At 46.4% G+C, this 57,124-nt stretch overlaps 2 protein-coding genes across 2 annotated transcripts; both read right to left on the minus strand.

The window, feature by feature from the left end:
• Positions 1-11,431: 11,431 nt before the first annotated feature.
• On the minus strand, positions 11,432-23,491 carry LOC130492474 (E3 ubiquitin-protein ligase TRIM7-like). Its single transcript, XM_056866227.1, has 9 exons — positions 23,066-23,491; positions 21,176-21,340; positions 20,611-20,706; positions 19,859-20,089; positions 18,309-18,331; positions 15,731-15,849; positions 14,307-14,339; positions 12,103-12,105; positions 11,432-11,970 (listed from the first exon to the last, which is right to left on the minus strand). The coding sequence occupies exons 1-9, from the start codon at positions 23,489-23,491 to the stop codon at positions 11,453-11,455; spliced, it is 1,614 nt and encodes a 537-aa protein (XP_056722205.1). The 3' UTR covers positions 11,432-11,452.
• An 11,237-nt stretch (positions 23,492-34,728) lies between these two features.
• On the minus strand, positions 34,729-53,609 carry LOC130493928 (uncharacterized). The gene is made up of 12 exons (XM_056867559.1): positions 53,354-53,609; positions 52,550-52,563; positions 51,589-51,732; positions 49,879-49,974; positions 48,541-48,771; positions 47,116-47,138; positions 45,711-45,825; positions 44,908-45,563; positions 44,426-44,875; positions 43,745-43,863; positions 42,346-42,378; positions 34,729-35,246 (listed from the first exon to the last, which is right to left on the minus strand). Exons 1-12 carry the CDS (start codon positions 53,607-53,609, stop codon positions 34,729-34,731), a joined length of 2,655 nt encoding a protein of 884 aa, XP_056723537.1.
• Positions 53,610-57,124: the final 3,515 nt, after the last annotated feature.

A 57,124-nucleotide genomic window follows, 5' to 3' on the forward strand; every position in this document is an offset into this window, starting at 1 on the left:
CGACACAGACGTTCACCTGCACAGGGCTCATCCCGGAGCAGAGCGCGCCTTGGAAAGTCATTCTGCCCCAAACAAGAACAGTCAAGAATTTTTTAAAAAAGGTTCTAGATCTGGATGCACAACCAGGGGCAGCCCACCCACGGGGCAGCCCTAGGTGACTGATTGCCTCGGGTGCCACAGGGCAGGGAGAGCCAGAGGCAGCGTGCCCAGCTCCACTGCTTAGAACTGCAAAGTTAAGTCTACCTTTCGGGGCTCCTGGTCTGCTTGAATACTGACAGTCTGTGCCCAGAGCTTCCAAATTGGAGCGGGGGGGGGGGGGCTGCCTCATGGGTTGACTTTTTTGCTTTGTACTCCACCCCCCCCCCCAATACTAATTCTAGCCATAGTGACACAAGCAGGTTTTGGCTTTCCTTCAGCATCTCCAGACGGTTGCAGAACTGATCCTGGGGGAGGAGAGACACAAAACTGAGATTGGTTCCTTTTGTAGAAGTTTATTATAAAACATATGAGAAGAAAACTATCATCAAAGGACAAACGAGATACAACTGCCCTACGTCCGTAACGGGATCTTCAAGGACCCCCCCCCTTGGGCAGTGAATCCTCTTGGGCTGGCCACGCAGCTCCATCTCAGTAATGGGAGGGCCAAGGAGGTGGCCACTGTCCATAAAGGATAGGCCACTGCTTAAGGGGAAGGAAATGGGATTGTCCTGCCCATGTTCCTCAGCAAGGGTGGCCTGCAAGTGAAAGCCTGGAACGCCAATACTGAGAGGGCAAAGGGTGGGACAGGATAAAAGCTGGAACTGCCCGGAACGGGCATTAAACAAAGAATACCATAGCAAAAAACAGTGGCATGCCTTGCAGGGGCTCCAGAACAATATTTTAGAGATGAAAATGTGGAAAGAGCATGCATTTATTAACCCTTTCTGAGCCAAAATGCCTCTGGAACACCACAGAACGGCCCGGAATGGGCATTTAATAAATACAGGTTGAGTATCCCTTATGCGGACATCCTATATCCAGACTGATCCAAAAACTGGACCTACTGAGCCAGCATGCAGGCATTACTCACAGGCCCTCAGCAGTGCCACTGATGGTTAAATGTACACAATATTATTTAAAATATTGTTTAAAATTACATTCAGGCTATGTGTATAAAGTATGTAGAAAACATAAATGAATTCCGTGTTTAGACTTGGGTCCCATCACCAAGTTATCTCAGTACGTATTTGCAAAAATTCAAAAATATTCCCAAGTCCGGAAAGATCCACAATACGGGCCCCTTCTGGTCCCAAGCAGTCCAAATAAGGGATACTTGACCAGTAATAGTACCGCAAAAAAACAAACAAAAAACCCCCAGTGAATGATGTGGGCAGGTGGAGTTTTCAGGTGTGCACCATCCTCTATATGACAGCCCTTCAACCATCTTCAAGTACTTCAACGGGTGTCGTAGAGAGGATGGTGCCGAGTTGTTTTCTGTTGCCCCAGAAGGTCAGGCCAGGACCAACGGGTTGAAATTAAATCAAAAGGATTTCTATCTAGACATTAGGAAGAAATTTCTAACAGTTACAGTGGTTCCACAGCGGAACAGGCTTCCTCGGGAGGTGGTAAGCGCTCCTTCCCTGGAGGTTTTTTAAGCAGAGACTAGATGGCCATCTGTCAGCAATGCTGATTCTGTGACCTTAGGCAGATGATGAGAGGGAGGGCATCTTGGTCATCTTCTGGGCATGGAGTAGGGGTCAGTGGGGGTGTGTGGTGGAGGTCGTTGTGAAATTCCTGCACTGTGCAGGGGGTTGGACTAGATGACCTTGGTGGTTCCTTCCAACTCTATGATTCTATTATATGATTCTATTTTGCATGATGAGTTCAACCACTTCTGTGATGCAGGAGGTCATGAACCTGAGAACACATTCCTGGAAGAAAGCCCCACTGCATAAAATGGGACTTCTGAGTAGATCTGCTTAGCATTTCTCCCAGAGATGTCCGCACACAGTAATCGGCCCTCACTTGGTGCTGTTGGGAAGTGTTTTTATTTCCTGCTTCCCCACTGCATTATGGTGCATTTGGGCACCTCCTGGGGTTCCCCCTGCTTTTCTCTAATTTTCCCCAAACCTGCTTTGCTGGAAATTTGTGGAAAAGATCTTAGCAAACCCTGGAGGGCTGTCGTGTGAGTAGGAAAGCTTGGATTTTGCCAGCTCCAGCCCACACAACAGCCATCTTGCCTTCCCCTGTCCCCGGCAGCAGTAGTTCCCTCCCTCTGGCACCACGGGTTTATCAGCCAATGAACATCATTATATCACTTTTATGTTTTTACACTGTGTCTTGCAGGTTCTCTGAATTTCCAGCTTTCATCTCTAGTCCTTTTCATTGCAGATATAAGGGGAAACATATTAGCCACAAAGGTAGCTAGACACGGGTTGAAAAAAAAATAACGCTGGGAATTTGCAGAACCAGAAGGACACACTGTTATGTTATAATCATACAGTCAACCTTTTTGAAATAAGGAAAGATGCATGTTCTGGGGGCATTTTGGCCCGGAAAGGGTTAGTAAATGTGCGCTCTTTCTGAGTTTTGATCTCTAAAATATTGTTCTGGAGCGTCTTGAAGGCACGCCACTGTTTTTTTGTGGTACTATTATTTGTTTAATGCTCGTTCGCGCTGGCCTGGCTTTTACCCTGTCCGGCAAAGGAAGGTCTCCCGGTGGGGTGGGGTGAGGAAGAGGAGGCAGCCAGGCCCGCCCCTCCGCCACGAAGAAAATCCTCTCCTCAAGCCCCTTTTTTTCGTCCGTTTATTACTAGCCGCTGCTCTGCAAGCCAACTTGTGTGTGTGTGTGTGTGTGTGGGGGGGAAATAATATTATATGGTATATTTATATTTGATATCAACAGTAACAAGCCAGCAGGCGGCAACGACCACAAGCTTGACAGAGCTTTGGGCCAAAGGGAAATCTTGAGCCACGCAGAAGGATGCTAGGAGGTCTCCTCCCACCCATTTCTCACTTACCCTCTTTTCCTGGAAAGCCTCCTCCAGAGGGATCACCTGGTGATCTCGGTGCTCCTCGGATGTGCTGCAGACCCCGCAGAGGGGGGCGACGTCCTCCTTGCAGAAAAACCTCAGGGGCTCCTGGGGCTCCTCGCAGACCCCCGACCTTCGCTTCTGCCCCCTTCGCTTCTCCTCGCAGAGCTCCTGGACGGGACCCCCGGCCGCCATGGCTGCCTGGAGGAAGGGAAGGGAGAGCCGGAGAGAGTCGGTTTCGTTTTCACGCTGTCCAAAGCAGCGACAGGGTGTTCCCCTTCCTGGAAATGACTCTCAAAAATGGAGCTATGCCGAGTTGCAAAACAAAAAAAACACACACACACACAGAAACAGGAAAAAAGAAAAGACAAGACCGAAAAGAAAAGACACCCCTGGAGAAAGGGGCCTGGGACGGAAGGCAAAGTTTGGGCTGGACGTGTCTCCTTTGGCCTCATATTTGCAAGCGCCCAGTGGAAGGGAGACCCTTCCCCTGTGCATCCCAGGGGTTTTCAGATGGGATGTTCCCGGCACCGGAGCGAGATGTTCTGGTCAATCCCCCTGAAGGTCACATTCCCCAAGCCTCTCTCTCTCTCTCTCTCTTGGCATCAGCTTCTCCAGGCAGGCAAACCCTAGCCTTAAGCCATGAACCTGCCCCCTGAGAGCTGTGACAGCAAGGTAGACTTCCCCTGACTATGGAAGATCCACTGATTTAGCAATTGGTAATAATCTCTTTTCCTTTCTGTAAAATGTATTAGGGCAACCAGGGAATAGCTTGTTGCTGGGCAGAATCTCCCTGTGTGTCTGTGAGCTAGTAACTGGGGCAAGAGTCATGGAGGGTTACAGTAAACCATAACAAGAACTGGGTGAAACTATTACTCCACTGCCGCCTCGATGTCTGGAGTGTTATCAGCCTACCCTGAATGTTGATGGGTTGTCATATCTTGAATTTGGATAAATATCCCTTCCTCAGTATGATCGGGGCTCAGAGATTTTTACTCGGTAGAGTGCTCTGGGTCGCAGCTGCCAGAATAAACTGTTTTCTTGAATGACGATCTGCAGGTCTCTCTCTCCCCCCACGAACCCCCGTTTTGCCGTATCAGAGCCAAGAGCTTCGTGCACTGAGCTCACACCCATCACTTCTGCCCAGCGGGTAGATGATCCTACACGTGGCACGCCCAGCAAAAACCTGGATAGCTGAGGCTCCATCCCCAGGGGTCAGACAATAACAGACAGCTGACTCACCCCACTCAAGCAGAACCACGTGCTTCTAATACACTCCCCAAAAGCGAGGTAGCAGCCTCTCCCAATGTCTCCCACCGCAGAAACTTGGTGCGGGAACGGCTGCAAGAGCGCGGCTTGGCCCCGAGCGACACAGTCTTGTCCTACCTTCCTGTTGTATCATATTTAGAATTTTTTGAAAAAAGACCTTTGACAAAGTCTACTAAGCAAAGACTGCTAAGCAAACTTCATAGTCATGGGATAAGAGGACAAGTCCTCTTATAGATTGAGAGCTGGCTGAAAAATAGGAAGCAGCGAGTAGGAATGAATGGTCAGTTCTCCCAAAGGAGGGATGTGAGCAGTGGGGTGCCTCAGGGGTCTGTGTTGGGACTGGTGCTTTTCAACCTGTTCATCCGTGACCTGGAGTTGGGGGTGAACAGCGAGGTGGCCGAATCTGCAGATGACACTAAATTGTTTCGGGTGCTTAAAATCAGACTGCGAAGAGCTCAAAAAGGATCTGTACAAACTGGAAAAATGGGCATTAAAATGGCAAATAACATTCAATGTGAGCAAGTGTAAAGTGATGCATATTGCGGCAAAAAATCCCAACTTCACATATGCACTGATGGGATCTGAGCTGGCAGCAGGAGACCTAGAAAGGGATCTTGGGGTTGTAAGGGTTCGCACAATGATGATGTCAACCCAGTGTGCAGCTGCTGTGAAAAAGGCAAATTCCATGCTGGCCATAATTAGACAAGGAATAGAGAATAAAACTGCTGATATCATATTGCCCTTGTACAAATCTATAGTGAGACCACACTTGGAATACAGTACAGCTCTGGTCACACCTAAAAACGGATATTGCAGAGCTTGAGAAGATGTAGCAAAGAGCAACCAAAATGATCAGGAAATTAGAGCAACTGCCCTATGAGGAGCAGTTGAAACGCTTAGGGCTGTTTAGCTTGGAAAGAAGGTGGTTAAGGGGAGACATGATAGAGGCCTATAAAGTATGCATGGTATGGAGAGGTGGACAGGGAGAAGCTTTTCTCCCTCTCTCATAATACTAGAAGGCGGGGTCATCTGCTGAAGCTGGTGAGGGAGAGATTCAAAACAGATAAAAGGAAGTATTTTTTCACACAACACATAGTTAAACTGTGGAACTCCCTGCCCCAGGATGTGGTGATGGCTGCCAACTTGGAATGATTTCAGAGGGGAGTGGACATGTTCATAGAGGAGAGGGGTATTCATGGCTACTAGTCAAAATGGATACTAGTCATGATACATAGCTATTTTCGCCAGGATGAGAGGAGCATGCTTATTATGTTAGGTGCTTTGGAACACAGGCAGGATAATGCTACTGCAGTTGTATTGTTTGTGGGCTTCCTAGAGGCCCCTGGTTGGCCACCGTGTGAACAGACTGCTGGACTTGATGGACCTCTGTCTGATCCAGCATGGCCATTCTTGTGTTCTTATGTGTCATTTAAGTGCAGAGTATTTTGAATTGCTACATCTTAATGAGTGGGTTGTACCTAGATGATGCAATCTGTATAGGTTTACCACTAATTATTAGGGTTGCCAACTGTCAGGTAGTAGCAGGAGATCTCCTGCTAATTCAACTGATCTCCAGCCGACAGAGATCAGATCACCTGGAGAAAAATGGCCGCTTTGGCAATTGGACTCTATGGCATTGAAGTCCCTCCCCAAACCCCGCCCTCCTCAGGCTCCGCCCCCAAAATCTCCCGCTGGTGGCGAAGAGGGACCTGGCAACCCTACTAATTATACCAACACATGCCTAGTATTGGGGTGGGGAGGTGAAGGGAAGTTGGGAAGGAGAGGTGGAATATGGCAGGAGAGGATGCTTGTGGGAGCAGCAGAAGGCATAATAGGGGATTAGGAGAACACTTGATTGTACTGTAATTTTGAAAATATAAATTAAGAAGGAGTTTGCATTGTTAATTAAAAGTTAGTTGTATTTCAGCTGTCTGAAGATCATTTGTTGAAACCTCCCTAAATTTCTGGGGAGCCCCTCCCTAAATCCCCGTGGTCCTGCCTCCATAGATAGTGGGAAAGGAAGCCTCTCCCTGTGATGTCACTGGCCCCTCCCTATGATGTCATAGCAATGTTTTTGGCCAAGCCCCTGGTCACCGGATCCCTGAAATAGTCCAGGCAGACGGAGCAAGAGGCTTCCTCGCAGAGCTCTTTCATAGGGCCCTCTGCCGCCATGGCTGTCTAGAGGAAGCAGGGAGAGGGCAGAACAAAGTTAGGCCTTTGAGGCATGGCTCTTTCCCTCGCGGTCACCCCCAGGGCTGCTTCAGGGCTTGGTTTTGGTGAGGTATGCATTTTTTGACCGTCAGAGGTTGGCCTCGCTCTCCCCCTGCGCTTTCTGGATGGATGCCGGCTAAACAGCATGCAGAAAATGCGGGCAAAATGCGCGGGGGGAGCGAGGTGTTCTCCGACGATCGAAAAATGGATACATTTATGCCCGGGAGGTTTTGCCTTGGATTTGCCGCTCACTCGATGCACATTCTTTCCCATCCAAATTCTCAAAACTCAGCATGGGGGCTTACTTTTGAGTTTTGAGAATTCAGATGGGGAAAATGTGCATCAACAGAGCGCCAAATCCAAGGCAAAACATCCCGTACATAAATCAAAACCAAGCCCCGAAGCAATCAGGGTTTCCGCAAGGGAAAAACCCTGCATAATAAGACCCTAGTATCGTTTTCCCGCTTTTCAAAAGCAGCGACGGGGCGTTTCCTTCTTGCAAAGGACTCATTGCTGCTTTGCAACGGCCTGGTGATAGACAGCTGCCAAAAAATAGTCACTAGGGAAAAGGCTGATAATGATAGGACATTTTGGAGGGCATTCGTTCCTGTGTGTGTGTAAAGTGCTGTCAAGTTGCAGCCGACTTACGGTGACCCCTTTTTGGGGGGGTTTCGTGGCAAGAGACTAACGGCGGTGGTTTGCCAGTGCCTTCGTTCCTAGGGTCGCCATAGTTCAGAAGCCACTGGACGGCGCTTAACACACACGAGAGAGAGAGAGAAAAGGGCCAGCATGGAAAGGCAGAACTTGGGCTGGAAACGGCTCCTTTGCACTCCTTTGGTTGGCATTGGCAAGTGCCTCGGAGGGAAGAGAGACGTTTCCCTTTGCACCCTAAAGGGGTGACTGACTCCACACACACACACCAAAGGATGGCCCGACCATTTGGATGCGATTTCACCGCCTTGGCCCTTGCCTTGCCCCCTGAGCCCTTCCCACGACAGCAACACATGCGTGTTCCCTGCAAAGCCAGATCTGGATGCAGATTCCAGATCCGCAAGAGAGCGCAGAATGGACTGCACCACTCCAGGCAGTAAGGGGGGGGGTCACATTTCCTGAAGCTCCCATGTGTAAAGGAAAAGTCCACGCAGACAGAAAAGCAGCACAGCAAAGAAAGAGCAGAGGAAGATCACCTTTCTCCCTGAAGTGCTAGTTTTCTACTGGGAGAGAGAGTGTGTGTATGCATGTGATACAGCCGCAGTGTTTTCAGTTGTATGTACACAATCTAAGGATTTAACCAGGCAGGTATCAAAGCTTGTGACCTTGGAGGAAGAGGAGCCATGCAAAGCATATTGAACTTGGAGGGGGTCAGTAGATGTGGACGTTGTCAGTGAACGTAAATGATGGGGGGATTTTGTGCTGGCATTAATATGGTCATTACTTTTCACTATTCTGGCTTATTTTTTCTTAATTTACATCAAGTTGCAGCCAACTTATGGCAACCCTTGGGGTCTTCAAGGCAAGAGACAAACAGGGGATTTACCATCACCTACCTCTGCATAGCAACTCTGACCTTCCTTGGAGGTCTCCCATCTAACTGCAAACTGGGGCCAATCCTGTTTATTTTCCAGGATCTGGCCAGATTGGGCTAGCCTGGGCCATCCATCAGCGGGCTTTTAAAAAAGGTCAGCAACAACTAGATAAAAATAGTTTCATTAAAATATGTATACCCCCTAGTTCCCAGATTTCATTTTTAAACAGTTTCCCTTATAACTCCACAATGAAAAGCTCTAGAGAGTTAGTTTTTAAAAATCTGTGAACTAATCATTGCCATAATGTGTGTGTATGTAAAGTGCCGTCAAGTCGCAGCTGACTTATGGCAACCCAGTAGGGTTTTCAAGGCAACAGACTACCAGAGGTGGTTTGCCATTGCCTTCCTCTGCATAGCGACCCTGGTATTCCTTGGTGGTCTCCCATTGAAGCCAGGGTCAACCCTGCCTAACCTCTGAGATCTGACAAGATTGGGCTAGCCTGGGGCATCTAGGTCAGGGCCATTGCAATAATGTGCGGGTGTGTAAAGTGCCGTCAAGTCGCAGCCGACTTACGGCGACCCCTTTTTGGGGTTTTCATGGCAAGAGACTAACAGAGGTGGTTTGCCAGTGCCTTCCTCTGCATAGCAACCCTGGTCTTTCTTGGTGGTCTCCCATCCAAATACTAACCAGGGCCGACCCTGCTTAGCTTCTGAGGTCTGACGAGTTCAGGCTAGCCTGGGCCATCCAGGTCAGGGCATTGCCATAATAGAGCATTGTAATGGTGTGTCACCATTTTTTTAATTATTATTATGGCTGGACTCATCAAAAGCTGGAAATGGCCTGTTCTTCTCTGGACCTTTGAGGCGGCCTCTAACTCCATGTTGAGAAACCAACCAAACAAACCCACAGAACCAAATTTTGCCTGCTGGAATGGAAAAGTATTTGTTATATGATTTCGGCTACAGTTCACAAAAAGGATGATTGCACTTTCTCTTGCTACATCAAATATTGCTGTAAGTCTTTTGACAGGAGGCGGAACTGCTCCTTCGCTGTTCAAAATGCCATAAATATCATAAGTGCGACAGACCTCTAGTCAACAGTAAAAGTGATGGTGCCTTTGTGGGCATTTCCAGCTCCTGTCCCTTCCCTGAAGCTGTTGGGAACAGGTGGGACCCACCATTTCCCCCCTCACCACTGTGTGAATCAGGCAGAAGAGATGGCGACACACTAGATTAGACTGACAGGTGGCTGTCCAGTGACCAGCAAGTCAGGGGAGGGGGGGATGATGGGATCCCCCTGGCAAGTCTCATGGCTCCCATTTATCAACAGATTTTCCTGAAGTGCAGATAACACATTAGTATGATTATAAAAAACAGAGAGCCAGTGTGGTGAGAAAAGTTTTGTATTGAACATTAATCTATATTGAATATATTAGTCTATAGACAATATTGATTTGGGTTAAGAAAAACCAATTTTATTAATATGTAGCTTATTAACCTATAACTTAGAAGCAATATGAAGACCTGACTTTTAGCTGACATCAGCTCTAATTAGGCTCTTGACCCTAAAGGACACAGGAGCTAGTCACCCAAAGCACATTACATGCTCCAAGTCAAGGCCGTTCAAGCAGGCGGCAAATTGTCTGCTCACGTAGGGGGAGATTGTTTTGGTACATTGACGGATGGACAGGACAATCAGATATCAGGCCCGACACTGAAAGAATTATTATGGAACAAGATATTTCTAAACAATTTTAGTCATGATTTGTGGAAACTCATTTCCTAAAGAATGTGACAGGGAGGGGTCATTTGAGACCCTCTCCTCACGGTCCAGCCCATAAAAGGCTGACCCAAAAGCCCAGTTCCTTGTCCTTCCACGGCGAGATCACAGACCCATTGAATGGTTGCCATCTCTGTCTCTCTCTCTGGAAGTGACCCAGGGGCCTCTGTAACTGTTGGTCTGTCAGTATGTGTACGTTTGTTAAGTAATATTCAGTTAAATATTGCTTTCTCCTTTGCTTCATATTCTTTTTGTAAGTTCAATAAAACTGTTTGGTTTACTGTTCATATGGTTTGAATGCTGTTTAAGAGTGACTGTGTAAGAATGCTTCTCTGTATGCAAGTTCTTTTCTATCCAGATCTCTCTGGGTTGCTTTTTGGTAAGTGAAGCGGACAGAGAAAAACCATGCACAACGAACTACAAGGGGGGGACAAAAGAAATTCTCCCAACACCAGTGCATTGCAGTGCAGTGTGATAGACTCAAATTGATGAAGCCTGGGTTCAAATTCCTACCCAGCTATACACTGGATTGCCAGTGTCCAGGTGGAGCCCAGAGATCTCCCAGAATTATCTCCAGATGACAGAAATCAGCTCCCCTGGAGAGAACTGTGTACAGTGATATTTCCAGAGCCTGTGTGCTGATTGGTTTGCTAGCACAGCTTGTTTCAGCATAGGGTTATTTATTGTTTCTCCCTGGAGAGACTGGCTGCTTCAAAGCATGGACTCTATGGCATTATGCTCCCCTCAGGTTCCTCCCTTCTCCAGCTCTGCACCCAAAATCTCCAGGATTTTCCCAAGCCACAGGATTTCCCAAGCCACAGCTGGCAACTCTAGAAATGAAGTTCAGAAGCTCTTGGCCTAACTTCCCTTGCAGGGTTGTGGTGAGGACAAAATAAGAGCACCCAGTTTGTTGAAAACACAATTAAAGGAGAAATGGCTGTGTGGATGAAAAGGGCTTATAATGAGAGAGACAGGAAGAGAAACCTTTAATGCAAGCGTAACCCAGCAGGACCCTGGCTACACAAATCCCCCTCCTGATTTTTATTTTCAACTGGAGAGTTGTGGATGGTTCAAGTCAATAATGACAACACCCTTCTGCTTGTTTGGCAGTTACAATATAACCCTCCCACACCCAAATTAAAGGCAGCACAGTTTTCAAGGTAACATAACTATCATAAGCATCTTTTCAACCACTGGTATCAACTGTGATGAATGTAGCAACCTTGATAGGGACAGGATCTTCAGTGCTCTTCAGAAAGCATGATGAACAGGTGCAGATCCTAACAGGTAGTGCAAATAAAAGAGAAAGTCCAGAGTATTAACTTCAACTTGCAGGGCCTCTTCCTCCTCTGCAGGATCTTCGGTTGTTCCTCTTGTGCTTGAGATGGAGGATGGAGGAGGCTGTGGGGGTCTAATCACAGTTCTCCTTGACAACAAGCCTGTTATTCTTTATAAAGTGAAATGTGTTACTGTTGCTTTCAGAAATCAGATACAAAGGAAAAAAGGTAATCTTGGGAAATGGAGGGGAAATGTCTCCATATTAATCCAGTCAGTTTTGGTGGTTCAGAGCCTGGAGAGGCCTTTACAGGACTAAAACAATGGGGCTCTTGAGAAACAATATTTTCTCATTGATGCTCCTGGTGTGAAGAGATGGTCTTATGAAGACAGTTTGAGGTGGCCTTTTTTAGACACCCGAAAGAAGGGCAGGAGGGTCTCTCCACGGAAGGAGGCTCCAGAGAACTCGTGGATCAGGGATCCTCGGTCAGCGTCGAAAAAGGCCACTCGGCCCCCAGCGTAGTTCAGGCAGACTCGGATCCTCTTGAGGTGCCCACTCAGGGACAGGGGAGGGTATTCATCTTTCATGGCAGCCTTGTAGTGGCCCCCCCACTTCCCCACAGCCCAGATTCCTTCTTCAGGACTGGAGGTGAAGTTTCCCTTCCTCCTCACAGACTTTCTGGCCACCCCCACAGTCCAGCCATCCTCACTTCCCATAAGGACTTCCCAAAAATTGCGGCCTGCTGTGAATCCCTCATGGGCCAGCACAGCACCATAGTTGTCAAATCTCTCAGGATCGCTGGGTAGAGCTTGAGCTTTTTCTCCTAGCCTCATGCTTTTCTGATCTTCAGACAGGACGAGTTTGGGATGGGCTGTGTGTGGATCCAGAGTTACATTTGCTGTTGGGGGAAATGAGGAGACAAGAAGAGAAGCATTTTCAGTTGGGAGATTTCTCCCTCTTGCCCTTCTCCTGCTCCCACCTCTTCATAACCCTCTCCTGGATTTCACAGACTTTTCTGCCTTCTCCTGACCTGCTAAAAGGCAGACCAGTCTTCCTCTGAGCTTCAAGAGAAGGCAGATAAAATGCACAATAAAAACCCACAGGAAAACAACCCATTTCCTACCATATCCTAGCCCAAGTGGGGAACCTTGAGGGAGATCCATGGACCCTTCACTCACAGGATTTCCCCCACTAAGAAATTACACATGAGAGAGCATTTACAGAAATACCCAAATCACATGAAAAGGAGCAGAGGCACAGAATGTTACTCATGTAGGTACTGATCAAGCGCAGCAACAAGAATGGGGCTTCTGCGTGACAGGTTTCCCGCCTCCCCAGGTTTCCTTCTCCAGCCCCCCCCAGCAGCACCCACCCCCTTACACTGGGCCACCGGGGCTTTGTGATGAAAACAAATATCAGTAGTGGCACATCATTTTATTGATGCCTTTCCCTGTATATTGTCACAATAAAAAGGTCTAGAGACTTACGTTTTCATGAAGGCTAGGAATTCAGAGAACCAGGTACACATATTGGTAAAACATTATATCTATATAATGATAATACAGTATTGCCTTAAAAAAAAAATCCCCCCAGAGGTGGGTGAAGGAAATAGTGACCACAAGGACAGGGTCAGGGAAATGGCTGCCACATACATGGGAAAATCTGAATTTTCCCTCCCATGTAGCAGCCATCCAGGCTTTACTGCAAACCAGGTTCAAGAAAGATCGGCGAAAACCTGGGAAACCCCAGCAGGTGCACAAATGTGGTGAGGAAGCCGGGGGTGGGTGGGCGGAAATCACTTCCCACAATGGTTGAACCCAGGGCTAATAACCTGTGAGAAGATGGCGAGGATCAAGCTAGAAATTACACAAATATCCTAAGTATTGAATTCATGTCCTCTCCCTGTGGAAGCAACTTATTTATTTATTTATTTATTATTTCCATTTGTTACCCTGCTCTTCCCAGCCAAAGCCAGGCTCAGAGCAGCTTATTGACAGCTCTGCAAAAACTAAGCCCTCTTGTGGTGTCCTCGGTAGAAGTTTCAAAAGAGCTGCAATATTACCAATGGGAAGCCCTTCTGCACTAGAGTTACCGTCACAGAGCTATCAAACTTCAAGCATCACCTACCCTGGGCTAGAAAAACAGATGCCTCAATAGCCACCTTTGGCGGAAGAATACAAAGACTTTTGTTAAGGAACTCAACTAAGCAATAAACGGGGTTAGGCATCAAGAATGGCTTTCCTTTCCTCACATACATTTTGCAGAGCCTTGAAAACTCTATTCTGATGCTTGCAAAATTGGCAGTACCAAAGGGTAAAAACTTTTTAAAGCAAACTGGTTTGAAAGAAACTTTGCTGCCCTGAACACACACATACATCTAATATCCAGGAGATACCTCTCCAAAAATCAATTCTGCAACTTTATTGAAAGCTTTGGTAAAGGACTGATATGTTGCGATATACAATAAATACTGGTTGAAAACATATTCATTTAAAACAGCCAACAACTGACCCTACACAGAAGGGAGCAAAACAGAGCTAAGCCAGCATCCGACCTTCAAACATTTGCCTTCCTTCAGTCTGAAATTACTCTAAAATATACTCAGGACAGGAGACAGCCTCCTCCTGGCTAGACGTGTGCATCTGAGTGACAGCTGGGGAGGTAGAAGCCCAAGCTGAAGACGAGGCTTGTGAGTGATGGTATGTAGTTCCAGTTCTTTTCCCAAACATTAAAGACAAATTATGTATGAACAACTGGAAAACAGCACCAGGGCAGGCTGGACTTTTGCCTTTATATACTGCTATTCCACAAAACCCGTAGATCCAATACACAATTTGCAGCACTTTGAAACTGAGGGAAACCTGGAAAGCAGGTAGGGAAATCCACGTAGAGAAAGGGGTTTCCCAACCTGGTCTGCGCCTCTCGTGGGGAGGATTCTGAAGGGCCATCAAGGGCTGATGCCCAGCAACCTTTCTCCCATCATTTCAATATGGCGGCAGGTAGGCAAAAGGAGGCAGTTCATCCCCTCAGAGTCCACCTTCTCTTTCACCCTGACAGGCCTTCTCCTCAGAACAAGAAGGAACTGGCTGAGGCAGGGAGGGAGAGAGGTTGAGGAACAAAACAAGAGTATCCAGTGATGTTATCTCTGGAAAAACCCTAAGCAGAAGAACACAACTTGTAAGGTGAAGCTTTTTAGTTAAGAAATAATTGATAAGTGATTGAAGAAAAAATTACCTTTCTGCAGGTGAAGTCCAGAATTCAGAGTGCCTGAGGAAGCAAAAGAAACGAATGTGAGCAGTAGACCCATGTGCCTAACACTAATCTTGTGACAAAAACATCAGTTAATAATATGGTCTCTTTTTCTCTTGGGGAGGGAAGGTGTCATGGTATAGCCCCACCTCATCAGCTCTCAAAAGTTAAGCAGGGTTGGTACTTGGATGGGAGATCAAAGAAGATTCTGCGGACTAAGGCAATGGCAAAGAAATCTCTGCTTCTCACTTGCCTTGAAAACCCCTTTCTGGGGTCGCCATAAATTGGTTGTGACTTGATGGCACATGCGTACATATTTCTTCCGAGTTTAGGCTGAAAGGTTCAGTAGAACCTACTTCTGGGGGGGGGGGGCGGTATTCCAAATTTTACTTATGGGGAAATATTCACATTTCTTTTCACTAGTGACTTTTAGTGACTGGAGATTCACTTCATAGAAAGTATGCTAAGGACTGCGGCCCAAGGATCCACTCCAGCTAGACTTAGGATCCTTCCAAAAAAGAGGTTCCACAGTGCCATCCTAACCAATCTTACCTCCTTCAAACTCTGCTGATTTCAGTGGCCTTAGGTGTAAATCTACTTAAGACCCCACCCTCAGTCCCCCTTGAGACCACACTGTGGGCTCAGCTATAACACACTCAAGCAAACACACACAGTCAGTCAAAGAGGGCTGTTTTGATAGGTCCAATTTGGTCAAAAACTCACTGAAATGGAAATGGAGGCAGGGGTTCCTGAAAAGGATTGTGTGGGTATCTACATTAAATGAGGATGCCCTGAAGACATCCTACATTACCACCCTACCTCCCACTTTGACACCACTACCTCCCAGTTTGCCAGTGAACCAACACAAATGACTAGAGATCAGCCACACAGAATAATTTTGCGGAAATCCACACAATGTCATTTTGAACTAGTCGCAGGAGAAATCTGATCAGAAAACCTTCCATGGTGAACTATCTAACTGGTACACACACTTCTCATATTCCTTGTCTTCTAATGATACACACCAGGGGTCCCCAGCATGGCACCCACCAATCCCTTTATTGGAGTCCATCAAGTATTTATTGAAGAGGCCAAGGCAAGGTGGAACTTTTGCCAAGCAAGGCTTCTGATTGGCTTTACAGCTTTTTTTAACATGTTGCATTCACAGCTTCTGCCACCAAAAGTAGAAGGATCTTCCCTGTGTGACTGAAGGGAAGCTGCAGCAGCCATTTTGTGGCTGGCTCCACTTCCAGTGGAAGTTAATTTGTGGCTGCGTGCACCATGCTGTGTCTAAATTCCAAAGGTGGCCGCGGGCTCAAAAAGGTTGGGGACCCCAAAATAAGCAGCCTAAAACACATCTGGCACAATCATATGTCCAGTCTGAAATCCCTGTAGCATTTCTTCATTACCTTTGAATTGCTTCTTGATGCCCTCCAAAAAGAAATTTAGATCAGAGAAGTCCAAGATGCGCCACTTCTGTGCAAGAGAAAAAGCCACTCGATCCTCAAACACCTCTTTTTCTTCATACCTTGAGAAAAATCAGGTAAAAATACTATACATTCAATTCAGTATCCCCCTCCCCCCTGTAGATCAGAGAAACTGAGGAAGGAGTCGGCAGAAAGCCGAGAGACCCAGGCTGAGGCTGAAAGCAGAGCAAGATGGGGGGCTCTTCAGAGAGCAACATCCACCTCACTGTAGCTCCTGAGACCCCAAAGCCACACAACAGCTGTGGAGAATGGTTATTAAAAAATAAAACAGCCCGTTTGGGCTCAGAACACCACCACAGGGGGAGGATGGGCTCCTGTCAGCACCCCAGCCATTTTCCCTGTGCTGAAGCTGTGCTGGGGAGAAAGTAACTCCCCTCCCCAGGGATGTCTGGCCATGAAAAATGGCTGCCCCCCCCCAGAGGCATTTCAAGGCCCTACTTTATTCCCTAAGGTTGATGTGTGACTGAGGGCAACCCAGACCCTATTCTGAGAAAGGAAACACCAAGTTGGGCCTAAATACAGCAATCCCACATCCACTGCCTATATCTGCCCTGCAACTGTCTAGCAAAAGAAAAAGAAAGCTGGCATGGTTAGAGTTCTGAATTTAGTGTTAGAATTAAGGGATGGTCTGTGGCTCAGTGATAGAGCATCAGTTTAACATGCAGATGGTCCTGGGTTCAATCCCCGGCATTTCCATGTAAAGGGATCAGGTACTAGATTGGGTAAAAGACCTCTACCAGAGACCCTGGAGAGCCACTGCAGCTATGTAGACGATACTAACTTTGATGGACCAATGGTCTGAATCAGTATACAGCTGCTTCCTGTGCCCTGTGACTAGGACTCCAGGACCCTGGTTCAATCCCCCATTCAGCCTTGTGGCTCACAGGGTGATCTTAGACCAGTCCTTCTTTCTCTCAGTCAGGGATGTTGTGAGGAGAAAATGAAGGAGGGCAGAATTAGGTTCAATGCTTTCACGTCTTTTTCTCCCTCTCCCATAATACCAGAACGCAGGGGCACCCAATGAAAAGAAATAGGTTCAGGAGAGACAAAAAAACATAATTCCTTCACTGCTGGTTGAGGTAGTGATGGCCACAAACACAGATAGCTTTAAAGGGGGATCAGACACATTCATGGAGGAGAGGTCCACCAGTGGCACTAACCAAGGTGACCGGAGGGGAGCCGCCAGAGGCAGGCAACCTGTGAGTAGCACTGCTAGGAGGCAGCAGCAAGGGAGCGCCTCGGCCTTTGTGCTGTGTTTGTTGGCCATCCAGGGGCATTTGTTGGCCACTGTGTAAAACAGGATGTTGGACTAAATGGCCCACTGGTCTCATTCACCAGGCTCTACTTATGTTCTCAAGAGGGAGGCTGACAGTGGAAGGAAACAGGCCACATGACATCACCACACCCAGAAGTGTCCTTCCTTCTGTCCTTTTTAACCATTTGGAAACTTTGAGCCCTATGATGTCACATGACCATTCTTCTTTCTCTGAAACTAACTGGGGAGACTTAAAGCAGAGGTGCGAATTTTCTGATCACCAGCTGTGTGTTCCCCATCATCGGGAAATGCTTTATTTGGGAATCCCTTTTGTTACCATGGCTGCCAGCGGGGCACAGCGGCAACATGGCTCCCTGATAATGGGTTTCTGTGCCCCAGTAGCTGATGTGAAAAAGTCAAAAAGCACGTGGGGTGGGGAAAACTGCTGCCGTTCCTGCTTCACCACAGCCTTGAATATGGGGTGAATAGTCGGTGTGGAAACAGCCAAGGACAAATTTGAGTAAGAGCGGCACATTTAAGTGCCATGAGGTTGAAGGACATGGTTGTAGAAACACTGATGGAAACATGGCGCACCCACAACTCCTGCTTCCTCATGTGCAGTCTCACCCTACTTTCCTTAACACATGAAGAACATCAGATTGGGTTGGGTGGTCATCCCTGTGTTCACCTCTAAAGTGCCCCCGTAGCTAGCCCCGATGCCCACCAAGGCATTATCTGGGCCAAATAAAGTTTCCAGACTGCCATTTTGTAGAATGAATGTAGCTGAGAAGTCTCAAACCCTGTATTTCCTGGGGTAGTTTTTAAAATGTGTCTTTGGAAGCAGCTGCCACCACAACACAAGAGTCTTCACTGTATGACTGAAGGAAAGCTGCAACACCCATTTCGTGGCTGGCTCCCCCTCCTGGGGCAGCCATTCTGTGGCCGCGCCCACCACTCCATGTCAGAATCCCAAAGGTGCCTGCCGCCTCAAAAATGTTTGGGGACCCTGTTCTAGAGATGCACAGCTAGGTGTCAACCCCCCCACACACCATATAATTTCACTTCACGATTTCCTGTTGATGAGGCTCTGTGCTTAAGTGGTTTACCGCTGACAGATGGATGGAGATCCACGACCTTAATTAGACCTGATTTGGCCCTCAGCCATGATCCTGAAGGACCACGTTTTTCACAGGATACCCAGACCCCTCCCAGTGTTGAGAAGGTTAATGAGAAAGACCCACTTACCTCTGCAAAGTGCTTGAGGCATCCTAAAGAAAAATGGCAGAAAAAGAGAAAGAAGAGAGACCTCAATGCTTGTGAAAAGGCCACAGCAGGAAGACCCCCTCAGACCCTAGAAGATTCTGCACTCTGGCCCTGCTCTTGTGTCCAGCTCGCAGACTCTACTCAAAAGGCTGGGGTGGATCTCCATAAAGTGGAGAAAAATCTTCATGAGGTTAATATCAGTGGGGCCATTTCAGAGTAGAGCTAGATTATCTGCTCTGATGTCTCACTAGTGGCTACTTGAACAAAGGGATTTTCCTCACATGGAAGGCAGGAAGTCCTCAGATTAGGGTATGAAGCTCTCCTGGCCACCTGTGGACACAGAGGCATTTGAAGCTATGGTTTTATATCTATGATTGCTCGCCTCCCCAACCCACTCACCGTCGCAGTAATTTTATTCCATCTGCTCGCCTACAATTAGAGGCGCCAAAGTAGTTTTAGGATTGGTTTTAAACTTTTAGGGCTATTTTAAATGCTTTTTTAAAAGGTTCTATTCCTCTGTTAGCCACTCTGAGCCCGGTCTCGGCCGGGGAGAGCAAGGTATTAAATTGAAACAATAAATAAAAAATAAATTTTTAAAAAACATCCACGTTGCTTGACTTGGCCCCACACTGGTGTTATTTCCCTTCTTTCCACACAAGGCCATTTCCTAGGTTTAAGAAAAAATAACTAGATTACAGTTGCATTGTAACAACATACTTGTCCCAGCTTTCATTTTTTTAATAAAGCATTTAGACTTTTTTGTTGCAGAGTGATAACTGGAAATGTGTATCCTGCACTTTACCTCTTTTAAAAAGGGAAGCTAGGAATTAGTGAAACAGATCTAGCCATTGCCCTTTTCTTTAAAGCCTGAGAAAAACCCTCTGATGGGGGGATGGTGGCCACAGAGACTGAGAGGAGAAGAACCTTTTAGCCTTTTAAAGGGTTTCCCCCCTTTTTCCTGCAGTGTTGCCATGTGGTCCAGCAGGGAAAGGGGGGCGGTCTGGGCACAAATGCCATTGCATCTGCACAGACATGACAACTTGGCATCAGCAAGCACAGTGGTGCCAGCAACAGGTGTGTACATGCCGTTCCACTGTCACCTGTGATTGCCATTGTGCGTCTCTGTGTGTACATTTTTGCGCAACCATCTTACTGCAACCAGTATAAGCTTTATTCACCACTCCCCACATATGTCCTCCTTTTAAAACTTGCTGTGAAAAATCTTGTCTATGACCCTCGTTCCTGGTTGTTTGGAAAGAGCTACCCATGAACCTGGTTTGACTTCCATGTAGTTCCCCAGACTGTTGGTTGACACACAAACACACTTCTGCCTCTGAGATGGAAGCCTAGTGGTTTCAGTCTATCAGGGAGGGGCTACATTTCCAGGGGATGGAGTTTCGCAGGGACACTTAGATTATTTTTTCCAGTCTGCCCCTGGCTGGAGACGAAATGGGGCAGAAGGAGGCACAGAAAGGGCTTGGAGGCAGCCTTCTCCCAAAGGGGAGCCTTAGCTGTTCCAGCCACGCTCTTACCTGCAGGAGTTCACTGGCCGGCTGCTGACACTTCTCTTCCATCTCCCGGATGAGGCTGTCCAGATAGGAAAGTTGCTCATACAGTTTGGCCAGGTGCTGGTCCCTGTTTCTTGCCACCTCCCTCTCCACATCTTCCATCTGGGCCAGTAAAAGTTTCTCTTGTTCTTCCAGAAACGTGTGTAGTTGCCTGAACTTGTTCACTGTCTTCTGCTGCACTCCTTTAGTTTGCTTCTGAGATGGGAAAAAAAGAAAAGAACACAGCCCGTCTTTGCAGTGGAAAAGGAGATCTTAGAAGACTCCTATCAGAAGAGCACTGTTGACTTCCCCAGAGATCGCATCAACTCTGGGTAAAAAAAAGATTAAGAAGGATTAATCCAAAGTACGCGTGAATTCTCTTTGCATTATTTTCTTCTTGAAGTGGTATTAGTTTACAAAACTCAAACACGTGCTACAGCACAAGAAAAACAGAGCTGAAGAAGCTTCTCTCATCTCTCTCCCCCAGGCATAGACACTTCAGTTACTTCCAGAACCCTTTTTATTGCAGCGCTATAAGAGAAAAGGTGTTCCCCTTAATATTCATAAACGTTCATTCTAAGTGGTCTTTCATTAACTTTTCAGTGGGAAACCAATCCATTCCGAATGGGAAGAGACTGCCTTCTTGCTTGACTTTCCTGCATTTTGTACTCAGTGTTATTTCCCCCCCTATGTACATTTCCAGTGTCTGTTCACATCCCAGCAATAGAGACACTTACCAGCAGGTCTTGGCTTTCCTTCACTATATTGGCTTTAAACAGCAGAATTTTTTTTCTCTCCAACTGCAGAATCTCCAGACAATTGCAGAACTGACCCTGGGGGAGGGGGGAATCCCCAAATTAGTCTTTTTTCTGAAACAGAGGTTTATTATAAAACCTAAAAAGCAAAACTGTCATCAAAGGCCAAATTAGGTATAACTGCAAGATTTCCTGCCCCAAGCAACTCCTGGCCAGAGGGTTAACAGCAACTCTAGACTAACCATTTTATTTTAAGGAAGGATATTTTATGAGGGGTGAAAATAGTTAAAACTCTACTGCCCCCTGGTAGCTCGGCAGGAAAATCACACAGCCAGACGTCAACACAGCCAGCCCTGAAGGGTGCCAATGTCCTAACATCATCCCCTGGGCACAATGGGAGGGCAACTAGGAAGGGAGCAGCCAAGACAGACAGGCAACAAAGAGATGTTGTCCTTCCCCGTTTGGGCCCAAGGCCTGAGCGCTTCCCTAGCTAGAAAGGATCCACACATGATCTTCCCCACCATCATCCACCATGTCGATTTCCAACCTTGTACTCTCGGGAAGCCTCCTCCACAGGAATGATTTCATGATCTTTGTGCTCCTGGGACTGGTCACAGACCACACAGATGGGGGCTTCATCCTCCTTGCAGAAGAGCTTCAGCGGTTCCTGGTGCTTCTGGCAAACTCTCTCCTTTCTGGCTGCCACAATTATCTGATGCCCAAAACAAAAGAACCACGTTTGTTTTATTCCCCCCCCCCCCATATTTTTGACTTTTTCCTCTCTCTGTTCTTGAAAATATTGGCTATAACTGGTGTCTTATTCAGAAAAAATGTATAGGAAAGAGAGATGTAACCAAGCTTTTGTTGATGCCTCAAATTCCTTTGAAAGCCAATGGATTGATAACAATTCCTGGCTCAGAGTAAACCGAACACTCCCTGCATCTACTTTGCCAGTCGGCAAATCCACCCCCAGATCCTCAGCTGGTGGCTCCCCTCTCCTCTGGCAATGAGATTTCAAGTAGCATCTGAGGCTGTTGTAGAAAGAGGAAACCAACAACTAAGAGAATTGGAAAATCCTGGCCCAAATATTTTTCAAAACATATCCATTTTGTTTTCAGTGAAAATGATGGTTAATTCCAGCGCCCGCCCCGCCACCTTTTAAATCCTGCGGGTACCTTTGGAATTTTGAGAGAAGGTAGGGAGTGCCACCCCAAAAATGGCCACCACAGGAGGCGGAGCCAAACCAACATGGCTGCCAGAGCAAGAAGAACTACACTAAAATACCTCCCATCTCAAGTCCAGTTTCTGCAATCCTCCCAACTCCCCTTTCCAAACTCTCAAAATGAATCTCACAGGACTCCTGAATGAATTTGCCCACAGGGCAGCCTTTCTGCCAACCGATGCAGGGAACATCCTGTAAGGAGTTTTGGCCACCGTGATCATGGGGGATGCTCTGAAGACACTTTTGAAACCATTTCAACATTTCTGTTCCGGTACTAATGACGGGTCTTGGAGCTGAGGCACATCAGCCCCTGATCCAGCCAACTTTGCCAGTGACGCAGTCAAATCTTTCTCTGTTCCTGCAGGGCTCCCCGCCTCATTCCAGACTCACAGTTATGGTTGCACGATATTGGAATTCCCCTCTTCACCAAGAGCATGCAGTTTGGTGGCTGGGGGTGGGGTGGGGGGACGGGAACCACATCCTCTGGATCAGGGGTCCCCAGCATGGTGCTGTGGGCACCTATGTGCCCATCAACACCTTTCCTAGTGCCCGCGACACCTCTTGGACTGGCCATTCTCCTAAATTTCAACACAGGAGAAGCAACAGCATTCCCACTGTAAGTAATGGATGGGAGGAAATGGATCATGTCTACGGGAGTCTGGGGGCACAAGGATCGAGAGCCCCTCCTCAGCAGTCAAACTCCACCACCCACAAAGAGGGGTCTCCTGGTGGGACAGAGGCAGGGCTTCGAAGGAGAACATGACGTTTGAATGGCTTTGTTACCACCAACTCCTTTGGCAGCCCATCTGCGGCTGAACAGAGGAATCAAAATATAAAGCTGACATTATAAACAAACAACTGGAAAAGAGGCCCCGAACGCTTAAGGCTGCTTTGGTTCAAAGGGAAAATCTGAGCCAGGCCCCAAGATGCAAGAAAAGTCTTCTCTCCTGGGGAAACGGAGCACAGTAAGAAGAGCCCCGCCTGGCCAGACAGGAGGATCTGCCCAGCCCAGGATCCCGTTTTCCAACTCTGGTCTACCCAATGGGGACAAGCTAAAGGCTGGTTGGATCCTGGTTTACTGCCAGGAAACTGGGGCGTAAAATTAAATTGGTTTAATATCTACCAGCTGGGACTCTTTTCACTGGACCGAAACGACAGAGAAGCCAAGAAGAAATCAGGGCTACATGCCCAGCAGGATCCAGAGAGATTCCTTACCTTCTTCTCTCCGGCAGGCTCCTCCAGAGGGATCACCTGGTGGTCTTGGTGCTCCTCGGATCTGCGGCAGACCCCGCAGAGGGGGGCTTCGTCCTCCTTGCAGAAAAACCTCAGGGGCTCCTGGTGCTTCTCGCAGACCCCCCTCCTTCGCTTCTGCCCCCTTCCCTCCTGAGGACTGAGTTTCTTGGCTACTTCCACAAAGTTGGCGAGCTGCTGATTTGGCCGGAGGGTCCCCTCCTGCGCTCTCCCTCTGCATTGGGGGCAGCAGGAAGCCTCCGCCCCCGACGCCCCCCAGCTGCGGGCCAGGCAGCCTCGGCAGAAACTGTGGCCGCACTCCGCAATGGTCACCGGGTCCCTGAAGAAGTCCAGGCAGATAAAGCAAGAAGCTTCCTCGCAGAGCTCCTTCGGGGGACCCTCCGCCGCCATGGCTGCAGCCTGGCAGAAGTGGGGAGAGAGAAGTCAGTTTCGTTTTCCTGCTTTCCAAAGCGGCGTCGGGGCGTTTCCCTCCCTGCAAAGGACTCCGGTGCTGCTGCTGCTGCTGCTGCTGCTGCTGCGCGCTCAAGAGCCGGGCGATGGGCAGCGGCCAGGGGGGGAAGAAAGAGTTGCTAGGAAAAGGGCCGGGATGGAAGGCGGACCCTGGGGAGGAAGCGTCTCCCTCGCACTCCTTGGGTGGGCATTTGCAAGAGCCTGGGGGGGGCGGGCGGGGGAGAGACGTTTCCCTTCGCATCCCAGTCACCACACCCCCCTGCCCCTTCTCAAAACGACACATGAAGCTGCCTTATACCGAACCAGACCTTCGGTCCATCAAAGTCAGTCTTGGCTGCTCAGACCGGCAGCCAGGGTCTCCGGCAGGGGTCTTTCACATCACCTACCTGCCTAGTCCCTTGAACTGGAGATGCCGGGGATTGAACCTGGGACCTTCTCCGTGCCAAGCAGAGGCTCTACCACTGAGCCACGGCCCCTCCCCGCTAGGTTCAGATCCCACCCCTCTTACTTGGGGGAAGGGGCAGAAACTCTCCAATTTGCCCCAGGAAACTGACGAAAAGGAAAGAAAGAAAGAAAGAAAGAAAGAAAGAAAGAAAGAAAGAAAGAAAGAAAGAAAGAAAGAAAGTGTTAAGTCTGCATGGGGGAACACAAGAGGACGGAGATGGAGTTCCAACAGCAACCACTTTATTGTACAAACAAGAACAGAACTGAACTACAGTGACCTGACCCCTGCTTATATGCCCACTTGGCCGCCTGCGGCCACTCCCCCCACGACCGTGATGGGGAGGGGGAAACCCCAGTAGCCAATGGGAACATACAGTTCAGGAGCCTTGGGGAACTCCAAGCTGCCCAGGGTTTCCCCTGATGCAATTACACACACACATGCATACATAACAGAAAGAAAGAAAGATGGTCCAACTGTTTGGTTGCGATTCCACTTCTTTGGTCCTTGCCTTGCCTGGTGACTGAGCCGTTCCCACTGCAGCAATACTCGCATGTTCCCAGAAAACTGAAGTCTGGAGGCAGAGTCCTGATCTGAAAGAGTGGTCAGAACGGACTGCACCACTCCAGATAGTAAGAGAGGGGAGTCGTGTTTCCAAAAGCTCCCCCATATTAAAGAAAATTCCAGGGAAACAGAAAAGCGGCACAGCAACGAAGGGCGAGAATATAACATTTCTCCTTGAGGTGCTAGTTTTCTGTTGGGCGAGAGAGAGAGAGAATGTGTGTGTGGTATAGCCCAGTCTTTTAGCTGTATGTACACAGCCAAACTTTTCACTGGAAAAGACAGTCATGCTAGGAAACGTTGAGGGCAGCAGGAAAAGAGGAAGACCCAACAAGAGATGGATGGACCCAATAAAGGAAGCAACAGCCTTCAATTTGCAAGATCTGAGCAAGGCTGTCAAAGATAGGACATTTTGGAGGACTTTCATTCATAGGGTCGCCATGAGTCAGAAGCGACTTGATGGTGCTTAACACACACACACACACAGCCAATAGAGCTATTGCAAGCCACCGAAACAGAGTCCATCAAAATCTTGACAAGAATATGAAACAACAAATATGGAAAACAATACAATGGCCCACAGACTAGAAATGGTCAACTTACCTTCCAAAGACTGCAACAACTATCAGACCATCACATTAATTTCTTATGTGAGCAAAGTGATTCTCAAAATGTTTCAACAAAGACTGCTACCATATATAGAATGAGAAAGGCCAGATGTTCAAGCTGGATTCTGAAAAGGAAGAGGCACTAGAGATCATATTGCAAATCTATGTTAGTTACTGAAGCATAAAGAGAATTTCAGAAGAAAATCAGTTTGTTTCATAGTTTACAGCAAAGCTTTTGACTGTGGATCATGAAAAGTTATGGATGGTTTTAAAAGAATTGGGTGTATTACAGCATCTGATTGTTCTGATGCGCAACCTCTATTCTGGACAAGAGGCTACTGTTAAAATGGAATACGGAGAAACAGAATGGTTTCCAATCGGCAAAGAGGTTAGATAAGGATATTTTAAATCTCCCTGTCTCTTCAATCTGTATGCAGAATATATCATAAGGAAAACTGGAATAGATTTAGAAGATGGTGGAAAGATAATTGGTGGAAGACACATTAACAATTTGAGATACACAGATGACACCACATTATCGGCAGAGAATAGTGAAGACTTCAAACAACTACTGCTGAAGGTCATAGCAGAAAGTGCCAAAGCAGGACTACAGCTGAATATGAAGAAGACAAAAATAATGACTCCTGGGGAGTTACTCAATTTTAAGGTTGACAATGAGGAAATTGACATTGTTCAAGACTTTCTATTCCCTGGCTCCATCATCAACCAAAAGGGAGAGTGCAGCCAAGAAATCAGAAGGAGATTGAGACTGGGAAGGGCAGCCATGAAGGAGCTAGAAAAGATTCTTAATTGTAAGGATGTGTCACTGACGAGTCGCGGCCAAGATTAAGTTAAATCATGCCACAGCATTCCCTATTACTATGAATGGGTGTGAAAGTTGGACAATGAAGAAAGCTGACAGGAAGATTCATTTGAAATGTGTTATTGGAGGAGAGTTTTACTGATACCACGGACCACCAGAAAGGTAAATAAATGAGTTCTTTCAGTTTGTAAGACTTGAGCGAGGCTGTTAAGGATAGGACATTTTGGAGGACATTAATTCATAGGACTGCAATGAAGTGGAAGTGACTTGATGGCACTTAACACACACACACACACACACAACCTAAGGTTTAACCAGGCAGGTATCAAAGCTTCTTGGAGGAGGAGCTACAAAGCAGGGACCCGCTCATACTCAACTGGGAGGTGGGTGAATAGGCCGACTTGTCCCAATACCATTTCCTGCGTTATTTAACACGTAATGTTTAATATTTATGCTGTGTTTGAGATTTCTGCCGTCCTAGGATTACATTGCTTGTTTCATTGATTTAAATTTTACACTGTGTAATCCTTCTTCAGTCTCAGTGAGAAAGGTGGACAATATAAAATAATCATAAATACCTACTGTTGCTGTCCTGTATCAATTACTCAGCAATAAGTCGAAGTTTATTCATTCAGTAGTGGAAGAGCTTTTCCTGGACAGCCTGCAGGTAACGCTGTTACCTGTCTCTGAATACTTTCCTGTAAATCACTGATTTACACTGTAAATCACTGTAAATCCTGCCTTCGGTCCCTCCAATGGCTCTTATCAGAGAACCTGGGTCCCACCAGGATGGAATTTTTTAAAAACGCCTTTTTTAAGAAAGACATTTACATGTTTGCACTTGCAGGCATTCTGTTTATTACAATTGCTTGTTTATGGTAGGTTATAAGGAGGTTATGGTAGGTTATAAGGAGGGGGGAGTAAAGGTTCAGAGCCAGTAATACGTTTGTCGCAAGAATTTTTTTTGTATTGAACATTAGTTCATATTAAATATATTAGGTTATATTAAATGAGTTTGGGTTAAAAATAACCACACTTATACCTTAATATTATAACCTATAGCCACACAAAGACCTGACTTTTTAGCTGACCCCAGTTTCCAATTAGGGCCTCTGATCTTAAAGGAAATTGCAGGCTAGGGGCTAGTTACCCAAAAGAAAACACACCAAGATGCTTGTAATTGTTTGATGAGAGAACAGACATTTGGTCCGGCAGCAATCTATCTGCTAAATTGGGGGAACTTGTCACTAACAAACAAATTGTCAGAGACTCTGTTGAAAATAACATTCTGGGAACAGAAAGCTTCAAAGCAAAAACATGGCAAGCCTATCTCCGGGAAAACATGAAAGGAGGGCTGTTGTAAAAATCCTTCTCCCACAGTTTTACCTATAAAAAAGCCTCCCAAAATCCTGGTATTTTGTCATTCTAAGGAAAGAGATCAGGCTTCCCAGTTGTTGCCATCTCTCTCTCTCTCTCTCTCTCTCGAAGCGACCCAGGGGCCTCTGTAATTGTTTGTCTGTAATTGTTTGTCTTGCATGTGTGTAAGTTTTGTTATATTCTGTCATATATATATATATATATTCAGTTAAGTACTGTTTTTTCTCTTTGCTTTATATTTCCTTTTAAGTATAATAAAGCTGCATGATTTACTTTATCTGTTCTGTGTGCTGTGTAAGAGTGTTTCTCCAGATCTCTCTGGGTTGCTTTTTGGTAAGTGAAGCAGGCAGAGAACCATGCACAACGAACTAAGGTTTTCGCACATCAACGTTATGAGATCTCGGTTGTCAGTTTGGAGAAAAAAGGAGCAGTGGTAACGTGAGCCAGGCGAGCAGGGGAAGAGGGGAAGGCCTGCCACCCTCACCCAGTCTTGCCACCACTACGTGAGCCTGGCAGGTAGGTGGGTGGAGTTGCAGTTGCCACCACCCCCACTCCCCAGCTCTGTGGACAAGCCGGCAGGGAGGAGGAAAGGGGACCAGTTCCGCCCCTATGCCATGGCCCCCTAAACCAGGCAGGTGGAGGCAGCAGCACTGCAAGTTGGAAGGGCAGGCAGGGGAGGGAGGGAAGGGGAGCCACCATATCCTCCCTCACCACCACGTGAATCAGGCAGGACAACATGCTGGCTCATTAGATGGACAGGGTGGCTGTTCAGTGGCCAGCAGGGCAAGCGGGGGTGGGATGATGCCCCCCTAAGCCTCATTTAGTCCCTTTAACACCAGATCTTCCTGAAGCGTAGATGACACATTGGCATGATTGTAAACACTGAGTGCTTTGAAGTGCAGTGTAGTAGACTTGAACTGATGAGGCCTGGGTTCAAATCCCTACTCAGCTATAGGGTTGCCAGCCTCCAGGTGGTCACTGGAGATCTCCCAGATTTACAGATGCAGATGATGGAAATTGGCTCCCCTGGAGACACTGGCTGCTTCAGAGGATGGACTCTATGGCATTATGTCCCCCTCAGGTCCCTCTCCTGCCCAAACCCATCCTCCCCAGCTCTGCACCCAAAACCTCCAGGAATTTCCCAGGCCACAGTTGGCAACCCCAGCAATGAAGCTCAGTAGCTCTTGGCCCAACTTCCCTCGCAGGGTTGTGGTGAGAACAAAGTATGAGTACCCAGTTTGTTGGAAACCCAATTAAAGGAGAGAGACAGAGAGGTGGCTGTGGGGATAAAAAGGATTCGTAATGATTTTAAGAGAGACACAAAAAACAGGAATTAGAAACCTTTAACCCAGCAGGACCCCAACTGTGCAAACCCCCCTCCTGAATTTCCTTCCAACTGGAGCGCTGGGGAGGGCTCAAGCCAATAAATGAAAGCACCCTTGTGGTTGTCGGCTGTCACAATATACCCTCCCCCCCAATAAAAAATTCAAGGCAGCCCAGTTTTCAAGGTAACATAACTTTATCATAAGAGCAGCAACATCTTTGCAACTAGTGGTATAACTGAACCACAACTGCGATGAATGAAGCAGCCTTGACTGGGAGAGGCAATTTCCTCACAGGTGCTGCTTCCCAGTGTAGCACTGAAAAGAGAAAGGCCAGAAGATCCTCTCAGACTTGCAGGGGCCTCTTTCTTCCTCTCCACGGTCTTCGTGTTGGAAATAAAAAGATTTATTTCTTTAAACAGATTTAAATTTTTAATAAAAAGAAACCCAACCTCAGGATTGAAAGCAAGAGATTTTTAATTATTTTCTGCAGCAAAAAATAATGAGAGGAAAGATGTTAGCCAAAGGCCACAAAATGAAACTTTTCCTCTAACAAGCTCCGCCTATTTTTCATATTTATACTTTTCCAGAGTTTTTTGTTCTAAGAGGATTTGAATATCTCCTCCTCTCAAATCCACCCTAATTCTGATCTCATCTTTGTGGTCACATGCATATGATCTCATCTGTTATTCGGTGATATCCTGTTCCAGATACGAAAAATCACCTGCTTTGTTCAGTTTAAGTTAGACAGGACTATTTTCTACTGACTTATATAAATAACCACAGCTTACAAATATAATAGAAAAATAACATTTTTCTAATATGCTAGAATTAAATTAATTAAAATCTTACACATCCCAGTCCCCCCTCATGATCAAAATCAAAATTATTTTGAATCTTGATCACTCTATTATATTAACTTACAATTTTAAAACAATAATGTAGACACAGTGTTTCCCTAGCCACTTTTTTTAAACCAAAAAACTAAGTATTACATCAAAATGGCTCTCTAAAAGAGTTTCAAAAATCTACTCTTGTTTTTTAGCTAACGATTGTGCTCTGGTTTCCACGTTTTTAATTATAAGTCTTGTTGGCTCCTGAATAAAAGTTTAAGTTTGCCTGCAGGTTTTACCGACCACTTCGAGCCTCTTGCACATGGGCTTTCACCAGCTGCTATGGCTTTGGCTGCCACGACGTTATCTACTGCCCTTTTGGTCTCGGCTTCACACGGTGGTAGCGCTTTTTTGCATCTGGAATAATGGACCCAGCCTCCCTTTTCATTTACTTTTATTGCGACATTTGCGGTGAAAATAATTTGGAACGGACCCGTCTACCTGAGCTGGAGAGTAATATGCTTTTAAGATTTTACAAACACCTAGTTTCCTATAAAACAAGAATGGACAAGAGTCTAGGGGGAGAGGTTATACAACACAAGCCAGTTTTTGGGTTTTATATATCTGTTTTTAACCTTTTTATTCAGTGTTCCTTGATTTTAAAAATGCTAAGAGAGACATTCATACAGAGCCTCAAAGGGCAACAACTTGTGTGGCCCCCGGGCTAATGTACAGATGCGTGTCAGTGGGATAGGCAATACATTTGACCATTTTAAATTAATTTTTACACAAATTTTAATTAGCATCTCTTTTTTAGGGTCAGATTCATTCTTTTTATTTTTCCTGATAACTGGGGTTGCCAAGCCGTGTAAAAACTACACTTTATTCCCATTTCTTTTTTAGAACTGTTTTATAACTTCCCCAACAAATAACCCCTTCTGTCCTTGATTTTCTACATGTACCCTTTGATATGTCACATGCTTTTGCTATTTGTTTTGCTTCCTGATAGATGCCCTTCCCATTGTATGATTGCAAGAGCATTTTTGCTAACCCTGTTCCCCAGATGACTATTTTAGTGTAATTGTGTGAGGATGTGTGTGATGCATACCTTCAGGCCCCTTTAACCACCCCCCTCTTGTTTTTGTAGTCCTTACTTTTGCCATCCAGTTTCTTTTCTTTTTTCAGTGCAGGGCCCTGTAGGGGGCAGTGTAAAAACTGGAGTTAAAGTCATTACCATATTACAGGATGTTGATTTTGCTGTAGTCACTTTTGCCATTTCATCAGCTCTGCAATTTCCTTTGGCCTCCTTGGTATGTCCAGTTTGATGTTATTGTCACCTGTAACTAAATATTGTCCAAAACCTGTAAAATCAAATCTCCATGCCCTACAGCTCCCCACTAGCTGTCAGGACTCCTCGTTCTTTCTAGATGTGTTTATATGCTTGTACAACTCCAAAAGCATATTTGCTGTCAGTATAAATGTTCACAGTCTTACCTGCTGCTTTAAGTAAGGCCTGGTTTAATGTATATAATTCGGCTGCTTGTGTTGACATTGATGCTGGTAATGGCTCTGCTTTAAGCACTTTGCACTCAGTTACCAGGCTGTATCCACTCTGCCTTTTTTCACTCACCACTCGAGAAGATCCATCAATCCAAATCTTGAGATCTGCGTTGTGGATAGGCTCATCCTTGAGGTTTACCCGTGCCATGGTACACATATCTACAGTCTGTAGACAGTCATGATGTTCCTCCAGGTCAGTTGTTACAGGCAGCAGACTAGCAGGATTTAAACGGTTACAAGGTTCATATGTGATATCATTTCTACCAATCAGTGAGGCTTCATATCAGGACAGCCGTGCATTTGTAAGCCACTTGGCTCCTCTCTGTTGTAACAAAGTAGTCATTGCATGAGGGCAAAACACTCTGATTGGATGTTCAATAGTCAATTTCCTTGCTTCCTCCACAGCCAGGGCGGTTGCAGCTACTGCCCTCAAGCATGGGGGCTATCCTTGTGTCACTGGATCCAGCTGTTTGAACAAATAAACTACAGGTCTTTTAGTTGGCTCACAAGTTTGTGTACAGCACTTCTGGTTTCCCATCATGACACATTTTTATCAAGTCTCTGGTTAGTTCACTGTACTCTTTTATTCACTCACGACAAAATCCCAATATTTCCAAGAAGGACCTCAGCTGTTTCTTAATTTGAGGCAGTGGCATGCGACAAATAGTCTCTTTGTGAGAAGGTAAAAGATCTCGTGTTCTCTGTGCTATTTTGTGTTCTAAATAAATTATTTCCTTTTTTGCTACTTTTCCATTTGTCAGCAACTGTTATACCACTAATTTCAATTTTCTTCTAACTTGTAAATATAAAGGATATTGTTTAATCCTAACTGACATTGACGCTCCCAGTCAAAGGTTACCTGTATGGGTGAAATGTTCACCTGGCCTGCATTGTCATCTTGCACTTATACGCATTCGTTTACAAATAATAATATATATTTTTTTAAACCCCTGGGTGTTATTGTTTCTTTGCCGCACAACATCATATGGTTCACATACATTTAATTTTGTATTAAAACTTTTATCCTATATAAACTTAAAATTAACGTTTAGTTTATATAAAACATCCCTGCCCGACAATGCACTAAGACCTTGAAAAGTCAATAAAAATAAATAGATAAAAAGTTATATTTTTCACCACCAATTCCTTTTCTTTCAAAAAAAAAAAGACTATTTGTGGGTTTTTCATCAATTCTAATTTATATTTTTCAATTTAAATTTTTTTGGTTTTTTTATCAGTGCAGAATAAATAATACTTAAAGCTATTAAGACTGAAAAAGCCTTTTTTTTCACTCTAATTTGAATACCTTTTAAACTTTTTTCATTAATGATGTCACAAAAAAATGTTATAACAACATAAAAACATAAAATAAAAAAGACCTTGGCTTTAATTTAACTGTGTTTTAAAACACTCAATATATTAACATGATTTCTCCATCCCTGGAGAAAACAGGCACCCAGCATCATCAATATCCATTCCATTGAACAACCATAACTATCCTCCCTCTTTATAAACCCTTTTGCTTTCCTCTTAAAGTTTCTCCCAACCATACACAACACCTTTCCTCAGTCGCCTTCCTCTTAAAACACTTGCCCCTTTGCAGCACACTCAAAACACGCTAACTTACTCAGGTCCTTTCAAAATTCACTTGCTTTTTATAAAACCATAATACATACATTTCTTTTTCACCTTATAAGCATTTCCAGTCTGTTTCTTTTCTTATAAAGTTTGATACAGTTCACAAGACTCTGCTTTCCAAATTCCATACACTTTGACTTGGCCCTTCTCCCTGCGTTCAGCAAGAGGGCTGGTTCAGTCAGTTAACTTAAAATTCCATTTTTTAAAATTTTGTTTCACATTTTAAACTTCAGAGAAAGAAAGGATTTTCTGTTAACAAAACAGTGTTGCTGGCTTGATTTACGACCAGTTTGATTAAAAAAAAAAACCTAAAGAGAAAAAAGAACAGAAAAGCAAGAAGGTTTAAAAAAACACTTTAAAGCGGAGAAAGGAGGGGCATGGGGGATCCTTTCTCTTCCAGTCTCTTCCTCAGAAAGATAAAATTGGAGAAAAATGAAGACAACCAGATTATTTTTCTCCCAGCAAAGAACAGATTTGCAACAGAAAAAACACAACAAAACCAGACTACTCAAACAATTTGATTCCCTTTTGGCAACACAGTTTCCTTTTACACCCCCAACTCTAAAAAGGAAAAGAAAGAGAGTGAGGGAGGGGGGACACTTTCTAGCCGACGCCGTCCATTATTCCAGGCTGGCCCCATAAAAATAAACACGTTAACATTTGTCAAATAACCACATAACCCTTTATAAAATACTTCACAGAAAGAGAGGACATACAACAAATCACGCTGGACAAGACAAAACACAAAACTACTTTCCTTTTTCTAGGCATTTGCCTCTTCCAGTGCCCTGGAGGCAACTGAAAAAATTCCGGATCAGCACAGTATTCCACAATCCCTGCTCTGGCTACTGCTTTTCCCATTGATAATAATAGACCATTGGCTGAATCCTCTTACAGCCCCCGTTACCATTCCAAATGTGCACCATGTAATCCAATGGCGTCCCACTGAATTGCTTGGTAGCCCGATTCCCCATTGGCAGCGTTACTCCCTTGCCTTTTACCAATAAAAAGGGCTTACTGGGAGCCTGTCCTGCCAAATGGCCGTTTCCAATTCCCTTCCGCGGATTTCTTACCTAAATTCCGTTTCTTCTCCTGAGTTGGTTTTGAAGAGGGCCTTCTGCTATTCCTGCTGCCTGGGGAGACTGGAGATCCAAAAGCCCCTGAGGACTGGCAAAATCGCCAGGGTGCACCTTCCCCTGGTACTTTGTCACTGCAGACCCCTCCAGGAGAGCTAGGGCAGAAAAGTCACCCAGTGGTCGCCATTAAACTGTTGGAAATAAAAAGATTTATTTCTTTAAACAGATTTAAATTTTGAATAAAAAGAAACCCAACCTCAGGATTGAAAGCAAGAGATTTTTAATTATTTTCTGCAGCAAAAAATAATGAGAGGAAAGATGTTAGGCAAAGGCCACAAAATGAAACTTTTCCTCTAACAAGCTCCGCCTATTTTTCATATTTATACTTTTCCAGAGTTTTTTGTTCTAAGAGGATTTAAATATCTCCTCCTCTCAAATCCACCCTAATTCTGATCTCATCTTTGTGGTCACATGCATATGATCTCATCTGTTATTCGGTGATATCCTGTTCCAGATACGAAAAATCACCTGCTTTGTTCAGTTTAAGTTAGACAGGACTATTTTCTACTGACTTATATAAATAACCACAGCTTACAAATATAATAGAAAAATAACATTTTTCTAATATGCTAGAATTAAATTAATTAAAATCTTACACATCCCACATTCGGTTGTTCCTTTTGTGCTTGAGAGGAATGGAGGCCGGAGGAGAATCGGTGGGGGTGGGGGGGGGAGATACGGACTATTCACAGCTCTCCTTGACCACAAGCCGGTTATTCTTTATGAATTGAAACGTATCACTGTTGCTTTCAGAAATGAGATACAAATTTTAAAAAGGGGATGGAGGGGAAATGTCTCCCTTTTTACTCCAGTCAGTTTTGGGCTCTGGGAGCCCAGAGAGGCCTCATTTGGTGCTTCTGGTGTGGAGAGAAGGGTCTTAAGGAGAGACTTTAAGATGGGCTTTTGAACACACCTCAAAGTAGGGCAGGAGGGTCTCTCCACGGAAGGGGGCTCCAGAGAACTCATAGATCAGGGATCCTCGGTCAGCGTCCAAAAAGGCCACTCGGCCCCCAGCGTAGTTCAGGCAGACTCGGATCCTCTTGGGCTCCCCGGTCAGGGTCAGGGGAAGGATTTGGCCTTTTAAGCCAGCCCAGTAGTCACCCCTCCACTTCCCCACAGCCCAGATCTCTTCCTCAGGACTAAGGAAAAAAACTCCCTTCCTCCTCCCAGACTTTATGGCCACCCCAACAGTCCATCCTTCCTCGCTTCCCACAAGGACTTCCCAGAAATGGCGACCTGCTGTGAATCCCTCATGGCCCAGAACAGCACCGTGTTCATCAAATCTCTCAGGATTGCTGGGCAGAGCTTGAGCTTCTTCTCCCCGTCTCACGCTTTTCCGATCCTCAGACAGGAGGAGTTGGGGATGGGCCGTGTCTGGATCCAGAGTCACATTTGCTGTTGGGGGAAAACGAGGAGACAAAAAGAAGCATTTTCAGTTGGGAGATTTCTCCCTCTGTCCTGTTCTGCGTCCTCCTCCTGCTCCCACCTCTTCATAACCCTCTCATGAATTCACAGACTCTCTCCTGCCTTCATGTGACCTGCTAAAAGGTACAGCAGCCTTCCTTGCGTTGCCAACCTCCAGGTACTCAGAGGAAAACCTCTAAATAAAAGGACAATGTCCGTGAGATATACAATCCAGAGCAAAAGGTCGTGAAATATTCACAATTCAAACATCCAGTCAGGTAAGAGTGTACATACAAACAGTCAATTATTCTTCAGGCACATATGCATTTGCAAATTGTAAGTCCAGTAATGGTAAGCATCAGACAGGGCAACGGAATAAACTTCAACCGCAATGGGCTTCCGGTAAAATCCCCATTTCATAGATTTTTTCAAGCTTCAAATGCTTCCGTGTGCCAATGAAACCTAAAGCAAAGATGCAAGACCGACATAATATCTAACATGTATACAAAATAACATCTATATACAAACATCATAATAGAAAAATATATATCTTTTTCATACTATTCACAGTGGGTAGCCGTGTTAGTCTGTTTGCAGTAGTCAAAAAGGGCAAGAGTCCAGTAGCACCTTAAAGACTAACAAAAATATTTTCTGGTAGGGTATGAGCTTTCGTGAGCCACAGCTCACTTCTTCAGATACAGCTAGAATGTGAATCACATCGGTCTTTAAGTAGAGGAACAGTATGTAAATGCCCTTCCACAATCTACATTGGACAAACAGGTCAGTCTCTGAGACAAAGATTAAATGGACATAAGTCTGACATCAGAAACCACAATATTCAAAAACCAGTGGGTGAACATTTCAACCTTCCAGGACATTCTGTTGCAGATTTAAGAGTAGCAGTTCTCTTACAAAGGAATTTTAAAGGGAGATTGGAAAGAGAAACTGTTGAATTACAGTTGATATTCAAACTAAAGTCAATGCTCCTTTTCCATGGTAAACTGAAAACCACTTCTTACATCAAAGATTCAACTCACTTCATCAACAAAATCAGTCCGTTAAGACTCAATCCAAAGGATATATTAATCAGTTTTGATGTTGTATCCCTCTTTACCAAGGTTCCAGTAAAAGACACAATCTCATTGATTAACCAGATTTTTCCAGAAGATATAACAGCCTTATTTCACCATTGTTTGACAACAAGTTATTTCCTATGGGATCAAGAATTTTATGAACAGATTGATGGAGTAGCTATGGGAAGTCCACTCAGTCCAGTAATAGCAAACTTTTACATGGAATATTTTGAAAAGACAGCATTAGAATCAGCACCTTACAAACCTACAGTCTGGTTCAGGTTCGTAGATGATACATTTACCATTTGGAGCCATGGTGAAGAAAAATTAATGGACTTTCTAAACCATCTTAATAATATCCATCCAAACATTCAGTTTACCATGGAAAAGGAAATTGAGGGTAAACTCCCATTTCTTGATACCCTTGTCATCCGTAAAACAAACCTTCAGTTAGGTCACAAGGTCTACCGGAAACCAACTCACACAGATCGCTACTTACACAAAAACTCCAACCACCACCCCCGACAGAAAAGAGGAATAATCAAAACATTAATGGACCGTGCAAGACGGATCTGTGAACCACAGTTTCTCAAGGAAGAAACTAATCATCTAAATCACGCACTGCTAGCAAACGGCTACTCCAAGAATGAAATCAGAAGGGCCATTAAACCAAACAAAAATCAGAAAACTCAAGAAAAACAGTCTCCCATAGGAAAGGTATTCTTGCCATTTATTAAAGGAGTCACTGATAGGATGGAGAAACTTTTGAAAAAACATAACCTACAAACAGTGTTTAAACCCACCAAGAAAATACAACAAATGCTACGATCAGCAAAAGACAAAAGAGACCCCCTCACCTCTGCAGGAGTATATCGTATACCTTGCAGCTGTGGAGAAGTTTACATCGGGACCACAAAACGCAGCATACAAACAAGGATAAAAGAACATGAAAGATACTGCAGACTTGGCCAACCTGAGAAATCAGCAGTGGCTGAACATGGACTGACACAAACAGGACACAGGGTCTTATTCCAAGACACTGAAAGACTGGACAATTCTACCAACTATTTTGTCAGATTGCACAGAGAAGCCATTGAAATTCATAAACATCAGCACAACTTTAACAGAAAAGAGGAGAGTTTAAGAATGAATAAGGCTTGGCTTCCTGCCCTGAAAAACCTCCAGACAAAGACAACATTCAACAATAGCCATACAGATTAGCTTTGGATTACACACATTAACAGATCACTTCAGGATACAATGGTTCCATATTAACATACCATACCCTCATTAGCACATTATCTTGATACTTACAGGACAATACTTTTGCAGGACAATACTCAGCTCAAACCCAACCCCTTTCTGACTATATATTACTCTTCCTACACCCTTGACACTGAGAGACACTATCCTTCAGTGTTACTACTCTGAAGATGCCTGCCACAGTTGCTGGCGAAACGTCAGGAAAGAAAATTCCAAGACCACGGTTACACAGCCCGGATAACCTACAAGAACCAATGAACTCTGACCGTGAAAGCCTTCGACAATATTTTAAAGTCAATGCATTTACCTGGGCTGAATAAAGACCTTGCATTCATGGCCCATTACCAATGCTGATTTCTCCACACCCATCTCTCTCCTGGACATCACAGACTCTTTTGCATATCACACCTAATCCAATCAAGCCTGCTATTCACATTTACATACTGTTCCTCTACTTAAAGACCGATGTGATTCACATTCTAGCTGTATCTGAAGAAGTGAGCTGTGGCTCACAAAAGCTCATACCCTACCAGAAAATATTTTTGTTAGTCTTTAAGGTGCTACTGGACTCTTGCGCTTTTTCATACTATGTTAGGAATAGGACGTTTATTCTTCCATTAATTCTGGACGACTTGGTAATGCGTCTAAAGTGACTTATGCTACCCGTTTAATTAAAACAGCTTGATTCCACAGGTGTAAACAATTACCGTAATTCTCCTAAATAAAGTTACCACATACTAATGTGAACAGACACACCAATTTTTTAAAGGAAACTAGAGAGATCCATATATGAATTCAATCCGTTGGGGATTATAGTATCAAATAAAAAAATAAAGTGTGATTCTTGCTGGGCCAATATTCTATCTAAATTTTGGTTATGAAAGGATCTACCATAGTATTGCCAGATTACAAAAAAATTGTAACTCAGAATCTGAGTGTTTTAAATCCTTGTAGTTTGCCGTGAATTGTAGAATCCCTGAATTCTTTGACAGGCAGCACCTGCGCACAGGCGCTTCAGTTGCCACATCTGAAATGGCCGACGGGCTGTGTATTGTGCTGCAAGGGAAGAGAATCCGACTTAACAAATGTGTCTCTGAGTGAACAAGTTCTTTTTAATCCAAATCTGGGAGGTTCACTGCAGCCTGAAATATTTTTTACCAAATGCCAGTGTTGTTTTATTATGTTTTCAATATCCCTAGTTTTGTAAAAAAAATTCAGGGATATCAGAACAGGCTTTACTTTTACACTGAGACACTTTAGTAATTGTAACAGCAAATCTGTTATTTATTTAATTCGTTGCCCCTGCGGACTTTTGTACGTGGGAAAGATGAAGAGGGCTATTAAAGTCCGCATCGGGGAGCACAGATCCCGCATCAGAAATTTGAATATGGAGGCGCCCTCACAGCGCACTACAAGGATTTAAAACACTCAGATTCTGAGTTACAATTTTTTTTATTGCCAACCTCCAGGTACTAGCTGGAGATCTCCCGCCATTACAACCGATCTCCAGCCGATAGAGATCAGATCACCTGGAGAAAATGGCAGCTTTGGCAATTGGACTCTATGGCACTGAAGTCCCCCCCTCCCCAAACCCCGCCCTCCTCACGCCCCGACTCCCAAACCTCCCATCGTTGGAAAAGAGGAACCTGGCAACCCTAAGTCTTCCTGTGTGCTTCAAGAAAAGGCAGGTAAAATCCACAATAAAATCCCACAGTAACCCAACCCATTTCTTCCCATATCCTGTCCCAAGTGGAGATCCTCGAGAGAGAAGAGAATCATGGATATTTCAGTCACAGGATTCCCACCCCCAAGAAATCACACAAGAGCATTTACATAAAAACCCAAATCACATGAAAATGAGCAGAGGCACAGAATGGGTTGAACACATCTCAAAATAGAGAATACCACTGAATTTGGCTTTCATTGACTCTGAACAAAACACAGAGCCTGGAAGGGGGTTCCCATTGCTTTCAGCTTGCCAGGGAGGTGTGTGTCTCAATTGGCATTTGGGACCATTTTGGATGGACTTGGGGTGGTTTCTATATTCCAGTGAAAGAACAAAGATTGGACTGAAGGCAGCTTCTCAGGGAATGTCCTGTATGGTAACGTTACGTCAGCAATAAAGTGGAGCCAATGTCCTGCCTGCACCCCTCAGAGGATGCCTGTGAGTTCAGACCTTCACAACTCAGCCTGAACAAACTACCTTCTACCTTTCTGTCTTTTTAAAGGTTGCAACATGCAGCCTGATGAAGACCTCTGCTGTGCTTGAAAGCTTACACATTTTGTGCCAATTTAAATAAGACATAATGAAGGTATTACATTGATTTTGCTTTTGTTTTGAGATTTTGCATGGACCACTACAGCTGTACAAGTTTTTCCTGGATCCCAAGAATGACATTTCTACCCAACGCAGCAGCACACACACCCCATCTCATTCTAGTGATGCCTTTCCCTTTATTGTCACAACAGAAAGGTCTACAGCAGGGGTTTCAAACGTGCGGCCCATAGGCCGCATCCAGCCCCCGGAGGGTTTTTATCTGACCCGCAGAGCCGAGGAACCTAGACCCCCTTTCCCCCGGCCTTTTCTGTGCTTCCGGGGCCCGTGCGTGGCCAGGGAGGGAGTGGGGAAGGCTTCTGCCCAGTCACGCCGAGCCATGGGCCCTGCTGCGGTGGAGGCCTTTCCGTGGTCACGCATGGCCACGGGCCCGCTGAGGTGCCTGGAGGTGGGGTGGAGGTGTTCCCGTGGTCGCTCTTGGCCGCGGGGCTGCTAGTGCATCAGGGTGTGTGTGGGGGGGGGGAAGGCTTTTCTCTTCCTCTTTTTCTGTCCCTCTCCTTTTCTTTCTTTCTTTCGTTCTCTGTCTCCCTCCTTTTTCTTTCTTTCTCTCTCTCCCTCTCCATTTCTTTCCCAGCCTCCCTTTCCTTCTTTCTTTCTCTCTCTCTCTCTCCCCCTCCCTCTTTCTTTCTTTCTTTCTTTCTTTCTTTCTTTCTTTCTTTCTTTCTTTCTTTCTTTCTTTCTTTCTTTCTTTCTTTCTTTCCCTATTTATTTATGTGTGCATGGCTCAGCCCGACCAAGTGACATTTATGTCATATCCGGCCCTCCTAACAAATGAATTCGACACCCCTGGTCTACAGACTTACTTTTTAATGAAGGCTGGGTATTCAGAGAACCAGGTACGCATATTGGTAAAATGGTATATCTATATAATGATAATACAGTATTGCCTATTTTAAAAAAATATTGAAAATCCCCCAGAGTGAGGGAAGGAAATGATCACCACTAGGAAAGGGTCAGGAAATTGGCTGCCACATAGGTGGGGAAATCTGAATTTTCCCACCCACATAGCAGTCATCCAGGCTTTATTACAAACCAGGTTTAAAGGGCTAATAACCTGTGAGAAGATGGCCAGGAACAAGCTAGAATTTACAGAAATATCCTTGGTATTGAATTCCTGTCCCCTCCCTGCCCCTGTGGAAGCTACCTATTGACAGCTCTGCAAAAACTAAGCCCTCTTGTGCTGTCCTCGGTGGCAGTTTTAAAAGAGCTGCAGTATTACCAATTGAAAGCCCTTCTGCATTAGAATTACCATCACAGAGATATCAAACTTCAAGCATGACCTAACCTGGGCTGGAAAAACAGATGTCTCAATAGCCAACTTTGGCAGAAGAATGCTTATTTTATGAAACACAGCCAAGCAACAAACATCCTTCGGCATCAAGAACGGGCTTCCTGGCCTCAAGTATATTTTGCAGAGCCTTGAAAATGCTATTCGGATGCTTGCAAATTTGGTAGCACCAAAAAGTAACATTTTTTAAAAGCAGACATAACTTTTCAATGAGGCAGAACTGGTTTGAAAGAAACTTTGCTGCCCTGAACACAAACATACATAGAATATCCAGGAGATACCTCTCCAAAAACCAGTTCTGCAACTTTACTGAAAGCTTTGGTAAAGGACTGATACACCATCATTGCTCTTTGAAAATGTATTCATTTGAAACAGCCAATAACCAACCCTACACAGAAGGGAGAAAAACAGAGCTAAGCCAGCATCCGACCTGCAAACATCTGCCTTCCTTCTGCCTGAATTCACTCGAAAATATACTCAGGAGACAGCCTCTTCCTGCCCAGAAGTGTGCATCCAAGTGACAGACGGGGAGGCGGAAGACCAAGCTGAAGAGGAGGCTTGTGAGTGACAGGCACATCATTCCACGTCTTCTCCCAAACATTAAACACAAATTATGTGTGAACAACTAGAAAAGAAGAACCAGGGCAGGCTGGACCTCTGCCTCTATATACTGCCATTCCACAAAGGCAGCTTAAAAAACACACACACACCATGGATCAAATGCACAATTTGTAGCGCCTTGAAAATGAGGGAAATCTGGAAAGAAGGTAGGGAATTCCACGTAGAAAAAAGGGATTCCCAACCTAGTCTGGGCCTCTCATGGGGAGGACTCTGAAAGGCCCTCAAGGGCTGATGCCCAGCAACTGTTCTCCCGTCATTTCAATATAGCAACAGGTAGGCGAAAGGAGGCAGTTCATCCCCCTCAAGAGTCCACCTTCTCTTTCACCCTGACAGACCTTCTCCTCAGAACAAGAAGGAACTGAAGGTGACAGGGTGGGAGAGAGGTTGAGGAACAACACGAGAGCATCCAGTAATGTCATCTCAGGAAAAACACTAAGCAGAAGAACAGAAATTGTAAGGTGAAGCTTTTGAGTTAAGCAATAATTGAACAGTGTATAAAGAAAAGATTACCTTTCTGCAGGAAAAGTCCAGAATCCAGAGTGTCTGAGGAAGCAAAAGAAACAAAAGTGAGCAGCAGACCCTTGTGCCTATCACCCATCATGTGACAAAAACATCCGTACATCATATGGTCTCTTTTTCTCTTGGGGAGGGAAGATGCCGTATAGCCCCACCTCATCAGATCTTGAAAGCTAAGTAGGGTTGGTATTTGGATGGGAGACCAAAGAAGACTGTGCAGACTAAATCAATGTCAAAGAAATCTCTGCTTCTCACTTGCCTTGAAAACCCCTTTCTGGGGTCGCCATAAGTTGGTTCTGACTTGATAGAGCATGCGTACATATTTCTTCCGAGGTTTGGCTGAAAGGTTAAGTAGAACCTACTTCTGGGGGGGCGGGGATGCCAAATTTTATTGATATGGAAATATTCACATTTCTTTTCACTAGTGACTTTGAGTGACTGGAGATTGACTTCATAGAAAGTATGCTAAGGACTGCGGCCCAAGGGTCCACTCCAGCTAAACTCAAGATCCTTCTAAAAAGAGATTCCACCGTGCCATCCTAAGCAGACTTACCGCCTTCTAACTCCGCTGATTTCAATGGGATTAGAAGGGTGTAAATCTGCTTGAGACCCCACCCTCAGTCCCCGAGACCCCTCTGTGGGCTCAGCTACGACATGCTCAAGCAAACACAGACTCTCAGTCAAAGAGCCCAGTTTTGAGAGGTCCAATTTGGCCACAGACACGCTGCAATGAGGATAGGGGTAGTTATTCCTGAAAGGGATGGGGTGGGTGTCTCCATTTCATGAGGATGCCCTGAAGGGCAGTTTCCTCCCCCTCCCTTTTGTTTTAAGTGCTTGTTCTACTATCTAGCTCCCAGTTTGCCAGTTCATGGACACAAAGGACTAGAGTTCAGCAGCACAGAATAATTTTGAGAAAATCCACACAATGCTATTTTGAACTAAAGTTGCAGAAGAAATCTGAACAGAAAACCTTCCATGGTGAACTACCTAATTCGTACACACACTCCTCGTATTCCTGGGTCTTCTAATGATATAAGCCCGGGGTCCCCAACATGGCACCCACCAATCTCTTTATTGGTGTCCGTCAAGTATTTAATGAAGAGGCCAGGGCTAGGTGGAACTTTTGCCAAGCAAGGCTTCTGATTGGCTGGACAACTTTTTAATAATGTTGCTTTCACAGCTTCTGCCACCAACAGCAGAAGGATCTTCGCTGTGTGACTGAAGGAAAGCTGAAGCAGCCATTCTGGTGCACTTCTGGTGCAGCAAATGTGTGTCTGAATTCCAAAGGTGGCCACGGGCACAAAAAGGTTGGGGACCTCAATATAAGCAGCCTAAAACACATCTGGTCCAAGCTAATGCCCAGCCTGAAATCCCTGCAGCGTTTCTTCATTACCTTTAAATGGCTTCTTGATGCCCTCCAAAAAGAGATTTTGATCAGAGAAGTCCCAGATGTGCCACTTCTGTACAAGAGGAAAAGCCAATGGATCCTCCAACGCCTCCTTTTCATTGTACCTAGAGAAAAATAATGGAAAAATACCATCTATCCAATTCACAATCCCCCCGTTGCAGGCATATCAGAGAAACGAAGGATGGTATCGCTTTACTCTGCTCTGGTTAGACCTCAACTAGAGTACTGTGTTCAGTTTTGGGCACCACAATTTAAGAAAGATGTAGACAAGCTGGAACGTGTCCAGAGAAGGGCAACAAAGATGGTGAGGGGTCTGGAGACCAAGTCCTATGAGGAAAGGTTGAAGGAGCTGGGTATGTTTAGCCTGAAGAGGAGAAGACTGAGAGGGGATATGATAACCATGTTCAAGTACTTGAAGGGCTGTCACATGTCAACATTGAGGAGGATGGGGGTGGCGGTGGGGTCGATGTGCAGGCGAACAGGTGGCCCTTGTAGCAGCCCAGCGGGCCCCATCAGATGTCCTCAAACTGGACCAGAGTCGAGAAGCGGCTGGCTGATGCGGTGGACGCCCGCGAGGTGGATCCCAAGGGCCAGGAACTACTCGAGGCCCAGGAGGCTGGCACGGGCCCGTCGACCACGACAAGGCGGAGGCGGCTCGAGAACTACTGGAACCAAGCGTAAGCGACACCCCGGACCGGCACTCGCCAACGTTGGTAGTCGGAGATGATGATTCCCATCAACTGCAGCTTGGGGAGGGTGGTGCAGCGCCCCAGGTTATGGAAGGTGTCCTTGGAGATAATGGAGAGGGCCGAGCCCGAGTCGACCTCCACCTCGCATGGGGTGCCCTCGATCTGGACAGAGACAGAGACTTTCTCCATGCCGTGGACCTTGTGAAGCTGTATGCTCTGGACGTTGTGGCGGCAGCAGCATGGTGAAGAACGGTCACCGATGGCCAATTCATGGACAGGTTGGGCGGCGCCATCTTTCTTGCCAGGGCCGGGCAGACGCTCCTTCTTGACAGAGCGGCAGGCCTTGGTGATGTGGCCCACCTGGCTGCAACCCTGGCACTTGGTGTCGTGGAAATGGCAAGTGCGGCGGTTGTGCGGTTCACCGCAGCTGGCGCACGGGCAAGCTGCCAGGCCCCCGACCTGGGCACTCGGGCGGCCATCTTGTGGGCCTCATCCTCAACTTCCTCATCACTGGTGCTCTCGTAATGGATGGGAACCGGAGCCGACGGAGGAGGCGCAGTGCTCCTGTCGCCCAAGTGGTCAGCCCTCGTCGATGCCTCTGCTGCTGTGGCTTCCTCGATGGCCGCAGTCAGGGAGACGTCCTTGGCGACGAGTCTGCGGCACACCTTCTCATTCCGGAGGCCGAAGATGAACCGGTCTCGCAGCATGCCATCGAGGTCCAGGAAGGCGCAGAAATGGGCAGTCTGGCGGAGGGCCGCAAGGTATGTGGCGACGGACTCGCCGGGCTCCTGATCCCGCAGGTGGAAGGCCAGGCTGCGAGCGAGCTGCGTGGGCTGGGTTGCAAAGTGGTTCCCCAGCGCAGCCATTATGTCAGTGAATGGCATATCATTCAGCTTAGTGGGGGCCAGCAAGGACTGGGCGAGCTGGAAGGTCCAAAGGTCCCACACCCTGAAGAACAGCGAGCGCTTCTTGCCGGGGTCTGTGACGTCGTTTGCATCCAAGAAGACTTCCTCCTGACCCAGCACGTCACACCAAACTCCGCGACCGGCAGAAGCCCCACCGAACTCCTCATGGGCCGCTGGCCAAAGACCCTGCTCGACCGGCTGCACCCCGATCTTGCGCCAGAGTGTCCGGCCCACAAGGACTCAACTGCCACCCTGAGAGTCGTAGAGCAGGACGACCCGGTCTACGCCTGCAACTACGGGGCGGGCCCAGCCTGGATCCCGGCCACGGTGCAGGAAGCCACCGGACTGGTATCCTACCAGGTCGCCACCCCAGAGGGTCGTGTCTTGAGGTGGCACATTGATCAACTGCACCGCCACCCAGCCGACGCCCCCAAGCTCGCCACTGCTTCGGAAGCCCCAGCGTTCCCCAGAGCTGTGGAGCCGGAGCAAGTCGCGGCAGTGGAGATCGAGCGTGCCAAGGGGCAACCACCAGCAGACGAGGCAGGCGCTTCCGAAACCAGTCCAGATAAAGGCCTGGCTGCCGCAAGCACAGCCAACCCAGCCACCGCCTCACAAGCGGCGGCTCCCTAATCCAGCAACCCCCGTTCCAGCACCACACCGATCACAGTGGGCACGAGCAAGACCGAACCATCTCAAGGACTTTGTGTGTCCATGTAGTGTTCGGACTTAGAGGGGAGGGTGTAATGTATATATATAGTTAGGCCGGTAAGCAGGGGAAAACCTAGGAGCTTGAGTCCCCAGCGAAGGCTCCTAAACCTGCACGTGCCATTGGCCCTAAGCCGGCACATGCCATTGGCCCTAAGCGGGCAGGCGCCATTGGTGACCCGGGGGTTGTTTCCCCCTATCACGGATCGGGGGGGAGTGGCTGCGGGCGGCCAGGGGGGCATATAAGCAGGGCCAGTTCTCGGTATTCTCTATTTCTGTTCTGTTCATCAATAAACGCGTTGTGTTGGAACTCCGTCTTGACCTCCTATGTACTCCTGATGCGGACTTAACAAGAGGGGTATTCATGGCTATTAGAATGGATACTAGTCATGCTGCATACCTATTCTCTCTAGTATCAGAGGAGTATGCCTATTATATTGGGTGCTGTGGAACACGGGCAGGATGGTGCAGCTGCAGTCGTCTTGTTTGTGGCTTCCTAGAGGCACCTGGTTGGCCACTGTGTGAACAGACTGCTGGACTTGGTCTGATCCAGCAGGGCCTTTCTTATGTTCTTATGAATGTAGCTGAGGAGACTCAAACCTTTATTTCCTGGGGTACTTTTTTTTAATTTAATGTGGCTTTGTAAGCAGCAGCCACCACCACAAAAGGATCTTCTCTGTGTGACTGAAGGTAACCAGCGACAGCCATTTTGTGGCTGGCTCTGCCTCCTGTGGCAGCCATTTTGTGCCAGCCATTCTGTGGCTGAGCCCACCACACCAGGGTGGAATTGCAAAGGTGCCCTCTGCCACAAAAAGGTTGGAGACTCCTCTTCTAGAGATGCACAGCTAGGTGTCAAGCCAGACCCCCTCCCAATACCATTTCACTTCACGGTTTCTAGTTGACAAGGCTCTGTGTTTGTTTGCCACTGACGGATGGAGATCCACAATCTTAATAACACCCAAACTGGCCCTCAGCCACCATCCTGAAGGACCACGTTCTTCACAGATTACCCAGACCCTTCCCAGCATAAAGAAGGTTAATAGAAAGATCCACTTACCTCTGCAAGGTGCTTCTAGCATCCTAAAGAAAAATGGCAGAGAGGGAGAGAAAGAAGGGAGACCTCAATGGCTGCTTAAAGGCCACACCAGGAAAACCCCCCAGACCCTGGGAGATTCTGCACTCTGGCCCTTCCCTTGTGTCCAGCTAGCAGAGTCCACTCAAAGACTGGGGGGTGAATCTCCATAAAGTGGGATAAAATCTCTGTGAGGTTAATATTAACAGACAAAGTGGAGTCATTTCAGAGGAGAATTGGTGATCTGCTTTGGCGATTCAACAGTGGCTACTTTCACTAAGGGAGTTTTCCTTACATGGAAGGCAGGAAGCCCTCCAACTAGCTTCCGTGGCCACGTGTAGACGCAGAGGCATTCCCAGCAACGTTCCTTGCATCCGCCCCGCATCACTGTTATTTCCCTTCTTGCTACTGGAGAGCATTTCCCAGGCTTTAAAAAACCACTAGATTACAGTAGAATTGTAACAACATGGTGGTACCCAGCCTTCATTTCTGTGTAAATAAAGTCCTTGTTGAAGAGTTATAACTGGAAATGAGCAGCCTGCACTTTACTTCTTTTAAAATAAAAAATAGAAATCAGTGCAACTGATCATTATAATTTTGCAACACTAGAACCATCGAGCTGTTGCCCTTTTCTTTAAAGCCTGAGAAAAGCCCTCTGATGGGGGCGGAGAGATGGTGGCCACAGGGACTGAGAGGAGAAGAGCCAAACTCTGTCACCTTTCAGCCCTTTAAAGTGCTTTTCCCCTTTCCCTGCAGCTCTGTAACACGGCTCAGCAGGGAAAGGTGGGGTCTGGGCACAAATGCCGTCTCAACTGCATGTAAGTGATGGGTTGGTAGCAGCAGCAGGCACAGCAGTGCCAGCAACGGGTGTGTGGATGCCATTCCCGTACCACTTGTTGCTGCCGCTGTGTGTGTGCATTCATTTTTGTGCACCAATCTGCACGCAACAAGTATGAGCTACATTCATCCTATCATACACAATCTCCCTTTAAATCTTGCTGTGAAAATTTTGCCTATGACCCTCATTCCTGGTGGTTTGGAAAGAGCTACCTGTGAACTTAGTTTGACTTGCATGTTGTTCTACAGACTGTTGGTTGACACACAAACCCACTTCTGCTTCTGAGATGGAAGCCAAGTGGCCTCAGTGTATCAGGAAGGGGCAGAGGGCTCTGGGGGGGGGGCTGCATTTCCAGGGGGTGGAGTTTAGCAGGCCGTGTCTGATTGTTTTTTGCAGCCTGGCTGGAGATGAGATGGGGCAGAGGGGAAAGCAGCCCATGTACAGATATGAAAACTTGTTAGCAACATAAACTGGGCTCATTTGCTTTCTGCCCAAGCGAAGGAGGCACAGAAAGGGTTTGGGGGCAGCCTCCTCCCAAAGGAGAGCCTGGGCTGTTCCTGCCACACTCTTGCCTGTAGGAGTTGACTGGCCGGCTGCTGACACTTCTGCTCCATCTCCCGGATGAGGCTGTCCAGAGAGGAAAGTGCTTCAGAGAGCTCAGCCAGGTGCTGGTCCCTGTTTTTTGGCAGCTCCTTCTCCATCTCTTCCATCTGGGCCAACAAACGTTTCTCTTGTTCCTCCAGAAATGAGTGTAATTGTCTGAACTTGGCTGCCATCTCTTGCTTCTCTCCCATCATTTGCTTCTGCAATAGAAATAAAAGGGCATCAGGTCAACATAACACAGCTGGTCTTTGCAATGGGAAGAGGCAGTTTAGGAGACTCCTATCGGAAGGGCACTTTGGCCTGTCACAGATATCACATCAACATTCGACAGGGGAAAAGCAAGATTTCCCTGGACCTATTTTGAGGGCCAAAGTACATCTCCCTCAAACTCCTGGAGAGGTTCTTTCAGCCACAGAGGACAATGTCTGCAGCAGAAGATGCAGGCCATTTATGCATGGAAGGTTTTGCCTTCGATTTGCTGCTCTCTACATGCACGTTTCCCCCATCCAAATTCTTAAAACTCAAAAATAAGCCCCCATGTAATGTTTTGAGAATTCACATGGGGAAAATGTGCATCTATGGTGCAGCAAATCCAAGGCAAAACCTTCCATGCATAAGTGTCCCCAGAGAGTAGAAGGGACTTCTTGAATCCGTTTGTTTCCCCAGTAAAACACTCCATATGCTGACCCCACCTTCTGCTTCCCATCAGGTAAAAAGGTACAATGTTTGAGTAGAAATACCACTGGGGAGAAAGGAGCTATGAAGCCCCTTCCCCTCACTTGGTCTCCCTTCCTATATTTGGGGCAAGAAAAACCTGCAGGGGAAAAGATCGACACGCTACTGAGAATTCCAAGGACTTCCTCCCCCTAAGAATCAGGTTTGGCTGAACAACCCTTGGAACAGTTCAGGATTGGTGGAGTTTCTGTCAGCATTTCTACCAAGCATTTCTTTGGGTGTGGGACACCATCATCTCTCTTCAGAGACTTCTCCTGACTTGCAGGCACACAAATGGGTAGTTGACATATACGTTCATCTGTCCAGGGATCATCACAGAGGAGAGTGATTCTGCCCCAAACAAAATCACCCAAGAACACAAAGAAGGAGGGGGGGGTTAGATCTGGATGAACAACCAGGAGCAGCCCCACCCACTAGGCAGCCCCAGGTGACCATCCAGGGTGCCAGGGGAACCAAGAGGGTGCAGTTCCCCAATATCTGCCTCGTGGGTTGACTCTTCTGTTATTTTCTGCCATTCCTCCCCCAATAATAGTTCTAGAATCTGTTCACTTCCCAGCCATCGTGACACTTACGAGCAGGTCTTGGCTTTCCTTCACTACTTCTGCTTTACATGCCACAATTCTTTCTCTCTCCTTCTTCAGCATCTCCAGGCGGTTACAGAACTGATCCTGGGGGAGGAGAAACCAGAAACTAAGACTGGTTCCTTTTTTAGAAGTTTATTATAAAACATACGAGAAGAAAACTGTCATTAAAGGCCAAACTAGATATAACTCCCCTACATCCATAACAGGATCTTCAACAACATTCCCCCAATGCTAAACACAGAGAGGTTCCTCATGGGAATGGTGCCCCATTCTTCTCGGATACCTACCAAGAATAGAAAGACATTCACAGTGCCAATGCTGCTGCGGCATGGAGATTTACTCTGTATGTTACCCTCGTGCCCACCATTCCACCCCTGCGCTCGCCACAGGAGGGTTTTCAGCATTTAAAAAATTATTCACAGTCAGTATACCACTGTATTCTGTTAACACTCCAGCCATATACCCAGTGGTGTCAGTTTTTTAAAAATGGCTAAAAGCTCTTGGGAGTGGGGGGGGGGAATGCTAGGCAGGTGGGTACTGGATTGGAGATGGTGGGGGAAATGTGTACCTTCCATTCCACATGATCTCAGACCCTCTTTGGTTATGTTCTTCCAAGAAAGAGAATACCAAAGCAGCTGTGGGAAGGGGGGGATCCCTTGAAGTGCCATAGTACAGTGGAAGGGTCATGTGGCTCTCTGACCCTCAGAGTATCTGCCTGGCAAACAGGTAGCAGTTGACATGAAAGACCTCCAACTGAGTCCCTGGAGAACCGCTGCCAGTCTGACTCAGAATAAGGCAGCTTCATACGTTGCTCTCCCACCCCCAAAAGCTCTCCTTCTGATTTAAACTGCTGCCTCACAGCTACAGCGTGCAAGTGGGGGACACAGACAAGTACCAAACTTACACCATTCTCCCCCCAGGAAAACAGCAACTCAAGGAGAGCAGTTAAAGATGAGAAAGCAAAGTGTGTGTGGGGGGAAGGGGTTTAAACTGGGAGTCAGGCGGCTGCCCCCTCGTAGCTCAGCCATGCAATGGGCTGCCCAGAAGTCAACTCAACCAGAGAGGAAGTGAGTCAAACTCCCTAATTTATCATATCAGCCCACTGTAGCCTCAGCAGGGGGCAGGAGGCAACGTGTTGAGTTTAAATTCTAAATAGATCGTGATCTTGTGGATTATTGTACACACACACAAAATAAAGGACTCTGATCTTGTAGCTTTCTTTTAACTGAACAAACGTTTACTTATTATAGGGAGGGTAAACATGGGATGCATAATAAAAGCTGTCACGTCGCTTATAGTTTGAGGAATATGTCCTCTTTCATAGCCAGTCTGTCTCAACTACTTAAAACGGCAGTTTAACTGCAGCCCCGCCCCCTAGGAACGCAGCAGAATGTCACATGACCAGCGGATCAAATAACACTGGCTATGTGCTGCAGCACTGTTCCCTGAGATCATGCAAATAAATAAATACATTTAGCTAGCATTCCTGATCCAGACAAAACTCGTCGTCCAATTCCCAACACAATGCCCTTGGGAGCCACCAAGGCAGGAAGGAGGAAGAAAAGAGATGTTTTCACTCCCCGATTTGGGCCCAAAGGCTGGGGCAAAACCTGCAGGGAATTTTCCCACAAAGAGACCAAGGAGAAGGGGAGGATCCACGGCTCTTTCCTGCCAACCTCCACCATGTAGATTTTCTACCTTGTACTCTTGGGAGGCCTCCTCAAGAGGAAGGGTTTCGTGATCTCTGTGCTCCTTGGATCGGTCACAGACCACACAGATGAGGGCTTCGTCGTTCCTGCAGAAGAGCTTCAGCGGCTCCTGGTGCTTTTGGCAAACTCCTTTCTGGCTGCCACGATTGTCTGATACAGAAAACAGAGAACAAGAATTTGTTTCAACCCCCAACCCCTGAACTGTATCTCTCCTTGAAACGACTGGATGTACTGTACTTTTCGCTCCATAAGACACACTTTTTTCCTCCTCAAAAGTGAGGAACATGTCGGTGCATCTTATGGAGCGAATGCCAGCTGGGCGCGTGTGCGTCGGGACGGCGTGAGCCGGCGTTCTAACCTCCGCACTCCCCCCCCCCCGCAAGCTTCCCGGTCCCAAGGCTCAGCTGTTGGGCGGGTCCTGAGCCTCGGGACCAGGAAGCACGGTGGTGGCGGAGGTTAAACTGCTCTGCACTGCCTAGGCAGCCAGCGCCCCCCTTCCCGGGACGCGCCCAGCGGCCCCGCCCACCTCCCAGCTGGCCATCGGGGCGCGCAACATTTGCTCCATAAGACAAGTTTTTAGAGGAGGAAAACTAGATTTTTTCTTGTTTTCCTCCTCTAAAAACTAGGTGCGTCTTATGGTCAGGTGCATCCTATGGAGCAAAAAATAAGGTAACTAGTGGCTTGTTCAGTATGGGAATTTTTTTTTAAAATACAAAACCAGAGGTAACCAAAAGTAACCCTTCAGTTGGAGTTGGGGGAGTTGTCCTGGAGAGGGAGCTTTGGAGGGGTTCGGAAGAAAAAGAGAGTTCGGAGGGAAAGGAGAGAGAGAAGGAGAGGGAGAGAAGCCATCTGGGTTCTGGTGCAGAGAACAGGGAACCCTGAGAAGGAGCCCCCAGAGAACTGCAGCCCCACCAAGAGCCCCAAGATCAGCACCACCATGGAGTCAAGACCTTTTCGGTTTCCACTTACAGTTGTGTTCCCTATGTCTGAATTTACTGTTGGAATGTCCAGGAGTGGAGTAAACCCTACTTGTATCTTAAGCTCTACTTGTAAATGGTTATTGGTGAGTTGTTTTGAATTGTTCCTTTTTTGCCTCCAAGTTAGGAAGTGGAGACCAGTTGACTGGAGCCCCCCTCCCTTTCTTTTTTATCACACACCCCTCCACTAATATGACAGGTCACAGAATGTCTCCCCTCAGCTGGAGTTGGTGGAAGAAACGGGGGGTACGCAACTTTTCATTATGCCTCGAATTCCTTTGGAAGTCAATGAATGACTCACAACAGTTCCAGGTAAACCACATTCTCCCTACACCTCAATCTCAGCTCGATCTCAGGATGGGAAGGTCAAGGGGATGGCTACTGTAAATAATGTATAGGCCACTGTTAAAGGAAATGGCTGTGCGTGGGGAGGAGCTGCCTGCCCCTTTCTTTAGTTCCACATGTCCAGCATTTTTCACTGGCAGAAATGGCTCAGGGGGGAAACCTGCAGCTCTTCCTCCCCCTTTGCAGCATTTGGAACCTGCAGGAGCAACAGAAAGCTTTCAAGGTAAATTGCAGTGACCCAACGTCTGGCTATGAGTCGGTCAGGCACCCTTGTCCCCACTTCAGGTCAGATGTCTCAGCTATTTCAGCCCTTCCTTCATACCTTATCTTGGGCAGCAGCCTCTCCCAGGTGAAGTAAAGACTGACCTCTGTGTTCTGGGGATTTCTGCCCGTGTGTTGGACCCAGATCTCCTGTTCCTGGATTTCTTGCACGAAATATTATTTGTTTCATTTTTTCTACCACGTTTGCCAGCTGCCAGTTTGAGCGGAAATTCCCTTTCTGGATCTCAGCTTTGCAGACAGGACACTCCAGGTCCCCCAGTTCTTCCCATTTGTCACAGTAGTCGGTGATGCAGCCCCGACAGAAATTGTGGCCACAGTCCAGGGTTACCGGTTCTTTGAGCCACTCCAGGCAGATGGGACAGCTTAATTCCTCTTCCAGACCTGTGGATGGAGACCCTGAGGCCATGTCGGAGGCAGTTTCTGTGTCTTGACAGACAGAAAAGGTAGCTTTGTGAGGCCTGCAAAGAGAACAGCAGAAAGACAATAGGGTTGCTAGGTCCCTCTTGGCAACCGGTGGGAGGTTTTAGGGGCGGAGCCTGAGGCGGACGGGGTTTGGGGAAGGGAGGGACTTCAATGCCATAGAGTCCAATTGCCAAAGCGGCCATTTTCTCCAGGTGAACTGACCTCTTATCGGCTGGAGATCAGTTGTAATAACGAGATCTCCAGCTAGAACCTGGAGGTTGGCAACCCTAAAAGACAATGAGCTGGAAAAAGGTGGGATGTTTTGCGGGAGACACATATTTTTCAAAAGGGCAGATAAATGAGTAGCATTTTTCTCTGGGATTTCTAAATACATCTAATAAGAGGCAGAAAACTTCTATTAACACATGATTGGTAAACTAGAGGTGTGGATAGAAATTGATTTGGTACTGGTAGGAGAAATCAACACAGTAATTAGGGTGGCCAGCCTCCAGGTGGGGGCTTGAGACCTCCTCGAATCACAACTGATCCCCAGACTATGGAGATCATTTCCTTTAAAGAAAGTGGCAGTTTGAAGGATAGACAGTGTGGTATCCTACTTTGCCCAAACCCCAAACTTCCCAGGTTCCACCCCCGTCTTCAGGAATTTCCCAGCCCAGAGTTGGCAACTCTAACAGTAATAGATCCAGAGATGGTTTTGGATGTCTATATCCTGAGAAAAGACTCCACTTTTTATTTGCACAGACGTCAAATCTATTGAAGAATAGATTATATTTTTGCACCAGCAAAATAAAACAAAAAGGTATGCGCTGTCTCTGAGCAATAATTATGCAGATTTCACCCCACTAAAATTTAACTGGTTTTCTGGGGTGCATTGAGTAGGGGTGCCAACCTCCAGTTGAGGCCTGGAGATTTCCTGGAATTACAACTGATTTTCAAACAACAGAGATCGATTCCCTTGACACAAATGGCTGTTTTGGAGGATAGGTGCTCTGGCATTATATACCTCTGAGGCCCCTCCCCAAACCCCAACCTTCACAGGCTCCACCCCACAAATCTCCAGGGATTTCCCAACCCAGAGCAGGCAACCTTAGAGGGGCTGTAGAATTTGGAAGCTAAACAATCTGTTGTTAAAAGATGAAGAGATAATGAACACACTAAACGAAGAAGTGGAAGTTCTTCATTAGTATTAATGAATAAAAAGAGATACCATTTCTTAGAACCTGGGAACCATTTAAAACATATTTTAGAGGCTTTGTTATGTTGACATAGAGCGTTTTGTCCGAAAAGGAGGGGGAGGAGAATGAGTCTTGGAAGTAAAAAATTAGGAATTGGCCCAGAAAAAAAATTAGTGTCTCCAAGAAACTGTGATAGTTTTGGAAATAATGAGACAAAGATACACTATCCTCACCAGACAGCCAAATCCCTCTTGTATGCTAGACAGTCCATCTTTGAACAAGTCAATAAATCAGGGAAATGTTTGGCACATTTACTAACCAAAGAATTGGGGCCAAACGGAATTATTGAAATAAAGAACAAAATAGGAATCCGGCTTCACAAGATATCTCAGGAAATGAATGAAGAAGCTTAGTGGCGAATTCTCTGCCAGATGTAGGGGGCATGAGCTACAGACAAAATGTCAGCATTAAATGAGACTGCCTTAGAAGTCTCCTCTTCATAGCATCTTGATGGGATGTCTATTCCCCTCCACACACACATACAGATATGCATGCTGATTCCTCTACTGTCTTGTGCTGTAGTTACTGACTACCACCACATAGGGTTGCCAGGTCCCTCTTTGCCACCGGGAGATTTTTAGGGCAGAGCCTGAGGGAGGCGAGGTTTAGGGAATGGAGGAATGAAGGGACTTCATTGCCATAGAGTCCAATTGCCAAATCAGCCATTTTTTCCAGGTGAACTGATCTCTATCGGCTGGAGATCTCCAGCTACTACCTAAAGATTGGCAACACTCCACAGTTCTGCTTTATCTTCTCTGCTTCCTTCATCCTTCAAGATACCATTTATTACCTTAACTCCCAAATTGTTTCTTCTCTTATAGGCTGTTTCTGCATGGGTTATTTGCCCTGGGTTCAATGCTATTGGGAAGCGGGTTTTTTTCCTTCCTTCCCCACTGTATTGAGGTGCACCTCTTGATTTTCACAGGGTTTTCTCCAGTCTTTCCCGAACCTGTTTGCTGCAAAGTTTTGAAAAAGTTTGCAGCAAAGCCCAGATTGCTGTTAAGTGGGTGGAAAAGTTTGGCTATTGGTGGTCCTGCCCACAGGTCAGCCATTTTCCCTGTCCTTCAGGCTGCCATTTCCTTTCACCACCGCTGGGGGGGGGTCTTTTTTTTTTAAATTACAATTTTAATTGAACATTGTCATATTATTTTAATGATATAAACATCTGTGTATCGAGTTCTCTGAATTTCTAGCTTTCTTTTTTTTAAAAAGTCTCTAGCCCCTTTTGTCGTGGAGCTATAAAGGGAACGAAAAATCTTCGCAAAAAAAGGGCTAGGGACTTTTTTAAAACATAAAAGCTGAGAATGACATTCTGTTGCTGATTTAAAAAAATTTAAAACCTCAGATGGTACAGTGGGAGGGTGGCGGCGGCTGTCGGGACACTGGGGCAAGAAAACTATGGGAAACCTGCCATGTGAAAGCCCCATTGTCACGGTGATGTATTAGCTGCAGCAGCAACAGGAAAAGGACACAGGCCTGTCCCTGTGCAGGAAAACACTTATGTTGTTGCTGCTGCTGCTGCTGTCAAGTCGCAGCTTGTGGGCTTCCTAGAGGCACAGGGTTGGCCACAGTGTGAACAGACTGCTGGATTTGATGGACCTTGGTCTGATCCAGCAAGGTTTTTCTTATGTTCTCATGACCCCATAAGCTTATCAAGGTAAGTGATGTTCAAAGGTGGTTTGCCATTGCCTTCCTCTGCATAATGACCGTAGAATCCCTTGGTGGTCTCTCATCCAAGTACTAACTACAGCCGACCCTGCGTAGCTTCCAAGATCTCACAAGACTGGGTTAGTCTGGGCCATCTATGTCAGGGTGGAAAACACCATACACTTAAATAAAATCCCTGGTGTGTAGCTCTGTTAACTTATTATAAAGACAGAGGGGTGGTGTAAAGAGAGCAGGGCCAAGACATGAAGGCTCAGTCTGAATCCCCCCCATCCTCCACCCACTAGGCTACCCAACCATTATGCCAGCCTCACCTGCCAGTTGTCTCAAGGTGACATCCAGGACTGCCTCTGTGAGACACACAATACAGCCTTTCCCTTTCTTTGTGATTTCCCACTCTTCATTCACCTCAGTAGGGTCACAGGGGTACAGAGAGAGCAAATTTGAAGTTCCCCCAACAGCTGGAACCTCCCACTCCGGTTGCTGCAATTCCCCTTGGCTTCTGCAGAAAACAGAACCAGGAAATGCATTTCAGTCCCCACTGCTGAGAAACCTGTCCTTAAAGGAGCTGATCAGCAACAACCTTTGAACAGAGAGC

The sequence above is a fragment of the Euleptes europaea genome, chromosome 1 (assembly GCF_029931775.1).
Source record: "Euleptes europaea isolate rEulEur1 chromosome 1, rEulEur1.hap1, whole genome shotgun sequence".
NCBI classification, from domain to species: domain Eukaryota; kingdom Metazoa; phylum Chordata; class Lepidosauria; order Squamata; family Sphaerodactylidae; genus Euleptes; species Euleptes europaea.

What these genes read in the sequence shown, in the direction of transcription:
- LOC130493928 (XM_056867559.1), bottom strand. Translation starts at nt 53,609, where the DNA reads ATGGCCTCAGGGTCTCCATCCACAGGTCTGGAAGAGGAATTAAGCTGT. An exon ending in GCTAGAAGCACCTTGCAGAG is followed by an intron (nt 45,826 to 47,115) that starts GTAAGTGGATCT and finishes CCGGCTCCACAG; the next exon opens with CTCTGGGGAACGCTGGGGCT. An exon ending in GTCGCTTACGCTTGGTTCCA is followed by an intron (nt 43,864 to 44,425) that starts GTAGTTCTCGAG and finishes ATTTTTCTCTAG; the next exon opens with GTACAATGAAAAGGAGGCGT.
- LOC130492474 (XM_056866227.1), bottom strand. Translation starts at nt 23,491, where the DNA reads ATGGCGGCGGAGGGTCCCCCGAAGGAGCTCTGCGAGGAAGCTTCTTGC. An exon ending in AGGCTTCCCGAGAGTACAAG is followed by an intron (nt 20,707 to 21,175) that starts GTTGGAAATCGA and finishes CCCCTCCCCCAG; the next exon opens with GGTCAGTTCTGCAATTGTCT. An exon ending in CGGCCAGTGAACTCCTGCAG is followed by an intron (nt 18,332 to 19,858) that starts GTAAGAGCGTGG and finishes ATTTTTCTTTAG; the next exon opens with GATGCCTCAAGCACTTTGCA.